The sequence below is a fragment of the Symphalangus syndactylus genome, chromosome 15 (genome assembly GCF_028878055.3).
Source record: "Symphalangus syndactylus isolate Jambi chromosome 15, NHGRI_mSymSyn1-v2.1_pri, whole genome shotgun sequence".
In the NCBI taxonomy this organism is placed as follows: domain Eukaryota; kingdom Metazoa; phylum Chordata; class Mammalia; order Primates; family Hylobatidae; genus Symphalangus; species Symphalangus syndactylus.
Window position 1 is genome coordinate 15,036,406 of NC_072437.2, and position 72,089 is coordinate 15,108,494.

Genomic DNA, 72,089 nt, shown 5'->3' on the forward strand with positions numbered 1-72,089 from the left:
GTTGGGCAGAGGAGCAACAAGGACCTACTAAATTTTTAGTTTAAAAAATTAATTAACATGATATCCTCATCAATGTAATGTAAGGATATCAAAATAAATACTAGAAGTCAAAATTATTTTCTTTGGCTCTCTATGGCAAACTTTTTTTAAGTCTCTTTTTATTGTAAAAAGGAAAAGTCATTCCTAAAATTTGAATCAGTGGTGAAGAGTGCTGACCAACACCAGCTCATTTTGATATTACATTTATGTTGCACAGGGTGGGATAAAGTGCAATGTTTTTTTTTTTTTTTTTTTTTGAGAGGGAGTCTCGCTCTGTCGCCCAGGCTGGAGTGCAGTGGCGCAATCTCGGCTCACTGCAAGCTCCGCCTCCCGGGTTCACGCCATTCTCCTGCCTCAGCCTCTCCGAGTAGCTGGGACTACAGGCGCCCGCCACCACGCCTGGCTAATTTTTTTGTATTTTTATTAGAGACGGGGTTTCACCTTGGTCTCGATCTCCTGACCTCGTGATCCACCCGCTTCGGCCTCCCAAAGTGCTGGCATTACAAGCGTGAGCCACCGCGCCCGGCCGATAAAGTGCAATGTTGAACAGCTTCCGCACGGCAGTGGCGTAACATCAAGCCCTGACCTGCTGCTGCCTTGCACCTATGTACAGACTTAGTTTTAGTTTTCTTCCTTTTTCCCTGGTCCTGATCCACTTTGAACTTTGATCTTGGATTTCTTCAACACAACTTCAACCGGCAAGTCATAAGTATGCTCTTAGGAGTATTAGTATCAAAAGATCCCTGTAGGCTTCACAGGGAAAACAATAGATTTCCTTGGTTGCATTATTTTGGAAAATATCAGATTATATTAAAAAAAAGGAGTTACTTTCAGGGAGAAAAATATGTGAGATCTTTTTAGATGAGTAGGAAACTGACAATCCATAGTACAAAAGTATTGATGATTCAAAATATGCAAAGAATTTAGATGCAACATTTCCAAACATTGTGTAATAAGCATATGGAATGCATTGAGCAGAATGACCATCAAAGAAAATAAATAAATGAGCTTAAGAAGCAGATGTTTTTACATCAGGAAAAGGATTAAAGCGCATACTGGCAAGTCTGTGAATGGAATTATGATAAAAGTGGACAGACTCTTTGAGCCACATAGTACTCTCAGTTCATCCATCTAAAATATAAATCTATATTTTTAATTAAAATATGACTCCCAAAGCCAGTGCATACATCTTAACATGCTTGGAATTAAACTGGGCTTGGCCTAGGGCATGATTTACCTAGGAAGTTCTGGTCTTTGGCTCATTAATGAAAAACATACCTAGAAGGAAAATTGGGAACAATTTATATCATGCCAGATAGACCTAGCATTAATATTCCTGAGGAACTTGGTGTCATGTGAGAAAAAAGAAGTTTGTAGGTTAGTATATCATAGTCAAAACATGCAAATGTCTAACATTAGTGAATGTATTGAATATTTTAATAGTCCCACTTAAAGCTTTCAGATACATGATTTCTGTTGGAAATGTGACTTAGACCATAGCCATATGGATTGTCTTTGGTTCTTGAGTTGTTCTTTCCTTATGTCTATCCCCACAGGGCAGCTACATGCACAGATTCTTTTTTTAAAATTCTTGTCTCTTGGAGTCTGTTACTTCTCCTCTTCCCCACTTGTCATTGGTTGATATATTGATACTGAAAAGGAGATGCTTTTCTTTTTGCTTCTCATTAAGCCACCTGAAAGCTACCATTTCTAGGATACTAATACGTAACAGACACTACTAAGCATTTTATAACACATTGGTGCATTAATCTTAATGAAACCACTAAGGAGTTGGTGTCTTTGATTCCATTTTACACATAAATGCTAAAAGAGTAGCTTCGTTGATTGACCTTTGACTATGTTTCAGAGGCTGCACCAAGCATGTTCTATACTTTGCCTCATTTAATTATTAAAAAAAGCTCTGACAGAATATTTTAAATATTACTGTCATGGATTGAATTATGTCCCCACAAATTCATATTTGAAGTCCTGGCCCACAGTGCCTCAGGATGTGACCTTATTTGGAATTAGGGCATTTGCAGAGTCCATTACTTAAAGAGGTCATACTGCAAGGGGGTGAACGCCTGATCCAGTGTGGTTGATGTCCTTATAGAAAGGAAAGATTTGGACATAGAAACACACACAGGGAAAACTTCATGTGAAGATGAAGGCAGAGAGAGAGGGAGAGATGGGTCTACATGCCAAGGGGACACCAAAGATTCCAGAAAATCACCAGGAGCTAGGGGAGAGGCATGGAACAGGCTCTTTCTCATGGCATTCACAAGCAGCCAACTCTGCCAACATCTTGATTTTGGACATCAAGCCTCCAACACTGTGTGACAATACATTTTTGGTTTTTGGTTTTTATAAGCCACTCAGCTTATGGTATATTATTATGACACCCACAGGAAAACAAACACACGTTCCATTTTGTAGTTGAGGAGATGGAGGCTCCAGAAGTTCGTGACAACAGGGCCCAGGCAGAAAAGTGACACTGTTCAATCCATGAGTTTAGTCACATAGCTTCTTCTAGTCTTAGTCTTCTCAGCTGCAAACTAAAAGATCCCCAAGTAGACAGTTTCTAAACTATCTTTATATTTCTGGAAAAATATTTTAAATTATCAAAATGTGTTTTTTTACATTAAAAAAAGCCACCACACACAATAAAATAAATATGCTTAAAAAAAGAAAAAACATTGAAATTCTCAAAAACTGAGAAATATTTAGGTTGGTGCAAAAGTAATTGTTGTTTATGCCATTGAAAGTAATGACAAAAACTGCAATTATTTTTGCACCAACCTAACAATACAGAATCCCTTGGACCTGTTAAGTAGCTCCATTTTTAAAACTTAGATTAAAAGTTACATTTTAGGGAAGGAAAGAACTGGCAGGGACCTCTCAGCTCAACCATGAATGCTGTCGGGGAAGCAGGCAGGAGGAGCATGTGAGCTCAAGGTGTGTCGTAGACATGGACTGCATTTCTTTAAGAGAAAAAAGGTTAAAAGGGAAAGAGAGTTCATAAATGAGAAACAGAGTTCATAAATGTAGGAAAAGTATCAAATATATGAATTTGGAGTGTGAGACGGATCAGATGGCGAGGTGTTTGTCCGCAAGATCAATTTGATAGATACAGGCCACTAAAAGACTCTTTCTTCTCTCTCTCTCTCCCTGTCTCTCTCAGAAATCGGCTGTTGGCACAGTTCACAATATCACCATTAAAGCTTAGAGCAGGTACTTTTCTGGTGAAGAATATGGGGAGCACTAAGTTCTCTTTCTTATGAACCTCTAAAAAGTGAGCTTCACACTTTTGCATAGGTCTCTAACACTGTTAAAAATTACTGAGAAGCAACACCAATTATATTTACCTTATTAGACATTAAAATTTGAAAAAGTGCTTATAAATTAAAGTCACAATAATAAACCCATACAGTGTTATTATTGTTATATTTTTATGAAAAAGAACTATAATATGGTGAGAAGGCTGAAACTGCATTACATATTCTTCATTCTCTTTAACGCCAGGCTTAATTGAAGCTAGCTGAGTTCTCCTGGCTGTTTTGTACTCAATCTGTAGCAATGTGTTGTTTTGATTGATGCATAAAATGAAAGACCAAATTCAAAAATATATTAAGTTAAAGAAGAGATGGTATTTTCATGGTTGTTCCAGATACTTGCAAATATTCTTCTTTGATACTACATCAAAAGGTGACAAAAGGTGGTTTCTTAAAGGTTAGTGACAACTAAAACCACATTGACAAGACTTTTATACAATGTTACATTAAAACCCATTGGTCTATCTGGAACTGTGAATGAATCTTTTATTCATGGAGAATGTATTTATTAAAATTAAATTATTATAATTTTTATTTCTCTAGTAATGTCATAAATTGATCAATAAAATGGAAAATAATTCCTGTCCCTTATAAGAACATTTTAAATTGACAGGTATTGAAGTGATGTCTGCACTCCCATATTTATTGCAGCACTATTCATAATAGTCAACATATAGGATCTACCCAAGTGTCCATCAGTGGATGAATAAATAAAGAAAATGTGGTATATATACAAAATGGAATATTCACTCATAAAATGATATGAAACTCTGTTATTTGCAACAAAATGGATGGAATTGGAGTACAGTGTGTAAAGTAAAATGATCTAGGCAGAGAAAGACAAATATCATGTTCTCCCTCGTATGTGGGAGTTAAAAATATCGATTTCATAGATCTAGAGTGTAAACTGATGGTTACCAGAGGCTGGGAGGGGTAGAGGAGGAGAGAATAAAAAGGGGTTGGTTAATAGGCACAAATATACAGATAGATAAAAGAATAATATCTAGCATATGGTAGCACAATAGAGTGACTATAGTTAGTAATTTATTGTATATTTCAAAATATCTATAAGATTAGAATCAGAATGTTCCTAACACAAAGAAATGATCGATGTTTAAGGTGATGGATACTTCAATTGCCCTGACTTGATCATTACACATGGTATCCTTGTATCAAAGTATCACATGTACCCCATAAATACGCACAACTCTTATATAACCATAAAAATGAAAACTAAAATAAAAAAAAATCGACAATATATAAGTTGGTCTTAGTTGCAAGGTTGAGTGATTTCTACTTGCCCTTTCCAAACTCTTGTCTCTGGTTTGTATATATCTGTATTTATCTATAAAATATAATATTTTCCTAGAATAGAACCCCACAGTTGAAATAATGGATTAAATTTAAATTTGTGGGCATATTTAAGGCTATTTGTAAACCTTGTCAAAACTATTTTCAGTAAGATTGAACTAGTTTATCCTTTCCCAGTCTGTTTACAATAAAATTCATCTCACATACCTTTTGCAGCATTTGACGATTTTTAAAGCTATGATCAAGAACTTTGAGTTCTTAAAACGTTATTAGAAAATAAAGAGAGGTGATAGACTTTCTCACTTGTTTTCCTCTCCTAGGAATAACCATCATTTTGGAAGCATATGTCTGTAGTATAGGCAGCTCTGTTTAGAAGTGATAAATTTAAATGACAAATATATGAGGTGACTTCAAAAGTATAAGAAATCACCGTCTAATGCAGAGAATTCACAAGAGCTTGTTAGCATTATGTCCTAAGGGTGATTGGCTGATTTGCTTAGCACGTGGTCTTAATGGAGGTAATATTTTCTGTTTAATCTACTCACACCCCAATTAGGATTGTTCTGATACTCTACTACAGATAAATCTCTCTAATCATAGCCAGCAGCTAGCTCCTGGCTGCAGCAAACTCCTGGTGAGGTCGTATAAAATTGTAAAGCAAATCTATAAACTATTGTAGAGCAAATGTGTACATATATATAAATAACAAATGTGTATATATATATAACAAATGTATATATAACAAATGTGTATATATATATATAAAACAAATGTATATATATATGGTATAATAAAAAATAATTTTTGAAATTATACAGTACCCCAATAGTTAATATATTTGAGGAATATGTATTATTTTAATCCCTATACTGATTAAAAGATGTAAAACATTTTTCTCAGTACATTTGATTTGTAATACATTGAAATAATGAATGCAAGTAATGTTTTATCAATATTATAGATGTACATTTCTTTGTATCACTGATACAGAATCATGCTCCAAATAATATCATACTGTATTCAGTCTTGTCTGAATATAAAGCACATGTCTATAGTACCTTAAACATATAGTCTGTACATTTAGAACTTACCAAACCTGAATACTGCTTTTAATCTATAAAAATTCTAGTATGACATGACGTTACTTATAATTGCTCATTATGTTTCCAACTGAATACTATATTGCTTAAATTTCAAAAACTTTTGACTTATATGTACATTTGTTTTGTTTTCCTTTGCTTTAATATTTTTCTTTGATTTCCAAATTAAGACCAGTATTATAGACAATAAACAAGGTGAGCTGCTATGTAAATTAATCATTTTAATTTTTTATAAGGGCATAATATTATAACATTTTTATTGATTCAAATTCTAATAAAAAGATATTTTTGTGTTTCTCATCTGCTAATTAATATAAATTTTAAAAATCTGAACCTTTTTTCTTTAGTTTTCATTTGAAATAATTAGCATTTATATGAATATGAACGATACAAATATGGCTGAGTATGTGTGGAGGGAGGGAGAAAGAGAGACACAGACAAAAACACTGAAGAGAGAGATTAGAGATTTATGGACATAATTACATTAAACTAGGAGGAAAATATTGTGGGAATCAATATAATTATTTCATACTGTTGATATAGAAAATGATGCCCAAGGGAGTTCGGATCGTAAGTAATCCCAGGACATTTTAGTCAAAGTGGCCAAACATTATTTCAAATAAAACATATTTTTTTCTACTAGCTTAAATATTATTTGACTTTACCACATTTTTATAAATTATGTCACCAACAATATATTGGTACTATAAAGAAAAAATAGAAAAATGTTGCATCATTAAAATATATATAAATAAAATTAATATGTATTAAACACAATACATGTTAGACATGTATTATATCATAACTGAAATTATGCAGACTTTAAAAATATGCTGCATTCAGCCGGGTGCGGTGGCTCACGCTTGTAATCCCAGCACTTTGGGAGGCCGAGGCGGGCGGATCACGAGGTCAGGAGATCGAGACCACGATGAAACCCCGTCTCTACTAAAAATACAAAAAATTAGCCGGGCGTGGTGGCGGGCGCCTGTAGTCCCAGCTACTCGGAGAGGCTGAGACAGGAGAATGGCGTGAACCCGGGAGGCGGAGCTTGCAGTGAGCCGAGATTGCGCCACTGCACTCCAGCCTGGGCGACAGAGCGAGACTCCCTCTCAAAAAAAAAAAAAAAAAAAAAAAAAAATGCTGCACATTCATTTATTTTTAGGTGTTCATTGTCATTACTGTATTTTAGTGTTGACATAGAAATACATTTATTTGCTTAGTTACCTAAAACCGGTGAAACGAGCCTATATTCCACAAATTCTCTTTTTTCTCTCTTTCGTAATACTTTTCTTATAGTTAGACCAGAATGTAATCTATATTTCCTACTGGACTAAAAATAGAAACAATCGTTTTACCAACTTGCAGGAAGAAAATTAGCAATATGATGTCACATGTTTGCAATTTATTTACAAAGACAAGGATCCTGAACACTTTGGTGATGAAAAACAATATAAACTAATGCAATCCGTTAGGAAAGCATGACTACATTAACACAAAATTAATTAAAATCATGACATTTGTAAGTGTCCCTGTGGAGGAAAGCTGACGCTGATGATGGTGGTGGGTCAGTCATGTGCATGAACCCACTGTAAAGGGGGCCCTGGCGCTGCTCACTCTGGTAAGGGAGACCAAGTTGTGAGGGCTGGCGCAAGTCTCAACAGTTAGGTGCAGGCATGTAGGAACTAGATTCCTGGATGTCCAACTGCTGGTTTAGTTGTTTTCCAAAACACTGTGATGATTTCAGTCATGTATCTTTGTAGAGAAGTATTTTTAGTATATGTTTTTGATACGATTAATGAGACTAAGATATAAAAGTATTGATGGATGACAGGTTACAATGAAAGCATACGAATAGAATCTATTTGATATATACTCTCAGGGTGTAATTCATGTTTTTAGTCCATCTGTAGTGCTGAGTGCTCAGGGTGAACAGCAGGTACCATTGAGTGTGGGAACTCATGGACACAATGCTGGCTGACCCAAGGGAGCCTCGTTTCCTGGCCAATTGTAGAAGTTGTATTAGTTCATTTTCACATTGCTGTAAAGAACTACCTGAGAGTGGGCAATTTATAAAGAGAAGAGGTTTAATTGACTTGCAGTTCTGCGTGGCTGGGTTTGCCTCAGGAAACTTACAATCATGACAAAAGGTGAAGGGAAAGCAAGGCACATCTTACATGGTGGCAGGGGAGAGAGATGGATGGGGGAAGTGTCACACTTTTAAACGATCAGATTTTATGAGGACTCACTATCATGAGAATAGCATGGGGGAAACAGCCCCCATGATCCAATCACCTCCCACCAGTTCCCTCCCTTGACATGTAGGGATTATAATTTGACATGAGATTTGGGTTGGGACAAGAAGCCAAGCCAGATCAAAAGTCATATTCTGACTGAGGAATATTTGGACACACCACACATCTGGGTCAGAATCTGCTGCACAAAGAAGTCTGTGTGATGATTTATCTTTCCTTTTCTTGTTCATCTCTTCTTCTCCTATTATCTTATCTCTAATATTCCCTTTGGGCAGAGACGCAGAGTCCTGGGTATAGAGAGTTCCATTTCCTGACATCATTTATATAACCTGTAATTTTTCTGTAACCATGGTACTATGACACGCTGTTTCAGAGTAGCTTCAGTAAAAGGATTCTGATTTACATTTATGTCTCAGTGAGGCTGTCAGGAAGCCTCTGAGAAAGCTGTGGGGATGCCCTCTAAAATCACCAAAAACCAGCTCAAGTATAAAGTAGACTGCTCCTGAGTCCTGAACTCAGAGAAGGATATCTGCAGTAGGACTCTTAACTCCGTCACCAAGCTCTTGATTTCACTCAACTACATGGATGTATCTACTCTATCCCAAGATTTCTTTTCCCCTTGGGTACTCCCAGGAGAGGTAGCTCAGTATTTCTTCTCTAGGATTTCGAGGGGCATGGAGTGATTTGGAGTGGACAGTTTTTAGCCATTCTTTCTTATTGTTAGTGCTTGGAAGAACTTCTAACTTTGAAGGGGAGCCAAGTTACAGAATTGGTGGCAGAATCACTCCAGGTGTCCCTTGTAATTTAGGGTTTCTGAATGATCTGCCCACTCAGAAGTGTGTGTCCCTTGGTGTATAAAACAGCCATTCCATCAGCTGCCTTCCATGTAACCTGCCTTATCTCAGGCATTAATGCCCTATGGACCCGGTGTACACCTGGGAAGTAAGTGACACCTGTATTCTCATGCCATCTGGTATTCACAGTGAATTACTATCACCCTCAAGAGGGATGCCAGCTCCCATAAACTCAAGAGCAGCAGTGGCCTACAGACAGACAACATGGCCACCTAGTTCTTGTCCATTCTTATAACTTACCCTATACCTCAGGAGATGACTTCAGCCCTTGAGATGACTCAGTTTAAGGCTCCTGCCATGTGCCAGGTCAATAGCATCCACACAAGTTTGCATGCATGAACTTCCAGCAAGCTGCATTTGGCACAGAAACATATGGGCAGTTGCAGCAGGTGTCCAGCTTCTATGTTCTGGTATTCTATGAAGAGGCCTAGAGGAACCATGAGTATGGCCTTTGGGAGAGAAACTTTGTGACCTTATTGCTGTCTTGTTTTATGAGATGAGCATGAGGGCACAGTAAGTGAGGAACAAATACATTGGTCTCAAGCTTTCTGTTTAGGAAAGTGTTAGCAAACACCAGTTTCTCAGCATCTGGACACTGGGTTACCAAGGCACTGAGCTTGAGCAAGACACAGAGCCAGCTGGGGAGGGAGGACCCTGACTCAGCATTACAGGGACAACCTAGAGATGCCTGCTAGGCTTATGCACAGGACAGTCGTGCTTTTCTCCACAGTCATAGATGTAAAAGGAAGTGCCCCAAAGCGTCTGATGAAAATATGCTCATCATCTCACCACCATAACTGCCAACCTCTCTGCTTCTGAAATTATAATGTTTAGTCTTGCACCTATCGTTAAAGATGAAAGGTCCCTTCTGCCAGTGCCAAACTGATCCTTTAATTTGATGGATCCCATCCCGTATTGCCAAATTTCCATGAAACTTTCTTCTGCAATTGTGAAATTTCTCTTCTGTGTCTCTAATTTCTCCCCCCATCAGATTATCCTCATCATTATATAAACATGGCTAATATCCACAATATTTTAAAAATTAAATAATATAACAATATCCCTTTACTTCACATTCATTTCCAATTCCCCATCCAATTTGGTATGCCTTTCCTCAACAAAACATCTTGACATTCCTGTCTCTGGTCATTTGCTGAGTCCCACTACCAGTAAAAACCGACTTGAACTTGACCACATCTCTTCCCTCAGGCTGCTCTTACCAAGGTCTCCTAAGGGGCCATATTGCCACGTTCGGCATCTCTGAGCTCTTCTTCAGTGATAGCTCAGTAACATTCATCAAAACATAGCCCCCTCTCCCCTTCTTCCCTTGACTTCCTGAACACAGCCTTCCTTTGCCTTTTGTTCTTCCTCCCAGACACCTCTCTTCCATTCTTCTTTGCCGACTCCTTTCCTATCTCTTCTCTTCTCTAAATGACATTCCCCAGGATTCTGAGCTGTCTTCGCTTCTCTAAATATTCTCTATTATTCAGTGATTCCATTCAGCCCCAGGATTTTAAATATTAATTGTATTTAGTCCCAAACTTTCTCTTGAACTACATTCTATATTCAATGCAACATCTTCAAATACATATGTAACTAAAATTTCTAGATCCTAATTCTAAAATCACACTTTCAACTGCCAACTTATATATCAATTTAAGTATCTAATAGACTTCTCAATTTTAACAATAAAAACAAATCTTCATTTCCCACACTGCCCAAATTGCATTCCTCAGATTTCCACACTTAGAGAAGTAGAATCAATAATTGCTCGAGCTAAAAATCAAGACTTTGTTGTTGTTGTTTATTCTCCTGCTTATTTTCTGATACTATTCATTCCCGGGTTATGATTATTGGAATTAAAAAATATGTCAGATATCTCATGAAAATATACCATTTCTATTCTTAGTATTACTGCCTCATCCAAGGCACTTCTATATATATATATATAAAATATATATTTTTATAAACATATATATTATATAAATATAATATATATTTATATAAATATATGTTATAATATAATATAGTAATATTAACAATATTACTATATTATATTAATAATTAATATATTAATAATATAATATAATATATATTATAATATAATATAATATATAAAATATATATATAATATATATTTTTATAAATAGATATATAATATATATAAAATATATATTTTATAAATATATATATTATATATATATATTTTATAAATATATATATTATATATATATATATATTTTGTTGTTGTTTGCTTGTTTTTGTTTTTTGTTTTTTTTGAGAAAGGCTCTCACTCTGTTGCCCAGGCTGGAGTGCATTGGTGCCATCAAAGCTCACTGCAACCTCCACTTGTTGGGCTGAAGAGATCCTCCTGCCTCAGCCTCTCAAGTAGTTGGGACCACAGGTGTGTGCCACCATGCCTGGCTGATTTTTCTTCTCTTTTTTTTTCTTTTTCTTTCTTTTTTTTTTTTTTTTTTTTTGAGACAGAGTCTCACTGTGTTGCCCGGGCTGGAGTGCAATGGCACGATCTTGGCTCACTGCAAGCTCTGCCTCCTGGGTTCACGCCATTCTCCTGCCTCAGCCTCTTGAGTAGCTGGGACTACAGGCGCCAGCCACCACGCCCAGCTAATTTTTTGTGTTTTTTATTAGAGAGAGATGGGGTTTCACTGTGTTTGCCAGGATGGTCTCGATCTCCTGACCTTGTGATCTGCCCGCCTCGACCTCTCAAAGTGTTGGGATTACAGGCGTGAGCCACCGCACCCGGCCGTCTGGCTGATTTTTTAAAATTTTTGTAGAGATGGTGTCTCCCTATAGTACCCAGGCTGGTGTTAAACTCCTGGGCTCAAGTGATCCACCCGCCTCAGCCTTCCAAATTGCTGGGATTACAGGTGTAAGTCACTGCTCCACTTCCATATCTTGCCTGAACTATTAAAATACCTGTTATCTGGCCTTCCACTCCAGCATTTAATCCTTCTCTGTGTTCTCCATCTGGCAGCCAAATAAACTTTTAAAACCACATAAAATCTATCCTGACATTCTCATGCTTAAAATCTTCAGGTAGCTTGTCATCAGTCTCAGAAATAATTAAAAATTCTGTCCCTTGCTGACTAAACACAACTTGCTCTGACTCCGTCTCATAACAGTCTCTTTTTTGCCTTCTGAACATTACAATGAAATGAATCTATCATGCCAAATTATTGTATAACTGTATTTTCTACATCTAACCACGTACTAGTGAGTCTGAGTTAAGAACAGCCTGACTCGTTTGGGAAATACATTATCTTTGTATAGAAAGACCATAGTGTCCTCACTTGTATTTTGTCTGAGGAGACTAAAAATGACTGTGTCTCATCCACCATGCACCCCTCACTGCATTTTAGGTGTTCAGATTATGTGAGATACTTTGGAAGTTACAATGACCTTTCAGAATTAATTATTTGTTCCCATTCACTGAGGCATGCAAACACTCCAGAACCCCTTTTTCATAAACTGCCCTGGACAGAAGGCTTTCTGATCCAATAATAGACTCAGTCAGACTCTTCAGAAAGTAGAGAGGAAACCAAAATCTACCCACTACTGAAAGGCAGTTATCCCTTCAACTCACGTGCAGATTTATATTATGTTAAAGGAAATAAAACAAATACTAACAGCTGTTTTTAAAATGTCTACTAATATATAAGGCATTGGTCAAACAACTTTATGTACAATTCTTCAGGATCCACAGAAAGTCGGCAGCTTATTACCTGAATTATAATGTTCTATCAATATTAGCTATTGGCATAAAAAATTATTAACAACATCACTGTTATGATGTGATCTCCACATTTTGCAGAGAGAAATGTGATCTCCACATTTTGCGGAGAGGAAATGGAAGCTTAAATGGTAAGATAATTTATTTTTGTTCAGAAGTTTGATAATTAGCAGATCTAGCATTTAAACTAAGTTGTATTGGCTCCAGAGTACTAGCTGTGGTCACACCATGGTGGCCTTAATTTAAAATTTCCCACTCCTCTTTACCTTGCAAAGATGCTTACTAAGGTGCTTATGAGCCTTTATCTTTCTGTATATGTGAGATTCTCCCCTTTGTGCTGCCAGCTCCTGAGGCTTAAATATCCTGACATTTTCAGAATTGGTCATTGCCACTTAAAATGGGGCCCAGTGTGCAGTGTGCTCAATAAGCATTTGATGCAGGAAATAACGAAAATGCTGGCATGTAGCAGGCATTTCACGGTGGGCCACAGGAGAATGAATGATACTCGCTACTGCACAGTGATGCCTCTAAAAACAGCGGCAAATAGGTTCTTTTCACTTAACCGTTTCTGTGATCGTGTTTAAGCAAACTCATATAGCTTTCATTATGTGTCAGCAATTGTTCTAAGCAATCATGTATTAACTTATTAAATTTTCTAAATAACTCTCTTGGGGTAAAAACTATTATATTTATCTTACAACTGCAGAAGCTGAGACAGACACATTAAACTTATCCAAGGCCATATCTGAAAATAGGAGAGAATAGAGTCAAACCCAGGCAGCCTGGCTCTGAATCCAGCTCTCATCTTGTTGGCTGTGCTGTCTTTTCTGAGACTGACATCTCGTATAAGTGTAGGTAAATCAAATTCCTGGAAGTTGAGTGAGAACTGGAAAATGGTGAGTAGGAAAATATGTTAATATCACAAGGAATTTTAAATAGTTATTAAAACACAGAAAGGGGCTTGTATCTCCCTAAATTTTATAGTGAGCACAGCGAATTTCTCACTTGGCAAGAATTAAAAGTCTGCGTGAATTTATAACAGATTATATCCGTCCACTCTCTTTGATGCCCACTCTCAGAAAACTGAGGCCGACATTTGGATCTAAAACATACAGCCACATATTACATGCTGCTCTCTTACAAAGGTTTCAAGAGAGACAGACACAATTTACCACACATTGAAGGGTAACATTTTTTGCTAGATATGCATTTTGCATGGTGTGCAGCAGGGGAGGAATGTAGAACACATGGACATTCTCTCTTCAGTTCTACCCTTAAATGATCCTTAGATTCTGAAAACAGCTATCTCAGAATTAAGTAAATGATACTATTCTTGAATATGATATGAATGACTAAAAAAAATACTTTATTTAAAACAAATTGCTTGGATAGAAAAATCTCTGAAATTGAGATTTTTATTTAAAATAAAATACACGTGAATTTAATAAACACTTTAAAACATCTTTATTTTCAAAGGTAAACATGAAGATTAAGAAGAAAGGAAAAAGTGTTACACAGAAAACGTTCCCATAGGAATCTGACATATTTGTGGTTTTGGCAATTATACGTAGAACCTCTGGAATACATCTACACAACAGATGTTTTAGAGGGTTTTGTTTGTTACAAGCATAACAGAGTACACCACAAGAAGTATGTCACTAGATAAAGTTAAAAAATAGTAATATGTCCCCTAACTAAAATAATGGTAGGTTTAAAATTAGTTGTATATTCATCTTTGTAGATACAAATTCCTGGGACGGTCAAAGGTTATGTTCTCTTTGATGTTTTGGATGTTTTTTTCCCATTTATGAATTTATCATCATGGGGCCTGAAAACTGAAATAACTGAGGGTTCATGGACAGGTATTAGTGATACGATTCTACAAAATTTGTAACAAGTCAATTTGACAGTAATATAATTTACACAAATTGTTATTGCCCCTAAAATCATTGTTGTTTAGATATAAATAAATGTATTTGATAAATGTAGTCTGCATACTTTTATAATCCATGGTAGTATTTCAAAGTTCAGGTGGAATGAAGAAAAGGGAAAAAAGTAGAAAGAGCACATTGGTCCTTCCTGCCTCACAGACCACTGTTCCAAGGCTTGTTGGTTTCTTACCTGTTACCATCACACCCACAACCAGGGAGGACAACTCTGGACCTGTATACAGAATGTACTTGGGTGAAGGTGCCAGCCTCCCTGGGTCACTGAGGTTAGTGTATATGACTCTGCTGAGAAGGATGGATGTCAAGTGAGGGAGGAGGGATAGCAGGAATTACATGTTTAAGGTGAACGTGAATACAAAAACATGTCTCTAATTTTCCAATAAAAAGATAAAAAAAATTTAGGTCAATTTGAATACATAAACATTGAATGGATTTAATTATATACTCACTTATGCATACGTGTTCAATCACACCTGGTATTTATATCTATAATTTATACATTGTTATTCATATGTAAATTATAGAACAAATCATATTAGATTATATATTATAATTATATGTAGTAAACTTCTATCATTATAAATGCATCTAATATTTATATAATTAATAATATATCAAATTATTTGATTACATTTGTATATAAAACCAAATTTTACATAGGTATCATAAACTATCAATACAGAGCTATTATATTTCCATAACATCTTAATTTAAAAATTTAATTCAAACTCTGTGCTCACATTTTAAATATTAGCTACTTCCATCCAAGTTGTGTGTCATGTAGTACATTTGGGGATCTGTATAAGATGCCATTACTGGAAACTGAATCTCAAACCACAAGTATCCCTTCATGTCACCTTAAGAACATTAGTAGTTTAATTTGCTTTATGAATATAAATTCATCTGCTTCATGATGTGGGTAAACTATTTACTGTATTGCTTTTAACATATATTATAATACAATACTTGTTTGTAATGACATCCAACATTTGAACTTGTGAGGTCATTTTCTCTAAATAATTCATAAACATGTATTCAATTTCTTTGTCTCTTTTTCTACTATTACTTCAGGTGGCTTTTATAAGCATTCGAGCTATCATTAATTGAAGTTGTTTCAGGTTACATGTCTTCCCCCAAACAGTACTTTGTGGTTCGAAATTAAATCATTTCAAAAGTGCCCTGTAATGTGAGATACTTTGTGAGGTCTTGAATACAAGGTGATACACTTTCTGAGGTATAACTTTGAGAAAATACCACTTTATATTGAGTCACATGTGACAGTTTTCTATTCTGCCCTTAGTAAAAGTCAACAAAGCAGAAAATCATTTGCTGTCGACACTTTCAGCAGTTGGCATTTTTCTTTTTTTTTTTTTTTTCCATTTTCTTTTTTTTTTTTATTATACTTTAGGGTTTTAGGGTACATGTGCACAATGTGCAGGTTTGTTACATATGTATCCATGTGCCATGTTGATTTCCTGCACCCATTAACTCGTCATTTAGCATTAGGTGTATCTCCTAATGCTGTCCCTCCCCCCTCCCCCCACCCCACAACAGTCCCCGGAGCGTGATGTTCCCCTTCCTGTGTCCATGAGTTCTCATTGTTCAATTCCCACCTATGAGTGAGAACATGCGGTGTTTGGTTTTTAGTCCTTGCGATAGTTTACTGAGAATGATGTTTTCCAGTTTCATCCATGTCCCTACAAAGGACACGAACTCATCATTTTTTATGGCTGCATAGTATTCCATGGTGTATATGTGCCACATTTTCTTAATCCAGTCTATCTTTTTTTTTATTTATTTATTTATTTTTATTTTTATTTTTATTTTTTTTTTTTGAGACAGAGTCTTGCTCTGTCGCCCAGGCTGGAGTGCAGTGGCCCAATCTCGGCTCACTGCAAGCTCCGCCTCCCGGTTTCACGCCATTCTCCTGCCTCAGCCTCTCCGAGTAGCTGGGACTACAGGCGCCTGCCACCACGCCCGGCTAATTTTTTGTATTTTTAGTAGAGACGGGGTTTCACCGTGGTCTCGATCTCCTGACCTCGTGATCCGCCCGCCTCGGCCTCCCAAAGTGCTGGGATTACAAGCGTGAGCCACCGCGCCCGGCCAATCCAGTCTATCTTTGTTGGACATTTGGGTTGGTTCCAACTCTTTGCTATTGTGAATAGTGCCGCAATAAACATACGTGTGCATGTGTCTTTATAGCAGCATGATTTATAGTCCTTTGGGTATATACCCAGTAATGGGATGGCTGGGTCAAATGGTATTTCTAGTTCGAGATCCCTGAGGAATCGCCACACTGACTTCCACAATGGTTGAACTAGTTTACAGTCCCACCAACAGTGTAAAAGTGTTCCTATTTCTCCACATCCTCTCCAGCACCTGTTGTTTCCTGATTTTTTAATGATGGCCATTCTAACTGGTGTGAGATGGTATCTCACTGTGGTTTTGATTTGCATTTCTCTGATGGCCAGTGATGAGGAGCATTTCTTCATGTGTTTTTTGGCTGCATAAATGTCTTCTTTTGAGAAGTGTCTGTTCATGTCCTCTGCCCACTTTTTGATGGGGTTGTTTGTTTTTTTCTTGTAAATTTGTTTGAGTTCATTGTAGATTCTGGATATTAGCCCTTTGTCAGATGAGTAGGTTGCAAAAATTTTCTCCCATTGTGTAGGTTGCCTGTTCACTCTGATGATAGTTTCTTTTGCTGTGCAGAAGCTCTTTAGTTTAATGAGATCCCATTTGTCGATTTTGGCTTTTGTTGCCATTGCTTTTGGTTGGCATTTTTCTTGCTGTGAGTTTCTCTAATTGGCTTGCTCTCCTAGGAGTCTGTGAACAAGCACTGATTGACACCCACTCTGTGCCAGGGGTGGGACACAGGGGAAAGTAAGCAGATGCTTTCCCTGCCCTCAGGGAGCCTCCAGCCCAGCAGAGAAAACAAGCGCTGAGCACGTTATTATTGGAAGAAATACACATTTAAAGAAAACTGCAAAGAGCATGTATACGATGTTGTAAGATCATTCACTCCAGGCATCCGACCCAGACTAACAGACTCAGGATGGCAGCCTGACTTCCTGACACAGGTGCCAGGTTCGAAACCCAGCTCTCCCTTTAGTAGACTTGTGTCATGGGCAAGTTACTTAATGTTGTATTCTTGGTTTCTTCTATTTTAAAATGATGATTATAAAAAAAGACTACTATATAGTTTGTGCTGAAGATTAGTTGAGTAAATAGTAAATCAATTTAAAAATATATTCATTTTAATATTAAATGCTCATATATTGAATAATTGTGTGCGTGTGTGTGTGTGTGTGTGTGTGTATGTAATAGAATAGAAAGCCTGGTGCATAGTAAGTGTTCTTTGGGTTAGTTGAAATCATATTTTTTTCTAGGATTTATTTTTTAAAACAGCTTTAGGTTCACAACACAACTAAGCAGAAGATACAGAGATTTCCCATATGCCCTCTGCCTAAACACATGAGTAGTTTTCCCCTTTATTGAAATCCCTGCTGGAGTGGTTCATTTGTTACAATTGAGGAACTTAATTGACATATCATAATCACCCAAAATTAAGAGTACATTAGGATTCACTCTTGACGTATATTTTGTAGGTTTTGACAAATGTATAATGGCACCTATCTCTATCCACCATTCCTCTCATACAGTTTTCACTGCCCTGAAAATCCTGTGTGTTCCACCTATTCACCCTTCCTCCACCCAGCTCCTGACAGCCACAGATCTTTTTGTGAACCTCCGTTGTTTTGCCTTTTCTAGAATGTCTTACAGTTGGAATCATATATAGCCTTTTAAGAATTGTCTTCTTTCACTTAATAATATGTATTTAAGGCTCCTCCGTGTCTTTTCATTATTTGATAGTTTATTTCTTTTTAGTACTAAATACTATTCCGTTGTCCTAACTTACCACCATTTACCCATCCATTCATCTACTGAGGGACATCTTGATTACTTTCAGCTTTTGACAATGATGCATAAAGCTGCTATAAACATCCATGTGCAGGCTTTTACATGGGCATAAATTTTCAGCTGCTATAAGTAGACAGCAAAAAGCATCATTGCTGGATGGTATGGAAGGAGGATGTTTAGCTTTGTAAGAAAGTGCCACACTGTATCAGTTTGTATTCCCACCAGCAGTGAATGCACTGCTCTCCATCCTCCTTGGCATTAGATGTTGATAGTATTCTGGATTTTGGCCATTTTAGTAGGTGTGCAGTTCTATCTCATTTTAATTTGCATTTCCTTGATGACGTATGATGTGGAGCAACTTCTCATATGCTTATTTGCCATCTGTGTCTTCTTCGTAAGGTGTCTGCTAAGGACATAGGCTCATTTTTTAATTGGGTTGTTTGTTCTCTTATTGTTGAGTTTTAAGAGTTCTTTGTATATTTTGGATTACAGTCCTTTATCATATGTGTCCTTTGCAAATAATTTATCCTGGTCTGTGGCTTATTGTCTCATTCATCTGGCATTGTCTTTTGCAGAGCAGATTTTAATTTTAATGAAGTCCAACTTATCAATTATTTCTTTCACCGATTATGGCTTTGATGTTGTGTCTAAATAGTCGTCACCAAAGGTTATCTAGTTTTAATAGTATGTTGTCCTCTAGGAATTTTTTTTTTAATTCCCACTTATGTTTTATTTATTTTTTAATTTAATTTTTAAAATTTATTATGGGTACATATTAGTTGTATGTATATATGTGGTACATGCGATTTTTTCTCATTTATTTTTTTAAATTATACTTTAAGTTCTGGGGTACCTGTGCAGAACAAGCAGGTTTGTTACATAGATATACACGTGCCATGGTGGTTTGCTGCACCCATCAACCCGTTACCTACATTAGGTATTTCTCCTAATGCTATCCCTCTCCTGCCCTCCCACCCTCGGACAGGCCCTAGTGTGTGATGTTCCCCTCCCTGTGTCCATGTGTTCCCATTGTTCAACTCCTACTTTTGAGTGAGAACATTCGGTGTTTGGTTTTCTGTCCTTGTGTTACTTTGCTGAGAACGATAGTTTCCAGAGTCATCCATGTCCCTGCAAAAGACATGAACTCATCCTTTTTTATGACTGCATAGTATTCCATGGTGTATATGTGCCATATTTTCTATATCCAGTCTATCACTATGGGCATTTGGGTTGGTTTCAAGTCTTTGCTATTGTGAACAGTGCCACAATAAACATACGTGTGCATGTGTCTTTATAGTAGAATGATTTATAATCTTTTGGAGTTTTATAATGTGATTGCTGGGCCAAATGGTATTTCTAGCTCTAGATCCTTGAGGAATGGGAGTTTTATCTTTTGCATTTTATGGCCGATTTTGAGTTAATTCTTGTAAAGCATGTAAAGTCTTGACTTAGATTTTATTTATTTATTTTTTCTTTGTTGTTGTTGTTGCTTTTTACACGTGGATGTCCAGCTGCTGTAGATCCATTTGTTGACATCTATCTTTACTGCATGGTATTGTCTTTATTTTGTCAGAGATGTATTGACTATGTTTTTGTGTGTCTGTTTCTGGCCTCTCTATTCTGTTCCATTGATCTATTTGTACATTCTTTCACCAATGCTACACTCTCTTGATTACTGTCCCTTTATTATAAGTATTGAGTCTTGAAGTTAGTGTCAGAACCCCAACTTTGTTTGTTGTATTATGCTTTTTATACAGCATGGAGGAAAAAATATTTAATATAAAAATATAAATGGTGACTGAAATTCAATATGGTAGAGGGTGAGTGAAGAATAAAGGAAAAATGGAAGCCGTGACAGGTAGAGAGGGAGGCCAATGGCCAACCCTCAATTAGGAAATATTTAGATGTGAAGATCTTACAAAGGGACAGAAAGCTGAAGTGTAGAGACCAAAGGAAAGAAGGCAATTTAATTACCCTGCTGAAGGCAGGTAGTTTTTTGTTGTTGCTATTGTTTGCAGACAAGGGAGTGCAAAGTTAATACATAGTAAGAGATAGAAATTAGACCTTAAGGAAATGAGAGAAAAAATGGCAGAGGAAAGGCAGAGTATACAAAAGAAAGGAAGGACCTAGGAAGTCCACTGACTTTCTCTAAAAGGTAAGAGGCATCATTTCCCTTCTTACCATTTTTTGCCACATGAACAGTTAGTTTTGTACTTATTCAGTCATTTTGTCAAGTTCTTAATTTTCTTCTCTGCATTTACTGAATATGGTGGAAACTGCTGGTGCTCCATCAAGCCACTAGAGGGAATTCCTTTCTTCCGCAAGCCCTTCCTCACCTTATCACAAGCTCCAGTTACAGGGGTCTCCTACGTTCTTCAGGATTTGTATTCTGTTCATGCTCCATGAGGAAGAGAGACAAGTACAATATAGCTCTGTGATTCTTTCCGATATCTTCTCATTATTTCCAGCAACCATTGATGTTTCCGGTAAAGAAGGACTTAGGAAATATTTTTTGAATCATGAGCTGCTAAGAGGTCAGTAAATAGGATTTATTAAACACAGCTGTATTCAAGACTTTGACCTGCATGGGCCTTAGGGAAATACAAAATTTACAAACTGATGTGATTTTCTTACCAGTAAGAAATCTTATGAAAGATTAAATTAAAAAATTATAAATGGGGGCAATGCAATCATGTAAAAGTAATATATCCATGTGACTGAAATACTACGGAAAATTTAGAAGTAGAATTTAAGTGAGCATTTCAAGCAGGGTTCTGAAAGATTCTACAGGATGAAGTAAGAATTGCCCATATGCCAACTGCCTATGTGAAATCACAAAAGCAGAAATCCATAAGGCATGTATGGAAGTACAGAGTGATTGCCTAGTTAGAAAAAGAGCATGAAGGGATCAGTTAAGACAAACAAGAAGAGTTTAATGCTTATCTGCGATAAGTTGGTAGAGCAAAATTAAGCACTTCCCAGTATACTGATAGATGTTAATTTCCACTCTACCATGTGAAATTTTGCAACTATGAGCAAGCTATTTAATATTCTGTAACTTGTTTTTCTTATAAATAAAATGCAGTTAGTAATAACTAACTCATGAATGATTAAATGGGCTAATGTATTTAAAGAAATTAGAATAATGCTTGCAATATTATAAATGTTCAGTAAATATTAGCATTGTGGTTAATCATCTCTAACCTTCAGCCTGGGTTCTTCTACAAACATTCTTACTCACATCTAATGAATATAAAATGTTGCATCAAAATGACTGTTCTAAAATTAAACAGTTTTCTCATGTCACAGTTGCACAGAATTCTTCAGTGGCTCTCTAATACCATCAATCCTATCATGTTATCCAGAAATCCTTTCCAATTTGGTTTTTGCCAAGCTTTCTAGTTTCATCGTATAATAGTTGTCTTTTTATTACTTGCAGTTAAGTTGAACCGCAGGCGTTACAAATTACTTGCATATAGTCAACCAAAACAAGATCCTTCATCTCTCCTTTCCTTTGCCCATTGGAGACTGTATTTATAATTCTGACTTACACACATCTCTTCATTGAGGTGAGCGGTTCCCCATCATTTTAAGTTTAGTTAAATGACATTTATTTAGCATAGCTTCTTTCGCCACCATGTAGAGTTGAAGGCTCTCTTCTCTGTCCACTGAGTTCATTTTTTAGATAAATATGCACCTGCACTTCAGTCATTGAAATTAGTGTGTGTTTGATTATTTGTCAGTCCACGATCCATTCTATGCATGACATTGTGGATATCAAAAATTCACAAACAGTATGTTCTTTTCCTTATCTTCAAAAGGAAGATGTAGTTTGAAACATAGTAGGTATCTAAAGAAGATTTTTAAATGACTGAGTAACTAAAAAAGTATAATAACAAATGCTCAAAGTCTATCTAAATTGGTGTTTCTTCACATCTGACTGTATATGTAGAATACCTTCAATAATGTCATGTAGATATAAGGAGACGAGTATATGTGTAAATAATTTCACTGTAAATATTAGGTAGTAAGTGTTACAGTAGATGCATGGCATTGGAGTGTATTTTCATCTGAAGAATCTGGGAAGAACTTGTTACTTTGTGGAATAAGACTTTTTTTTCATTCTAATTTGATTAGATACATATAACCTAGAAGAGCTGTGGTTTTATGTTTAAGAAAGTAGAGAATCCAGAAGAGAAATCATACAGTTTTCAGACCACAAGAAAGACTGATTGAGTAACATTATCAAATATACCAACCTTTGGAGATATTCCAAATCATCAGATCGTGGGTAAGCGGTTCAGTAACATCATTCAGCTAGACTAAGTGATTTAAAAAATAAAAACGTAAAATAACTGAGGCTGTCATAAGTTTTTTCCTGTGATGAAAGAAGATAGCCACAATAAAAAGGAGTCTGCAAAATATTAAAACAGGAGCTTGTCTGTAAAGGATTTTATTAAGAGCTTCATTTCCAAAGATGTTGCTGTAATTCAGGGTTTCTTGATGCAAGAGACAGCTGGAATTGATAATAGCATTTCTCAAGGCTGTCATTAGTTCTGCAATATTAGCTTAAAATTAGTATGGAGGACAATGCAAAGTTCATACAGATTTTTGGTTCAGTTCCTTGCAGCACATAAAAGACAAAATGATATATTTTAATAAGGTGTCAGGACTTGTTTTCTTCAGAAAAGTCTCGATTTTTAAGAGTATATTATCAGCATATAAATATATAATATTATGTATTAAACATGGAAACTAAAATGTAGTCATGTTGTAATCTAATTACAGAAAAACTCACTTCAAAAACGTAACAGGTTTTCCCTTAAAACAAATATATTTTCACTGAATTATTTATTATAAATCTATTAGGGGAGGATTTGTAATATATTAGTAAAACATGCATATTATCTGTTCAATAAACAAGGTAAATTTGTTAGCCGATATATTAATAGGAAACATGTTATCAAGACAATGTTATATGTCATCCATTGGATTCTATACGATTATTGTTAACTCCAGGATATGCTTCCATTAGTACATAACCTCATTCTGTCAAGGGCCAAGTGTGAAGACTGGATACACCCAAGACATCTTATCAACCCAAATTCTCTATAAATACTCAAAAAGCTAAAAAAGGATATTTGTCTGCCTAAGTGATATAATTTCATCTAAACTTTTGGGGGGCAGGAAGCATTGTGTCAGTAACAAAAAGAAAAGCAATATGCAGACACTTTTTTTTTATATTGACAGCAAATTGTGGAAAACAGTATTTTATTTGAACTTACAGAAAACACAGAAATGCAAATATGACATTGCATTGGCCATGGATGTAAATAATACCAGCAATATAGCTTTAAATATTTCCAATTATATGCTATAGTTGTTAACCATGAGCATATTTAATTGCTCACCCACTATTTTGACCTTCTATTTTTCTGTCCATGTGTCTATAGGCCTCTGCTTGGAGTTTTAAAGGATATAGGAACACATATGACAAAAGTACTGTATTTTCATTACCTTTGTAAATATCTCAGCAATAAAATCCCCTTCCTTATATGTAGATTGATAATCTGCTTTAATGTAGTTTCAAAATAGCATTTTGTAATCAATTCTAACTAGTAAAGCAAGTTCTCTATGTAAAGGTGTGAACTACAGCAACAAAATTCACAATTTACAATTGCAGAAATATAGAACCAGCCCAAATGCCCATCAATCAATGGGTGGATAAAGAAATTGTGGTATGTGTATATCGTAGATTACTACTCAGCTGTGAAAAGGAACAAAATAATGACACTTGCAGCAACCTGGATGGAATTGGAGGCCATTATTCTTAGTGAAGTAACTCAGGAATGGGAAACCAAACATCATATGTTCTCACCCATAAGAGGAAGTTAACCTATGAAGAAGCAAAGGCATAAGAATGATACAATGGACTTTGGGGAAAGTCCTTTGGAAAGGGTGAGGGGGGTTGAGGGATAAAACAGTACACGTTGGATACAGTGTACACTGTTCGGGTGATGGGTGCATCAAAATCTCAAAAATCACCACTAAACAACTTATTCAGGTAACTAAACACCACCTGTTCCCCAAAAACCTACTGAAATAAAATAATAAATAAATAAAAAGTGTGAACTGCAGCCTCAGTATCTTAATATATTGATAAAGCACAATGAAGAATTAAAGGAGGATTGTGCACAAATAAATTGTGCAATCAAGTCACCATCCAGTAGCCCTGTGAAGGAAACAGGGAGACTTGGATCGCTAGAGGCATAGGAATGTCAATCTAGGATGTGAAGTCGGAACTGAAATACTTAAAAGATACAGAGCTGGACAAGTCAGAGATAGTGGCATCCCATGGCTACTGATTGAAACAAATCTTTTCTGTAACAGAATGTCCCAATTTAGCATCACACAACTCCTATTTAAGAGCAAACAATGAGTTTTCAATCAATAAACACAAATATATGAGAATTTGGACCACTGAAATTGAAAATCAGCAATGACAAATAAGTGAATATGCATACATACAATTTTAATGTGGCCAAAGACAAAAAATATTAGAATTTTTTGATACAAAATATGGAATAATTACATATACATATTTAATGAAAAAATGACACAATTTCAAAGACTGATCAGCAGTAACACATTATCAGGGATAAATATGGAAATTTGAAAACAAAACTTCTAGGCTGTATGTCTAAATATATATCATATAACATTAATTATATAGGTATATTTAGTTATTTAAATTTGAAAGTCCACATAAAGTTTACCAATATATTAAACGGAGTTGAAAAGAAACAGAGAAATGGAAAATACAATCTAATAAATAATATAAGATAAAGTGAAATATTAAGAGGTAAGAAGAGAAAAATATGAAATAATCATAAAGATGTATTAAAGATAGAATGAGAAGATCACACACACAACAATTAGAGACAGTAGAGAAAATGAGTGAGAGATAATATTTGAAGATATGATGGCTGAAATATTCCAAATCTCATTAAAAACATAAATCTATAGATATGAATGGTACAATGTACTTGGGACAAATAAAAACAAATGTACATTTCTTGTAATAAGGATTAATTGGAAGCTATTATCTTTAAAATTGGGAGCAACACAAAGACGCTTGCTTTCTTAGATTCTCTTCAACTATGTACTAGATCATGGAAACAATGCAGGGAAAGAAAAAAAGGAATACAAACATAAGAATTTGGAAGAAGTAACTATAATTATATTATCTATCTTGAAATTAAAAAGAAATATTACAGGCAGACTACTCACAATAATATGAGAGTAGCATGTTATACAGGTATAAGCTCACTGGAAAAAATTGGAATATTTTTAGTATGTATACCAAAGCCAAAATTTTAAAATTTCATTTAAAAACACATTTCATCAATCACATCTCAATAAAGCAGTCAGAAACAAACAGCAAAAACCCATTATATGCACTATCAATATAAACAACAAACCAACTAAAAATACATCTTACAAAATGCGTACAAAACATATGTGGAAAAAAATGCTAAAACTCTACATTAAAAAGACCATAAACATACACAGTAAATACCATGTTCTTGGTTGGAAAGAAATAGCGTTCCAAAGATGTCAATTCTTCCAAAGTTGAGATATATTCTATGAAAGTCCAAATACCAACAGTTTTTTTTTTCATGGATCTGGTCAAGCTAAATCTCAAATGTATATAAAAGAAAGAACAGCCAAGAAACTAAAGAAGTGGAGGATTAGATATAATACATAAATAATCAAAATTTAAAATAAAACAATGAAAATTAAGGGAGAGAATAGAAACCTCAGAACATATTTATGGAGTTTCAGTATATGACAAAGCAGGCCTGGTGGGTCCTGTTTAATAAACTATTAATATATATTTTTGATGCATAAACAAAACCTGATATCAGACTTCTGCTTCACAACACACACACACACACACACACACACACACACACACACACACACACACATCTCTTTTAGAAAACAAAATATTTTTCTGACCTTATAATAGGAAAGTATTTTCTTAACAGACCTAATGTGCTAGTTAAAATAACAGATTGATACACTCAACTACCTTTAAATTTAGAAGTTCTGTTCAATAAAGGAGAGTTTAAAAAGTGAAGATGAATCAAAATCTAGAAGATATTCACAACATACACAACAGACAAGTATTGAAACACAAAATATAAATTATCGAGTCAGAGATACTTATTCAAAAGAAATTTTGAATAGTAACTTCACAGAAGAGGAAACGTATGTTCAATGTCATCCCAAATTACAAAAACAGAGGTTACAACCACAATGAGAAATCATTTTACACTTGTGAAATAACGGAAAAAAGGAGCATAACAATATGAACTATTGGATAAGATATGAATCAACAGGAACTCTTATACATTTCTGCGGGAAGATAATGGTAGAACCAACTTGGAAAACAATTTGGCATTCGCACAGCATACAACCCAGAAATGCCATGCATAGTTATGAAGTGAAGAAACTGGCAGGAACCAGCAGATGGTAACCAAGGCAATCCCTAGCTGCCGTCACTGCTCATTAGCATAAGACACTCCCACCGGCGTCATGACAATTTACAAGTGCTATGGCAATATCTAGGAAGTTGCTCCCCTTCTCCCTGGCAACTAGCTGGAAATTGCCGCCCTTTTCCTACAAAGTTCTGGATAACTTGAGCCTCAAGTTACATTAGCCTGACCCTTAATTTGCAGGTAATTGAAGGAGGGTATAAGTGGAAATAAGTACAGTGGCCAAGAGCCTATCTTTGGGGACTCTGGGAGCACTGCCTGTGAGTTAGACCTGCTCCGAAAGGAGCATCACGGCTCAATGAGAGATTGCTGTCTAACAACACGGACTTGACCTCGAATTCTTTCCCGGGTGAAGCCAGGAACCTCCCTGGGCGAAACCCCAGTTTGGAGGCTCGCTTGGCCTGAATCAGTTATAACTTGGAGAAATGTCTGCAGATGTGCTTCAGGAGTCATGTTCAAGATATTTCAGAAAACATTATTGCCTCAGAGAAGGGATGAATTATTTGCTTTATACTACCAAAAAGAGAACTGTTTACAACAGGAAAAATGAATGGACTAAATCTACATGGATCATCCCAGATAAAGGTTAGAAACCTGAAGTTGAGAGAAAGCGATTCCCAGAGGACTGCATACAGAATAAGGCTACTTTTGTAAAGCTTAAAACTAAATAAAACTTAAAAATATGTTTCCTAGCAATGCATATGTATGTGATAAAATAATTTACCAAGACAAGAGAAAGCTAAACACAAGACCCAAGATAGTGGTGACTTATGAGTGAGAGAGGCAGGAGATGGGGTGAGGACGAGGTAGAAAAGTTAGTGCCAATTATTACTACATTCAGTTTCTTTGGTGATGTGACAGATTTAGTTTTTATACGTTATTTTTCTTTATAAAAATACATAACATATTGGGTTTGGTGTGTATTAAATATGTTATATTAATAATAAAGAAAAAATTATAGGTGATACATATAAACACTGGTAAAGGATTTACAAAAAACTAAAATCATACATTAGCAAATTTTTTGACAAGGGGAAGTAATATTTCTAACGTTTTCTTCCATAAAATTATATATAGTTTTGGAATTTCAACTTTTAAAAATTTTGCTACTTGCCACTTTTATGTTGAGATGCTCTCAGGTATATTCATGAAATTTAGGATATATGCTCTGTGTCAATGGAAATGGTACCGGAACAGAAACTGGGAAAAATAGATTCAAGTGAGAACTTTACAATTAACTCTATCAGTAATTTTGGTGAAGTCACTGTAACTTCTCTGAATCTCTTTCTCAGTGAAATTAGGAATTTAATGAAGTGCTCTCTGAGGTTCCTTCCAACTCTAAAATTTTGTGCAAGTGTGACTCTAATTTGTTATAAACACAAATAGTAGAATAATGCTGAGGAAATTGGATTGTACTGGTATTATGTTTAATGGCTTCTGAATTATTAGAAATTATGATGAAAATGCTTTTTAAACATTTATTTGGCTTCTTTCCACAAATAAACTTATAAATAAATCTGTTACATAATCTGAAAAATGAGGATAATTAATATACACACGCCAAATATCAAGGCAAGAGAAATTAAACTGTAGTTTCATTACTTTGTGGGCACAGCAATACGTTGGAGTCAACAATGTACTCAATCGAAAATTTAAAAGTTAGTGTACTTGCCTGATGTAGTAATTCACAATTTACGTATGAATTGGATTCAGACCCATTTTGTTTGTTTGTTTGTTTGTTTTTCCACATACAGGAAAGAAGTTTTAACAACTACAAACTGGATGTTTTTCAACAGTTCAAAAACTATTTTTTCTGTGAAAGTTTTTACACGTAGCTGAATAACAACAACAGTTTTGGAAGGAGTGCCCTTAAGAGAAATGATAGGCGATCAAACACTAGATTTCTCAATATTTCTGTCTTCATGTCAAGCGAAATATGGGATTCTGCTTGATTTAATTTTTGAGATTCAATGAGATAATTTGTATTCATTAAAATACCAAGAAAGCCTTGAGTATGATTGCGTGCAAGATATGTTAAAAATCACTAAGCAGTGTGAAAATATAAGCAGATGAATTACCCATTAAATCTAATAATTTCCCTGGAAACAGATTTTGACAGAGTTCTGACTTTTAAGAGAACCATATTATTACTTTGCCTAGTGTAACTGTCAAATGCATGTACGATTATGAAATAATTCACAATGTTCTTTCAAATGCAGCTTTCCCATTAGCTTATATTTTTAACTTATATAAGTTGGGTTTTTTTCCATAAAAGAAGCCAAAATATTTCTCCTGGGAAATACTTCCATTATGTAATTTAATTGTTACATTTACATTGTATTACTGTCTGATAAATAGGCCTTTTCATTGATAAATCAAATTTACAGAGACAAATGTATAGCAATAGTAATAAGAACATTTTAGTATAACATATACTCTGCTTAAAGCACTCACAAGATGATATTCTCAACATATATTCTACTGCTCATCTCTTACTTTTACGGCATCTTCATTTGGACCTACTGTGTTTGAAATGTTCCAGTCATTATCCAGAATAGCATTCCTAAAAAGAAATAAAATTTTAATGATGGCCATTCTAACTGGTGTGAGATGGTATCTCACTGTGGTTTTGATTTGCATTTCTCTGATGGCCAGTGATGATGAGCATTTCTTCGTGTGTTTTTTGGCTGCATAAATGTCTTCTTTTGAGAAGTGTCTGTTCATGTCCTCTGCCCACTTTTTGATGGGGTTGTTTGTTTTTTTCTTGTAAATTTGTTTGAGTTCATTGTAGATTCTGGATATTAGCCCTTTGTCAGATGAGTAGGTTGCAAAAATTTTCTCCCATTCTGTAGGTTGTCTGTTCACTCTGATGATAGTTTCTTTTGCTGTGCAGAAGCTCTTTAGTTTAATGAGATCCCATTTGTCGATTTTGGCTTTTGTTGGCATTGCTTTTGGTGTTTTAGACATGAAGTCCTTGCCCACGCCTATGTCCTGAATGGTATTGCCTAGGTTTTCTTGTAGGATTTTAATGGTTTTAGGTCTAACATATAAGTCTTTAATCCATCTTGAATTAATTTTTGTATAAGGTGTAAGGAAGGGATCCAGTTTCAGCTTTCTACATATGGCTAGCCAGATTTCCCAGCACCATTTATTAAATAGGGAATCTTTTCCCCATTTCTTGTTTTTGTCAGGTTTGTCAAAGATCAGATAGTTGTAGATATGCGGCATCATTTCTGAGGGCTCTGTTCTGTTCCATTGATCTATGTCTCTGTTGTGGTACCAATACCATGCTGTTTTGGCTACTGTAGCCTTGTAGTATAGTTTAAAGTCAGGTAGCCTGATGCCTCCAGCTTTGTTCTTTTGGCTTAGGATTGACTAAATCAGGAAACAACAGGTGCTGGAGAGGATGTGGAGAAATAGGAACACTTTTACACTGTTGGTGGGACTGTAAACTAGTTCAACCATTGTGGAAGTCAGTGTGGCGATTCCTCAGGGATCTAGAACTAGAAATACCATTTGACCCAGCCATCCCATTACTGGGTATATACCCAAAGGACTATAAATCATGCTGCCATAAAGACACATGCACACGTATGTTTATTGCGGCACTATTCACAATAGCAAAGAGTTGGAACCAACCCAAATGTCCAACAACGATAGACTGGATTAAGAAAATGTGGCACATATACACCATGGAATACTATGCAGCCATAAAAAATGATGAGTTCGTGTCCTTTGTAGGGACATGGATGAAACTGGAAAACATCATTCTCAGTAAACTATCGCAAGGACAAAAAACCAAACACCGCATGTTCTCACTCATAGGTGGGAATTGAACAATGAGAACTCATGGACACAGGAAGGGGAACATCACACTCCGGGCACTGTTGTGGGGTGGGGGGAGGGGGGAGGGACAGCATTAGGAGATACACCTAATGCTAAATGATGAGTTAATGGGTGCAGGAAATCAACATGGCACATGGATACATATGTAACAAACCTGCACATTGTGCACAGGTACCCTAAAACCCTAAAGTATAATAAAAAAAAAAAATAAATAAATAAATAAAAAAAAGAAATAAAATTATTTAATTGGTTAGTTATATAAATGGATCAGTCATTTCAACAATACATATATCCAAGTCACATTTCTCTAGTCTTCATACCTATAAAGCTACAGAATGATCTCCCACCTTGGCCCACTGAAGGTGGTCTGTTTCTTCATGTCTTCAAGCAGCAAGTGCCAGTGAATGGATATCTTGTATGAGTAATCCAGTTTTAAAGCACATTTTACTGAAAGGTTTCCTATTTGTTTTAATAAATAATGCCAAAGATATGGTTATCTACTGTGGTATAACAGACCACCCCAACATTTAGTGACTTAAAATAATAATTATTTTTTGTGTCCCCAAATCTGTACTTTGTGTAGGGCTTGGCAGGAATGGCTCATCTCTGTTCCACAAGGCATCGACTAGGATGGCTTGGCAGGGACTGGCATTTTCATTTCCAAGGCAGCTCCCGGCCACGGCTGATTAGTGCTGGCTGGCAGTGTGCGGAGATCTCAACTGTGGCTGTCATTGGGGGCCACTCTGATGGAGGCCCCTGGATTCTTTTACAGTTAAATATGTTTTCTACTACATCACTTCATTTCTTTTTCCAGAAACACTGGCAGCTAAGCTGCATTTTATTTGTTGGTTTCTTCAATAATAAACATTTCACTGTTTCTTCTAATCCTTTGTTTCCATTTATTTTATTTCATTTCTCATTTTTTCTCTTTTTTCTGAATTCCATTTTATTATACTTAAGGTGCTTTTAATATGGCTATCATACTCTCGATAGTGTTCTTTCTTTCTTAGTCTTCTTATATAAGCCCTATACGTTCACATTTCATCTCCTTTGGTCATCTTTCCATTTCTTCACCGAACCTCTTTGCTCTCTTTTTAAATAGCTGGTTCACTCAAAATGTCTTACTTTGCCATTTTTGGAATTTATTTTCATTCTTTTTTGTACCGAATAAAATTTAAAAATACTTTATCATGGTGGGAGGTACCAGTGATGTCCAAGTAAGTGTTTATATTGATTGTTGGGGTTTCTTTTTGTTTGTTTTTTGGAAGGTTAAGATAATCTCATTCAGAAAGTAAGTTGTTTAAAAATTCTGGACCAAATTTACCACACATCAAGCAGATACTTACCAAGTTGTTTGGTAGACATTACTAGTATTTACTAATGTCTGCTTCTCCTTGTAAGCAAATGTGTATCTATATTTACCCTTGTTACTAGGAAAGAAATCTTGTCTTTGGCAGTGGAAAACCCATGGAGGGTTTACTGGTTTCTCTCTGCACCCTTGTTGCAATGATATTGTAAGCAGAGTTGTGATAAATTGGTTTGATCAAACAAAATTAGAGGTATCTGGCTTGTGGAGAACAGCTGCTTTGCAGTATGGTCTGAGACCCACAGCAGTTCTGGGTACATGGGAAATAAACTTTTATTGTATTATGTCAATGAGAATGTGGGCTTGTTGTTACTGTATCATGATTAATAGAGATGGGTTAATAATTTTTATACTATTTCTTTTTCCTTTGACTATTAAGAATTCCATGTGACTATGAGAACTTGCAATACAGTGCCACTCTCCTTTGCTTTCATTGATCTATGAAAACATGAAAAGCTATAATCTTTAGAATTACTACATCCAGAACTTTTCCTGTCTCTATTCCTATCTAGTTAAGGGATATTCCAGGCTCTCATGAGTCCTTGCAGTTAATCCTTTTCATCTTTGTTATTTATATTTCTTCAAACTAAAGGCTGTATTCAATGGCAAATCTATGCTTGGATAAAGACGGAGAAGAGGAATAGAGGTGAGTCTGACTTAGGAGATCCTTTCCATGCTCCCCTGATTATGGTACCAAAGTTACACATCTTTCAAGAGCTCCTTTGCATTGATATTTTGGGAAACAATTATTTGTTCTGCCTTCTTCCTGCCCAGTGATATATTTACACAGGTTGGTGATGACTTGCCAATATATTTCTGCTCTAGTTAAATTAATTTATCTCTAACTTTTTTTCAATCTTAGTGATTTCCTAAATTTTCTGTTGTGTTACAATTTTGAATATGTGATTTTTGTGGGGATAGCAGCTTTATCAACTAAAATATAAGAAAGTTAAATGAAGAGCAGCTAACTACTACCATAAACTAAAGATATTAATATAACCTATTAAACAAAGGGCAGAAACATCTACTAAAAAGTTTATCCTACATAAGAAGTGCTTAGAGCAAAGATACAATTATAAATAAGAAGGTACTTAAGACTGTGAGTACTTTTTAAATAACTCAAAAGCTGACACAGTTGAGCAACTCATTTGTATATTTGAGAGCATCTAATAAATAAAAAAGTGTCATTATATGTTAAATATGTAGATGGATGGAAATATATATGTATATAGGCATATAAAGTATATAAATATCAGCATGATATATTTCCTAAGCAAAAACTAAAGCTTCATCAAGATTTTCAGGAAAATGTTACTCAGTATCTTCCATATTCCCTTTTCATTGAAACATAAGGTATTTTCCATTATATAATACCAAGTGCATATCTTAAATATTGTACATCTCAACTGCATTAGTCTAATTTCACATGGCTATACAGAAATACATGAGACTGGGTAATTTATAAAAGAGAGGTTTAATTGACTCACAGTTCTGCAGAGCTGGAGAGGCCTCGGGAAACTTAGAATCATGAGAGAATTTGCAAGAGAAAGGCCAGATGCTTATAAAACTATCAGATCTCCTGAGACTCACTCTCTGTCATGAGAACAGCATGGGGGGAAAGTCCCCCATAATCCAATCACCTCCCATCAGGCTTCTACCTTGACACATGGCGATTATAATTCAAAATGAGATTGTGCGGGGACACAGAGCCGTACCATACCACCAACTCACATTCTACAGCTTTCAATTTTCTGACAAATATATTATTTTAGTCTGGGACTATTTGACACGTTTTGTTACTACAGAGTATTAAGAGACAGAGTCTTCATTATAAATGTTAGAATATAGTCGACTTGTTTCCATAACTACTGTTTGAATCTGAATTTAGCGACACGTTCTTTCAAATGCATGCATTTGCATATACTGGAGGATGGGAAGTATTTGGTACAAGAGTACAAGACTAGAAACGAATCAAAGGTGGGAGTAAATTTGGGATAATTCACCAGCACTTCTGGTCAATGGCTTCTGAAAACAAAAAGATAATTGTTTATATGTGCCTTTCTATGATGCTTTCTATTAAGCAATTGGAGAAATGTAATAAACAAGGATTGGTGAGCATCTTCCTTAGTTAGATGTTTTTGGAAGAATTGGATAATTGAGTGAATACTAGTGAGAAACTCCTGTTTCTGATGTTGCTCCACGTTGGAATGCTTTTATGTTCTCAGAGAATGAGTCGTTGAGAGCCAATTGTGATGATACACAATGGTTTTACCCAGGTTGGATATGGTCCTCTGTACTGGTACCCTTTAAGTCAGTGGCACTAATCAGTCAGTCATTGTCATGCTTTGTGTTGGTCTATCATATGGTATGCCATCTTAGAGAACATCCTGATGAGTCCTTAGACATCTTTTCAATTTGAACACTGGGACTCCTCGTTCGGGTAAAAACTATGGACAGTCTGTGAAACTGTTGCAATGGCCCCTCATAGCAGATTGGATCACAATGCACTTTGTTTACATTTAATTTCTAGCTACAAATGTACACATGATTCCAAGCAATTTCTATATCATTATAACTAAACAGTTGCTAATTAAACCAAATATGCCTTAATAGCTGTTTGTCTATATAATGTCAATAACTTGTTTCACCACATATGCTAATTTTTTGTGAATGTAGTAGCATATTGATATGGCAACAATGTGCTAAAAAATAGAATATTACAATAGACAATAATGCAATATTATTTAATAAAACTAAATGTTAGCTTAAGTAACCAGTTATCACAAGACACTTGAGACCATCTATACAGCTATCACTATAGAAGAGTTTCCTAACAGCAAATAATAACCCATCAAGCAATTTTCTCGTGTCCACAAGCAATTTTACTTATTTCAAGCAAATGGAAAAATGATGGTTGAAGCCCATACAAAGGCTCAAATACAATAGTACTTGCTTAACTTTGTGCGGACATGGAAGTATTATCTATAAGATGCTATGTTATCCGAAAGTGTTTGTGTGTCTGTGTGTTGCATATTCATGAGTATATGAGTATGCATGTGTGTTTACACCTGTCTTTCAAAACCCTTAGAATTCTGGTCTCCATTTTGAAATATATAACTTTTCTAAACATGTGGGCTAATGGATTCTTCCTATGAAAATGTCATTGTCATAATTAATTGATAGCTATAGCCTGCCATGGAGAAGCATATCGTTTTTAATGGAAAAATCTTAGATAGAGACCAATTAGTACTAAGGCAAATGAGAAGTACTTTCACGATCAAAATGCCATCAAGGGTTACCTTATGTCTCTGTCCTATTTTTATGGGTCTTTTAATGCCATACACACTCACACACATTATTATTAAGAGAGTTATATATCATTAAGAATGGTTTACATAATTCAGGCTTATTCATATTTAACTATCTGTAACCAGTAGTAATTTTTAAGAACAATACACATGATTAAAATAGTGATATTATAATTATGAACTTTTATGAAACTACATTTTACTTAAACTTTGTGCAAAATACATTTAAGAAAAATTTCCATAGAGCCAAACTTGATTATTAAGACGTCAGAAAATATAGAGAAAATAATGAGGGGAAAAATATAGTGACAGATACAAGAAATAGAAAAAAACATAATGTCTTTACTATTTCATCTCATAAAATAATCTATATTAACTAGAAACCTTTTGTTTGCTTTTTTTTTTTCATTTTATTTCACCGGTTGAAGTTAAGCACATTCGTTGTGATTTATGTAATGAGTTAACAGGCAATGGTTTTTAATAGAAAAAAAATCATGCAGAGAAATGTAACCAAAAATGAATTGAGAGTGACATTTAGTCCAACATAAAGGAAATTTTTAAAGGAAAAAAATGGTTAGCTTAACCTTAATATTTTCATAAATTAGTACTGGTTAATTTTTCACAAATATGTACCTAATTAACATTTAATCAAGCATACACAAGTGTATGTTAAATATAAATTAATTACTGTATGTTAAAAATACCGTAATTTTATGGTGTGTAAACATGTAAGTACATTTTAGTTACCATTTAATTACTGATTTCACAGACTATAAATGTATAATTACCTAAATAACAATTCACCACCTTTCTAAGGAAAACATTTTTGGGGTTAAATATTGAGTTAATTAGATGTTATTTCTACAAATAATACTTAAAAGTCGTAGGTGATTTAGCCCATCTATTTTACTTCTGAATTAACTCATCCTCACAGTAATATATGAGGAAATTATAATGTGCATAAAGACTACTTATAAATGCATAGTTATATAATTGTGATTTGATTACTCATCCAATGCACCAACGTGTTCATGGAAAATGCCAAAAAATACCTGGGGTTTTAAAATAAAAATAGTGTCTACTAATGAAATGAAGTTAAATAAATACATGTGATTAGCCTATGGAAAACACTATACAATATGAATTACTGTAACTATATGACATTTCAAATTAACATACTGCATTTTATATTATTACTTTTCTTGACTTTTTTCTTTGCCCTTTGTTGCTCAGTGATTTTTTTAGATACTGACTTTGCTTTATTATTTACCTTTTCCATTTTCTTTTATATGCTCAAATAAACTTTTTTATAGTCTATGTTGGAAGAAACAGAATATTATTACAAACTGACCTAAATCGACTTGTCCATTGGTAATTAATCTTTTGGCAAATATCTATAGCCTCCTATCGGAGAGGTTATAGGTCTTTTACCATATAAAATCTGTAGCTGATAATAAGTTATATCAGAGGCTAATTTCAGAAAAAAATCTACTACCCATACAAATCTTAGCAGCTCACAGGCAAGAAAACTGTTACCCCACCTTCATTATAAGATAGTTGGCAGCCTTTTAAATTTTAGCAAAGTACCTTGTATGAGATGTTCAAAAGAGACAATGGTATTCTAGCAACAGGATTTATCTAGCATTTTAACGTAAGTTTGATTCTCTGTTGAGTTGCTTAATATAATCCCATTACTGGGTATATACCCAAAGGATTATAAATCATGCTGCTATAAAGACACATGCACATGTATGTTTATTGCGGCACTATTCACAATAGCAAAGACTTGGAACCAACCCAAATGTCCAACAATGATAGACTGGATTAAGAAAATGTGGCACATATATACCATGGAATACTATGCAGCCATAAAAACTGATGAGTTCATGTCCTTTGTAGGGACATGGATGAAGCTGGAAACCACCATTCTCAGCAAACTATCGCAAGGACTAAAAACCAAACACCGCATGTTCTCATTCATAGGTGGGAACTGAACAATGAGAACGCATGGACACAGGAAGGGGAACATCACACTTCAGGGACTGTTGTGAGGTGGGGGTAGGGGGGAGGGACAGCATTAGGAGATATACCTAACGCTAAATGACGAGTTAATGGGTGCAGCACACCAACATGGCACATGGATACATATGTGACAAACCTGCACATTGTGCACATGTACCCTAAAACTTAAAGTATAATAATAATAAAAATAATAAAAGACTGTTTAATAATCCCAAAGCCAAGTTTCCACTCTAAGTGGTGTAAGAGTTTGTGCTCAGTAGAGTCATAGCTTTCATGTAGTTCATGAAAGATTTGGGTGCCCTAAAAGATATTTCTAGTCAACCCATGTATATTAAACACCATGATTCATTTTAACATCCATTTTACTAACTGTCAAGCCGTCTCGTATTGATCAAAATAAAGATAGCCGAAGCACTTACAATAACAAATTTCTGGGATATAACCTTCCAACTGTAGTATTCCAATGAGGCCACTTTAAATACTAACATACATACTTAGGGTATAGACTACCATGAATTACTGCATACTGAACTATTTAAAACTGAATTATATATAATATAGCAGACAGACAATATATATTATTACTGTGATAACTATTATGACCAATTAGTACTAAGGCAAACTAGAAGCAATTTGAGAAACAAATTTCACAATCAAAATGCCATCCAGGTTTCCCTTATATCTCTGTCCTATTTTTACACATCGTTTAATGTCACACACACACACACATGCACACACACACACCCATTGTTATTAAGAGAGATATATATCAGAATAGGTATGTAATCCAGGTTTATTTATATTTAACTATCTGTAACCAAAAGTAATTTTTCAGAAAAATACACACTATTTAAAATACTGACATGAAAATTAGCAAGTTTATTTCATGCTAAAAATAAAATTATTTTTAATCGCAAGTTTTTATTTCTAAAATGTTTCATAGAAATACTTGAAGAATATAAGCAACAGTAAATTATATGCTGGTTCTATAATAGACAATAAAAGGATGATTTCCTAAAATATTTATTTATAATCTGAATTAATTATTAAATTTATTTAGTTGAGAGTAATCCAGCATTTTAAGTAAAATATCCATTTTCAGAAAAAATAGGTATTTAGCAATAATAACTTTAGCATGTCTAAGCAGTTTATAAACACATGGAATGATAGCTATATTACATAAAAGGGAGACGTATTTTGGGGAACACCAAACATATTTAAAGAACCAAAGGTCAATTATGCCTGTGTTTACAGTAACTTGGGACATTAGTGTTTTTCTATTAGCAATCATAGATCAAATGTTGCTCAATGTTTCATCTAAAAAAAAATATTGTGAGGAGCACAAAGGGATTCAAAAGAAGGCTATATCACAAGCTTATTCCTAAATGAATTTATGATCATCTAGTTTTAGAATTAAGATCCAAAAATAAGAGGCAAAGAAAATTAAAGTTACATAGCGAGCAATGAAAATCAGCACTAGATTAAGTGGTAACTTGTTTGATATAAACATAAGCACAGAGAATATAAAACAGGAGAAATTATTATTTAGGAAGTCTACATGGAGAAATTATTATGGGAACTATAAAAGCACTCATAGCCACTTGTAAATTGTAAGAGTTAAGAAGGCCTTTGCCTCTTTATTCAGGAGGTGCTCGAAGGAAATCTGGCTTCTTGTGAGTTTCCTGGAAGTTAGGCTTTGACTCTACAATGGGAGGAAGGGAGTACATTTATCTTAATTTTTATTTATTTCTCCTTAATGCCTTTTAAATGACGTTTTAAAACAAAACATACTTATATTTCCATTATACAAAAAAGAAAGGCACATTCTTGTCTCATGCTTTATAGGGCGGCTTCAGAGCTTCAGTTTTCAGACTAGTTGATCTTTATGTTCTAAAAAAATTATTGGGTATTCCAAAGACCTTTTGATTTTGTAGTTATATTGATCAATATTTACCATATTAGAAATTAAATCATCCAAAAAATTTTAAGTTGTTTGTTTATTAAAATGACAACACAATGTGCATTACATGATAACATATTAATTTCATTAAAATAACTATATTTTCCACAACCTAAAAGCAGGTGAGAAGAAATGGCATTGCTTAATATTTTTGCCTATCTCTTTAATGATTCACCTAATAAAATAAAGCTTTATTTTCATGTCAGCTTTTTCATTCAATATATCACAATTCATTGTTTTGATTAAGGTATATGAAAAAAATTGCAAGTCTCACAGAGATATGGATAGTGGTTGAAAAATCCTTTGCAGATAGTTGTGGATATCCTTTGTTCTTCGTACAACCCGAAAGCTTTACAAATGGATTTTTAAAGTTTCTTGTGATGTGTAATCTGAAACGATATGAATACACTTTTGTACTCTTTTTTAGTGAAAAGGCACTAATCTATCTTGCACTTTGAATAAATATTTTACTCACCAGTGATTTTATAGCATCATGCATTGGTCATTTGGAAAATATTGGTTTTCTGACATATAAATCTTCCAAACATTGGCATAATTTATTATCTAATATAAGACATATCACATTCAAGTATTTGGAAACTGTGAAACTTTGCTTGATAGAGAAGTTTTCCAAATTTCTACTTAATCCTTGAAAGATTGAGTTTGCTACTGGCAATAGCTACTGTCAGTTGTTTTCCTGAAGTGACTGGCTCACTTCATTCATTTTTGAGGAAGTCTACCAAATGCCCACATGTGGTGAAACTTCGTTTCTGTCAGTTGTTCTTTCAAGTAGAAGTGGTGTTCCCTCAAAAGGAAGCAGCTAGTTCAGCTCACAGCTCCAACAATGCATGGGTGCTGTTCCTGAAGAAAACCATCACATGCTGTAGGGGTTGACATTCTTTCAGAAAAGGAGACATGCCAATACGGCTCAAGATTTAATTACATGACTAACTTGTGTGACTTCCTCAGGACATTCATTCTCATGGGAATCTAAAGTCTTGTTTATTCCCAGGAGTGTGAGGTGGTGAAGACACGATAGATGTTAGCACAGTCAGAGCCACGGCCTCGGCTTCTGCTGTGATACCATCCTGTAAATGTCCACAGTGAAAAAGGAACACGGTTTACTATTATGGACCCTTTGAAAGCTTTGTGAGCACCCTCTAAGGGTCCGAAATCCCACTTTGAGAACCACAGCCAATGAGCAATGGAAACATGAACACAGAAGAGCCATATATTTTTAAGACTCCTTCAGATAAATCTCACTCCCCACCCAACCCACTAAGACTCTATCCCTGCCTTTGAACCATCCCTGCTATGATGGGAAGGATAAGGAACTATACTGATTTACTTTTCTATCCAAATTGTAATGGTGGGATTGGAAAGAGTAACTTTTCTTCTCCACTATACTCCCCTTGAACAAGCTCAGTCACCCACATTCATGTACTTGTTATTTTTGTAAAGTAAGTTGTAGACTCTGACCCGACACCAACACCACACCCAATGTAGAGTTCTGAGACTTTACATTTACTAAAAAATATAATCCTATTATCGCTACATTTACTAAAATTTACTAAAAATATGTAATCCTAGTATTGCCACTTGGAAAAGTTGTAGCAATCTAATGAAATGACAGATGCAAACCTGTAATGCAGTGGCTGAAACACATCTGGAAGATTCTTCTTCTTCTCCTTTTTCTTTCTTCACTTTCCCTAGAGGTGAGCACAGTGACTGGCATATAACAGCAGATTGGGATGCAATAAATGTGTATACAATAAGTTACTTACTGTATTGTATATTAATAACAGGGATGCAATAAATATGTATACAATAAGTTACTTATTTTTCCAGCTTTATAGAAGTATACTTAACAAATAAGATTAGTATACATTCAAGGTGTGCAACATGATATTTTGATATACATATATCAAATGTGGAATGATTACCAGAATCAAATTAGTTAACATATCCATCACTACAATTAGTTAACATTTGCATGTGTGTGTGTGTTTGTGAGCCTGAGGTAAGGATACTTAAGACCCATCTCTCAGCAAATTATAACTGAGCAATACAGAAACATTAACTAAAATCAGTCACCATGCTGTATATTAAATTCCCAACCAATAGGTGATTTCTGAGTGCATTTGGGTCACAACTTTTCCACATCTTATTTTCACATCCTCTTTGTTGTAAAAAGATGGGGACTTTTTGGAATTTGGCAATTTTGCTTTTTTTTTTTTTTTTTTTTTAAACTTGTTACTGGAATAATGACCCATTATATTCTAAAGTTCATGACCTGGACTTTATTTTTGGTTTCAACTATACTTAGGCATTATTAGAAACAAATAGAACAAAGAATCATAAATATATTTACCAAAAAATAGCTAAAAAATCAAAATAATAGTTTCTGTACAGGATGACACGTTTCCCTGTGCTAACAGATTTTATATGTTCTCATTATAAACTTATCTTTGAAATATTTTATATGAAAGGCATTCTGACATTTTCAATACTTCAGAAGCCAAAATAATTCTGTGTGTATTTTTCACTTAAATATTGAAGGATTTTAAATCTTTGCTTGTTCCTGTGAATAAATGTATTCTTACAGCACACGAACATTAATGATACCAATAGAAAGCAAAATTAGTTCACTGACATCATTTAGCTCACTGTTAATTCTAAAACTCACTTATTCTTTTCAGGCCTCTTATAAATGTAATTATCAATGCAGCGTGTCCCAAAAAATGAAAGCATGGAAGATGAATAGTACCTGTGTGAGTTGCTCTTGATCAACTGCTGTAGGAAAAGTGACAGAGCTGTAGCTAAAGTATTCACATGAAAGAAGAGATATTTTATAGTTTGCTAAATGTCTATTTTCAGAAAAGGTAGAAAATAGAGATTAAAATAATAGAAAAGTATTTGAATAGTGTATACTGGTAAATATATCTCCATTTGCAGTGGCCTGAATTTATATTTTAATGAATATATTGTGTGTTTCTTACGGTATTAATTCAGGTGATTGTTAGTTATAACTTAGTAGTGATTTTTATCTTACATATGAATTGGACTCCAAAATCAAAAGGAAATGGGATATTTAAAGGCAGTTTATCTTGTAGAAAATAGCATAAAATTGTCTTTTCCATAGTGCCATCAGCCTCATACATAAAACACATAGGTCACGGAGAGAAAAAAAGTCTCCCAGAAAACAAAACAAAACAACAAAACAAAACAAAACAAAACAAAAACGCAGAAACAAAGAAACAAAAAAACCCTCCAGGGTCCAGTACTAAGAACATGTTCTTTGGAATCAGATAGAACTTATTTAAAATCTTGTTTTGATACTAGTAATTATGAATCTCTGGCAATTTACTCAATTAGAATGACCATGGAAATTAAAAAAAAAAAAGTTAGAAGAAAGCATCAGACACAGTAAATATTCAGTCTGTTTACTTATTTTTATCCTCATCTAGTCTTATACATGTTTGTAATATTAACTTTTGAGTCATCTTTTTTGAGCTCTACTTAGTTTGTCCTTTTTCTTTCAGAAAATGTCCTTCACCTTTAAAAATCTAAAATCATTTCTAATTACCAATATTTGGATATCTCATACTTTGATGAATCCTGTGTCAATGAATACTTAGGCTGTATACAATTTCCCAATATTTTGAACATTGTGATAATGGTCATCTTTTTACATATTTTTTTCACATTTTTTGTGACTTTATCTTAGTGGGATAAATTCTTGAACATAGAAGTTGCTGGCCATTAATTTACTCTGTTTATATTTTGATTAATGTGGCAAAAGTGTTCTCTAAATCTTTGAACCAGTTATTATTTTTGTCATTACTTCAGAAAGCTTCAGGCTCATTTTCTCAAATGCTTACCAACATGAAATTTTTTTGTGATATGTAAATCTTTAGTAATCTAAGAAGCATATATATATACGTATATATAAATTTGCTTTCCTTTGTTCTTTGATTATTGGAAAGGTTGAATATTTTTACGTGACTTTAATTTTACTTTTTTCTTGGGGAAATTTACCCACTTTTATATTGAATATTCACTTTTAAACAAAGTTGCTTTGTAGGAATTTTTATCAATTAAGAGGCACATATATGATGGTGGTCCCACAAGATTATAATAGAGCTGCCATCCATATACAGGTGTACCATTTAAAAACATTTGATACTGTACTTTAACTGTACCTTTTCTATGTTTAGTTATGTTTAGATACACAAATACTTACCATTGTGTTACAATTGCCTATAATATTCAGTGGAATAACCTGCTGTGCAGACTTGTAGCCTCGGAGCAATGGGCTATATGATACATCCTGTATGTGTAGTAGGCTAAACGCTCTAGGTTTGTGTAAATACAATCTATGATATTTGCAAAATGACAACACCTAAAGAGGCATTTCTCAGAATGTATCCTTGCCATTAAGTAATGCCACTCAGACACATGATTGCAAATGCTACTGGGTCAATGAAGATAATATTTTTTGATGACATCAGAAAATTATTCATATGAAGAGAACATTTAAGGTGGATCCTAAATTCAGCCAGAAAAAAAGGAAAACAGAAAGAAAAAAAATTCTAGATTAAAGAAATGATACAAAAGACTGAGAAGGAGGAAAAGTGTTAGTTATGTTCTTAAAAACTAAAGAAAGCCTAGTTTGGAGTTCATGCTCAACGAGATCAATGGCAGATAAATCTTAGAAGAAAGTGTAGGGACAAAGTCTTGAACAAAGCTATGAATGTTAGATTGAGTTCACGTTCAACCAGTTAGTGAATGGGAAATTATAAAAGGTTTGTAACAGGAATGTTGATATGATCGGATTAATAATTAAAACCGCTGTCCATTATGCACTGGTTTTTAAGGCCTGTATAGACTCCTAGGAAGCCGTAAGGAAACGTAAGTCCTCGATAGATGACATTTTGAATGTTGTTGACATTCACCATCTTTTTCTTTATAAACAGAAAAATATACCTGATTCTAAGTCAAATGGATGTGAAAAAGACTCTTTAGTAAAAGTTAGAGAGGAAGAATTTGTCAGTATTTCTGAATATCTAGGCATCTACTTAGTGGATCATACATATTGGCTATCAATATTGAAATAAATGATTCAAAAATAATAAAATAAAGCCACTAATGTATATTTTTAATGTAAAGAAAATATAGGTGCCATATCAATGACAGAGACAGTATCATTTATATAGGATATTTTTATCAATGATGCCAGCAAATTGGGTAAATCTTGAGTCACATTATGAATGATAACAAAAATAAACAAAACTAGATTTTCACACTAAAGAATTTTAGAGCAAAGAGTTGATGAGCTCTTTCTTCCTTAAAATATATACATCTGGACTTGATTAACATTCTGAATATATATTGTTTTATTTGAATCTAAAATAAAATACAAGCCAACAAGAAATAATACGGTCCTTTATTTTTTTGCATTGGTTGCCATTATTTTATTATTAATTTAAATTTGTGTTTATGTCTAACTGAGGTTTGATTAAAGGATTTTACTAAGAGCTTTCTTTTTCTGATTTGAAATGGAATATATTCATCATTAGCTTACCAGAAATATGGTAAATTGTGCCTTTTTAAACTATGAAGACTGTGACAGCAAATGGTGCTTTTGTAGCTTTGTTGTCTTATCTAACTTAATTAAAATTAATTTTGTATGAGAAAATGTTTTTAACTTGTTCTCAGAAATTTTAGTTGGTTTGCTTGTTTTGATGAAAATAAACATTTTAATGAATTCCTATTTCTATCTGACGAAGTTTTGTGGGAGACATTGCACTAAGGATCACTAAACCAATAGAGTCCAGTTTTCATGTATGTGCCATCCATGCTTTTGTCCATGCTTTACTCTTCCAGATATTTGCATAAAATTGTCACACTTAATGACGCAACTTAACCCACCATTGGGTTCACACTCCACATTTGCACTGGAGTTGGCTCATTATTTACTTTTGCTTTATACTGTGGTATAGTATTCTTACTATTTTCTTAGTATTTTATGTTTTAATAACTAGTTTTGAAGGTTGTAACTATTTTGGTAGACATAACAAGTAATAACAAGGAAAATACAAATTTAAGAAGACTGAACAATAACATTCAAATTATATATTTTAAAATATTGAAGGAAAACTGCGTTCTTAATTAACTAGTAGTCAACAGGAACCAATCAACAAGGCTCTTATCACTATGTGGAACCCTACAGAACATCCCAGTTCTTAAAATGTAATTGATTTATCTGTAAAAACAAAGCTAATTTTTAATTGAATGATATGACATGAACATAATAACATTGTTTCACTATTTTTTTCAAAAACAATCAGCATCTTTCTGACAATAACTCTACAACAGTGCTACACTCTTACCCTTTCCAGAATATAGGTATGTACCTGCTGCTGCGACTTTCTTGATGACTACAGCAAAGGCAGCTGACAATTTTGCTCTTTCTGTGCAACTAGTTTATGGTTGAAGGCTTACCATCCCTAGCCTTTATGCCTAAAGGAAAAATTCATATCACTTCCTTGAAGTGGCTGATCCGCAGGTGGCCTAGTACCTTCAAATAATATAGAAATTTTACAAATAATTTATGTAATGAATATATTTGAGGGGATAAGATAATAACTCTAGATCTACATGATATTCCCAACTAACAAATATAAAAACAGTAGCCTTAAATTTTCCTTTATTGGCTGGATGTAAGATGGACTATAGGTGACAGTGAGTAATTCCAAGGAAATTGAAGCGCAGGGCAAGATACTGGCATCCTGCTAGATCCACTAAAACTTGAACGCTATCCTTTGCTGACAGTTATCGTACATTATAACAATCTTCTCTTAAGTCTACAATAGTACATTTCCTTTATTTATGAGATGTATGTGTTTAAAACATCAACTGGTTTACTGTCTTCTTTTCTTATTAGACAACTCATGAATAAAAAATAAATGAAAATAGTGAAGGAATATAGCAGTTAATCAGGACTAAATATCATCAGATATGTCACAACTAGATATAACTTCTCCAATGATATAACGATTAAAGTACAATCAGACTTGAGGCAGCAGGTGGTCAGGAAATGTTCTTGCCTTTAGTTGAAAAAGAGACAATATATAGAAATAAGAATATCCTGGGAAAAGCTTAGCTATAACTAACGAAATTCAAATGTGAAAGCAGATGGTCAGAAAGGCACCTAAAAACTTGGAGACCCTCCAGAGACTGGAATGGAATTGAAAGAGCTGGTAATAAGCAGAGTTGAGCATTAGGTGGGTGCCAAGTCTGAGTGTGCATTCCAGAAGTAGAAATGGGTAGAGAGAATTTGACCTATCTCTAGATAAGGAGGAATGGGGAAGTGGGAGATGAGCTTCCTCAATAGCCAGGCAGTGTTGGGCAAGTGTCTCCAGATAGTACTGAACTAGATTTAGTCAAAGATAACTTTGCTCTTTGTCTGTTCCAGTTGCAAAAATTTCAATCCTTTCCTATATGGGGTGGTTGATTCCATTTGTGATAGTTGAACTTATTAAATGAAGGACAGGTCAGGGAAGAAAAGACCATGGGGAAGCTTGATAGAGATAAGATGAAGAAGACATGATGTGGCAGGGTATGAAGAGTCAGCAATGGGGGATAACGAAAGAGAAACAGGAAACAAGTATGAGAGAGAGTTAGGAGGCCTTGGTAATTTTCTGCAGATAAACAGTGAGGGGAAGACAGCAAACAAGATTGCATGGATCTGGACCTGAATGATGGGAACATAACGGTGAGAAGAAATTTAATACATTTAGATTTACAGTGATAAGACTATACCCAGATAGGAATATCTGCAAGGCATTTGGGTGTATAGGTGGAGGACACAGAGAGGTGTCAGGGTTGAAGATACTCAGGTACAAAGAAGTGAATATCAACTATTATGAGGAGATGAGATTATGAAAGCAGAGTTTTGTCATAGGAAAAACACACAGGGCAGGATTTCAAAAAACATCTAGTGGGTAGGTATATGAAAGGAAGCTTGTTAATGACATGGAAGACTCTGAGGTCAGAGAAGTGGGTGACTACATACTCTGCAGTGACATTGGATTCTGAGGCAGTGTTTCTACAGCTTTCCTTTCTCAAGGATCTAGATCAATCAGCGAATAAATTAGCAGATGAAGTGACTGTGATTCTGCATGGAGAAGTCTCTCATTGTGTGTATTAATGCCCAACAGACGGTCGGTCACACATAATTATTATATGCTACTACTACTATTATCATTATAAGGATAAAGTATTTAAGCACAAAATAATAAACACTGTTCTTTGAAACCTGCATTATTTGACACAGTTTGCAAACACCTGAATTCCCCATCCCCCAACCAATGCATTATATGTATCTTTAATGCATATAATGCTGAACAGTAATAAATGTGCTGCTTTTCTCTTCCTCTCAGCCAAGGATAGGCTCAAGCCCTCCTCACTTACTCACACTAGGAAATAACAGTGTGTCTAAGTTCTAATGTCACCTTTATCAACATTTCCAGTTCCAAGATGTGAATTCTGAATCTAAACTTAAATGTTTATTCAGTGAAAGGCAGGGGTGTCTGTGAAGATTCACTAGTCTAAATAGAAATCATGCTAGACAGAAGGGAGGGCAGAAAAGAGAGAGAGGGAGGGAGGGGGAGAGAGAGAGAGATAAAGAGGGGGAGAGAAAGAGAGAAAGAGGGAGAGAGAGAGGAGAGAGAGAAGAGAGAGGAGAAGAGGGAGGAGAGAGAGAGGAGGGCAGAAAAGAGAGAGAGGGAGGGAGGGGAAGAGAGAGAGAAGAGAGAGAGAAAGAGGGAGAGAGAGAGGAGAGAGAGAAGAGAGAGAGGAGAAGAGAGGGAGGAGAGAGAGAGAGAGAGAGAGAGGAGGAACATGCCAGGAATGATCTTAAAATGTGAGTGAGGAGGTAGCGGTGATGGAGGAGAAATTTAGATGAGATACCAGACACAGAGGATTGGGACTGAGCCTTAAGGAAAGTTTTTTGGCAAAAGCCAGAATGGTACAACAGCCTTCATGCTGAAGATCTAGTATGGTCACACATGCAATGAAAATAAGTGAAGGCCCTCTTTAAATCAATTCTACATCACTTCACAGTCCCACACGAAGTATGTAAATACAATGCTTGTTTTGTTTTCTCATGTATTAAATACTAGGAGAGCTTCAAAATCAAGGAGTCCTTGTCCGACTACAAGAAAACACTTTTTCATAGTGCTTTATGCCTAATTAATCAGGCAGTTGGTAATTTGGAAAGTTAAAATTCAGAAAAGATACTATTTCTAGAGAAACAAGAAAGCAAAAATATTTAAAATTTTTCTGCATCTTGTTTAATCATCTCATAATTTCTATCATAAGAAATCTATTTCCAATAGTTTTGGTTAACATATTTCAAATCTATGAAGTTTACCAAGTTACCAATACTGAACTTAGAAACATCTGTAAAAATAACCTGCACTGTCATTTTTATGAAAATGCTACATTAATGTAATCATGCAGTACAATTATGTTGAAAATAAGGACTCAAATACATCTGATATAATAACATTAATCCCAATTTACAATTCTTTGCTCTGATCTTTTTGCTAACAATTTAAATTTCCTTGCATAGATATCATCCTGTCTTTCATAGAAAGCCGCTCTATATTTTTTGCTTATGTTCCCACTTAACAGCAGTCATTAATTTACTGATACTCTGTCTATCAGGCCCACATCATCTTGATTAGGGCTGTTATCCTAATCAAAAGGCTGATAATTAAGACTATCCATCTGTAGAGTTCTAAGTGCTAAGATGAGTTGAAGATCCTAATTAAGATTATTTAGGTGTTACTTAAATGCCATCATTTGATTCAGCTAATCATACCAGCAGGTACATTAGATTTGCATTAATGTTCTGCTGAAGCCAGCAGCTATTTAGGCAGATCAAAAATGTAGATTGCAGACACTATTTCAAACATCTTTATTTGAAAGTGATATTGAGACAATATATTAAGAAAAGCAGGATGTAAGAACAGCTAGGTTATTCCAATGTTTCTTAATTTACTTTATGGTAATAAGTGGAGTAGTTAAAATAAACAGCTTATTTATTGAATTTGCTGTATATCTTTCAGCACCCTGCACCCTCTCTCTTACACATTCATTCACAAACCAATAGTAATACATTTTTCTAGCATTTCCCGTTTTGTCACATACACATACTGTGACATGGTGAAAGTCTCTGCAACCTAAGTTTACTAAATAGAAATGCTGAAGAACAATATAGAATGTTTTTTGCCAATAATTATCTGATGCTGTATTCAAAATAAGTCAAATAATATTTTGTTTTTAATAATCACATTAATATCCAATCATCCTCTCATATAAATAATCAACAAAACTACTGTAGTAAGGTATAACCCTTTTATATCTTGTTGTTCATTACTTTATACTTGCTTACTGGAAAATACAAAATGTATTACCCTATTTAAATTTATATAGGTATAATGGAATAAAATATCTTCATAGAACCTATGCTTTCAAGCTACTTTTCCCCCAATTTTGATGACAAATAATGCCACCCACTCTTTGGAAAAAGAGACTGCAATAATTTTTTGCAGGAATAATTACCATAACTTATGTGTCCAGATGACCAATACTTTGAGTTCTCTTGTTCCCGTGTGGAAGAGAAAAAACATCTAAGTTTTTTTGCCCTCATGTAGCTTCTGAAATTATTGTATTAAGAAATGTTTGTGGTAAGGCAAGGAGAGAAGGTAAAATAGACATAATATAAAGTATGGGAAACTAAAGTGTATAAAGCTCGTGCTCTATGTTTTGCAACCTAAATATTGGAGACCGTTGGTAACATATACAGTGGCTTTTACAATTTTTGCTCAAAGGACATAAGTTATGCCTGCTAAATATCTACACTATTTAACTATCGGTTCATTTTTCAATTCCAATAGCCTAAAAATATTTTAATGTTTTTATCACTGAATATTGAAGTTTTAAGAAATTCTATGATTTCTGAAAATAATCATTCTTCATGATTTTCATGATTTACAGAATATACTTATATTTATATTAGAGATATGGCATGCTTTTTCCTTTCTTTTTGGTGCTTCCCTCTTTTCCAGCTTTGTTGAGATCTAATTGATGAATAAAATTAGGCAAGTTTCATGTGTATAATAATTTTGATATATACATAATACTGTGAAATGGTTACCACATTCAAGTTAGTTTACATCTGTATTATCCCACTTAGTTATCTTTTTTGTTTGTTTTTGTTTGTTTGTTTGTTTTGTGGTGAGAACATTTAAGATTGTCATTCTTAGCAAACTGCAAATATACAGTACTGTATTGTTAGCTGTAGTCACCACGCTGTACAAGAGATCCCCAGAACTTATTTATCTTATAACTGGAAGTTTGTAACCTTCGATTAACATCTCATCATTCCTCCCATCCTCCAATCCCTGGAAACCATCATTCTACTCTCTGTTTCTATGAGTTTGACTTTTTTAGATTCCACATGTAAGATTTATATATATGTATATATCTCACCATGTATCTATCTGTTTACCTGTCAACGGACACTTAGGTTGTTTTATTACGTTCACTATTGTGAATAATGCTACAATGAATGTGAGAGTAGAAACATTTCTTTGAGCTACTGATTTTGTTTTTTTGTAGATACGTACCTAGAAGTGGAATTACTGGATGATATGGTAGCACTATTTTTAATCTTTTGAGGAAACTCTACATTGCTTTCCATAATGGCTGTGCCAATTTACATTCCTGCCAACAGTGCACAATGATTTCTTTTCCCCAACATTCTTGCCAATACTTGTCATCGCTTCTCTTTTTGATAAAAGCCATCCTATCAGGTGTGAGGTGTTACCTCGATGTGGTTTTGATTTGCCTTTTCTTAATAATAGGTGAGGTTGTTGAGCACCTTTTCGTGTACTTCTTGGTTATTTATTGTTCTTAGGAAAGATGTCAATTATATTTTTTGGCCCATTTTCTAATCAGATTATTTGGCTTTTTTCCAGGTGAGCTGTATGAGTTTCTTATATATATATTTTGGATATTAGCCCCTTATCAGGTATCAGATATATGATTTGCAAATATTTTTTCCATTCAAAGGTTGGCTTTTGATTTTGCTGATCATTTCCTTTGCTGTTCAGAAGCTTTTTAGTTTGATGTGGTCCCATTTATCTACTTTTGCATTTCTTGTTTGTGCTTTTGGTGTCAGCCAAAATTCTTTACCAAGACCAATATCATAGAGCTTTTTTTATTATGTTTTATTCTAAAAATTTTACAGTTTCAGGTCTTATATTTAAATCTTTAATACATTTGAATTAATTTTTGTGAGTGATTTAATATTAGGATTCAATTTCATTTTGCATGTAGATATCCAGTTTTCTCAATTTGGTTCCATTGGTCTATGCATCTGTTTTTATTCCAGTACAATTTTGTTTTGATTACTATAGCTTTGTAATATAACTTAAAACTGAGAAGTGTGAACTCCAGCTTTGTTCTTCTTTTTCAAGATTTATTTGGTTATTTGAGGTTTTTTTGGTTCAAAGTAAATTTCAGGATTATTTGATCTATTTCTGTGAAGAATGTCTTTGATATTTTGATAGGGATTGCATTAAATCTGTAAATTGCTTTGGCTAGAGCTGTAATTTTAACATATTAATTATTTCAATCCATGAACACAAAATATATTTCTATTTATTTGTATCTTCTTCAATTTTTTTCATCAATGTTTTATACATATGATGTTCACTTTATTGGTTAAATCTATGTTAAAATACTGTATTCTTTTTGATGCTATTGTAAATTGGATTGTTTTCTTAATTTCGTTTTTGGATAGTTTTTGGTTTATGTATAAAAACACAACTTAGTTTTATATATTGATTTTGTATTGTGCAACTCTACTGAATTCATTTATTACTTCTAACAATTTTTTTGTCTTTAGGATTTTCTATACATAAGATTATGTTTTCTATACATAATATTATGTTATCTGCAAACAAAGACAGTTTTACATATTTTATAATTTGAATGTCTTTTATTTCCTTTTCTTGCCTAATTGCTCTGGCTAGGGCTTTTATTTACCTTGTTGAACAGAAGTGGCAAGAGTGGACTTTTTGAGTTTGTTGCTAATATTGGAGAAAAAGCTCTCACTATTGAGTATAATGATAGCTGTGGACTTGTCATATACAGCATTTATTATGTTGAAATACATTATTTGTATATCTAATTTGTGAAGTGCTTTTATTAAAAAAATGTTGAATTTTGTCAAATGCTTTTTCTGCATGTATTAAGATGAATACATAGTTTTTGGTTCTTCATTTTGTTAATGTGATATATCACATGTATTAGTTTGTACCTGTTGAATCATCCTTGCACCCCAGGAATATATCCCACCTGATATTGATGTCTGATTCTTTTAAGGTGCTGTTGCATTTGATTTTCTGATATTTTGCTGAGGATTTTTGCAACTATGTTCATCAGGGCTATTAGCCTATGTGACCTATTTATTTGTGTTCTCTTTTATCTCATTGAATACTGGCATCACTGCCATGGAAACCTTGCCTGCACACCAGATTGCAGAATTGCTGTAGCTGCATACATGCCAGTGCTAGAACTTCCACCCAACAGGAGAAAGGGAAAACCAGATAAACCCGCCAGCCTTCACCACAAAGGACTCCAACAGCACTAGTTGTCACAGCCACTCACAGCTTTGGCTGTTGTGGACACCCAGAGTCTTTGCCAACATTTACTTTAGGTGATGTGGCTACAGAGAGACCAAGCCACTGTGCCCTTCTGGGAACCAGAGATGCTATGCCACACCCAGCCAGTGCCTCAGGCAGATATCTTTCCTCACCAAATCCAATTTGAAAAGGCAGAAAGAGGTGGCTATTCCTTATAAACCTCAATGCAAGGCTACTAGAAAGTCAAAAGAGGCAAAAATTATTTTTTCACCCCAGAGGAACAAAATAACTATTCAGGAAATGGCCTCAAAGAAGTGGAGATCTCTGAGATGCCTGAAGAAGAATTCAAAATACTTATTTTAAGAAAGTTCAGGGAGAAATTGCATACTTTATAATTAGTTTTCATCATAGATACCTAATCTTCAAAAACACTATCTTCTATTTCAAATAATAATTTTAAAATATAGCTTGCTCTGTTTTCCATAATTTACAAAGTAACCTTTAAATATCTTATGAAAGTCTTAAGTGTCAACCTCTTCTCTACATATATCTTCATAAAACAATTATAATCAGCCAGATTCTACAACATAATTTTCCTCTGCCTTCAGCCATTAACAGTCAAAAGTGGTAAACTTAGATATAGTGCTTAAAGACTTAGAAGAGTAATTAGCAGAATTCTGTGACTGAGTGACCAGAATGTTGACTAATTTGTCACTGAATAACTTAGAGTTGAATATATTTGTAACTATTAAGACATTGACGCCATTAATGAAAGCACTGAGTAATCTCATTTTCTTGGAAAGTAGCAAGAATTTTTAAATTATAGTTCCTTCATTGTAATGTGACCAAATTACATATTTCCTGTGTGGTTTTACTAAAATTAATTTGCTTTTATTACAAAGACTATACTTTTATTTGAAGTTTTATTTGCTTTGCATGTGAAATTCTAATTAATTTATCCCTTGTTCTTCTTGGTAGATGACAATTCCCTTCATTTTGTCAAAGTCTACTTTTTTTGTTGGAAGCTATTTTGTTTAGAGAAATTTGCTGAATATTAAACACCATGATTAGGAATAAACATAAGTTCTAAATACAGATTTATATGTAAAATATTCAAGAGAGTTTTGCATAAGATTACCATTATTAATTGAGTACCTACTAGGTACTAGACGCATGACAGGTATTACCCTTTATCACCTTGTAAACAAACATGGTTGCCCTTGCTAGATAACACTAATATGTTTAAGATCTTCCAGCTAATTCGTGGTGCTTCTGGGCACCTTGTCTTCATCTCCATAGTGGGAATAGTAATAGCTGCATTGCAGGAGCATTTTAAGGCTCGAGATTATTGTTTTCACAATTATTTCCTCATAAAAGCTCATCCTGCACTCTTTCTCATTTCAGTAAATGACAACTCCATTCTTCCATTTCCTTAGATTAAAACCCTTAGACACAACTTTAATGGATCTTTGTCCTACACTGAACAACTAATCTATTGACAAATCCTTTTAGCTCTACCTTCATAAAGTGTTTATAATATTTCTACTTCTCACCACTATTACAGCTATTGTGTTAGTTTAAGGCCATGCTTTGCTCACCCAGATGACAGAACTAATTCCTTGTAAGTTTTACCAACTTTAACTCCTTGTTTCTGCTCTTGTCACCACATTCTGCCCATGCACAATCAGTTACCATCCTCATAGACAAAGTGGTCTGTAAAAATGCATATCCATTCTTGCCATTTCTGTGCTCCAAACCCCCCAATGGCTAAGACAAAATGTTGTCACTGCCCCCTTCTCTTTTCACTCCCTCTGTCAACACTCCTTATTTCAGGCCCTACAGGTAACTGGTATTCTAAGCACCTGTAGCTCCTTTCCTAGGGATTTCTTCTGGCTCTAGGAACAATACTGGATGAGTAGTTAAGGTAGAAGTACAGAAATAGTCAATGCCCTGGGAGCATCCATCAACCATGGACAGAAGAAAGTGGTGGATAAGTATTCCAGTATTCTCAGCCCTAGGGTCAAGACACTCTGAGGTATGTGATGTGTCATCCCCAAAGGGTCCTGACAGGGTATAATTCTAGTTGCTCTGGGCAACCTGCTTATGAATGAACTCTGTATTTGTTCTCTTCCTCTCCTTGTCTCACTTTACCACTTTAGTCCTGGTATTTGCTAGAATATTCTCCCAAATAAACTACTTTGCCTCAAATCCTTGTCTCAGGCATTACTTCAAGATGTCCATCCATCTTGCCCAGAGAGAGTTTCTACAACACTTCTTCCGCAAGCCCTTTCCCTACTTGTGTCACCTATTACTTTCCTCTCTTACATTATATTCCCCTCACTGTTTCTTCCAACATCTTCCCACCTCAGAGCATGGACACTTGCTGCTCTTTCTGTGTCATGAACCTGCTCACTTGTCTCTTTCTTAATGTCTCCTCCCTGAACCAATCTTCTCCACCCCCACCACTTACGCATACTTACATGTCATATTTTCCCTCATAGCCTTTAACACCGTTTGAAATGATACATATTTGATTGTTTTTAAAATTTCTCTGTCCCCCCCCACTAAATATAAACTTCAGGATGGCAAGAATGTAGTCCATTATCTTCACCACTGTATCCTTATGACTAGAATAATTAGTAGAAAATACAAAATACTTACTGAATTCATATTTCAGAAATAAATTATTTATTAGTGGCATAAATTTGGGCAAACTATTTAACCTTTTAAAAATATTTTCCCTTTATTTATCCCATTATAAAATAGGGATGACAACTGCCTGGTACATGTTAGGTGTCCCATAGGTGATGTTCATTCTTATGGTCAATATATTTACATTATTTTAGGCTTGGTATGGTGGCTCATGCCTCTAATCTCAGCACTTTGGGATGTCAAGGCAGGTGGGTCACCTGAGGTCAGGAGTTCAAGACCAGCCTAGCCAACATGGTGAAACCTCATCTCTACTAAAAACATAAAATTAGCTGGGTGTGGTGGCGCATGCCTGTAATCCCGGTTACTTGGGAGGCTAAGGCAGGAGAATTACTTGAACCCAGGAAGTGGAGGTGGCAGTGATCCATCTGAAAAAAAAAAAAATATATATATATATACACATATACTTGTTTATATATATAGATATACCCATATACTTGTATATATATTAATATACACATATACTTGTGTATATATACATTAATATACACATATACTTGTGTATATATACATTAATATACACATATACTTGTGTATATATACATTAATATACACATATACTTGTGTATATATACATTAATATACACATATACTTGTATATATACATTAATATACACATATACTTGTATATATACATTAATATACACATATACTTGTGTATATACATTAATATACACATATACTTGTGTATATACATTAATATACACATATACTTGTGTATATATACATTAATATACACATATACTTGTGTATATATATTAATATACACATATACTTGAGTATATATTAATATACACATATACTTGTGTATATATATTAATATACACATATACTTGTGTATATATATTAATATACACATACACTTGTGTATATATATTAATATACACATATACTTGTATATATATAATATACACATACACTTGTGTGTATATATATATTAATATACACATACACTTGTGTGTATATATATATTAATATACACATACACTTGTGTGTATATGTATTAATATACACATACACTTGTGTATATGTATTAATATACACATACACTTGTGTATATGTATTAATATACACATACACTTGTGTATATGTATTAATATACACATACACTTGTGTATATGTATTAATATACACATACCATACACTTGTATATATGTATTAATATACACATACACTTGTGTATATATATACACACACACTTGTGTATACATATACACACATATATATTTATGTTATTTTATACATGGTCTTAATATTTTGTCAGGTTATTTTTATAGACATTGCAACAGTAGTAGAAATATTTCCAATTGTAAGAAATTTAGGCTACATTGGTGATCTTATTATAAAAAATCTAGAAGTAAAGCATATGCAAGCACACACACGCTGTTTTTACATGTCGTAGATACAGTACAGAAAAATCTTCCTGATTGACCATAGAACATTGATTAGAACATTACAGCGTTCAATTCTAGAAATGGTAAGAGTGGCTATGTTAGTGGATGTGAAGGATTAATTTAGTAAAAGACTTCTTAAAATGTAGTTCGGTCTATTGTATGTCTTATGGAAGAGACCAGATGTTTTAGAATAAAATTAGAAGAATTTATCAAAAGAGAAAGATGCAAGTATAAACTTTCTTAATTTTTATCTTGTTTGTTTTGCTTTTTAATGTAGAACAAAGTTGAAGTGAAATAACCAGCGCGTTAATCAAACAACTTGAAAAAAATACCATGATAGCAAAGGTTGGTTTTAATGTGACACATTAGTAACTGTTTCAGAAGAGTGACAAGGTCAAAACTTTATTGAACAAATCTATTATTCACTGCAAAGACCAAGTTAATTGTGAGGAAATAGTTATTTCCAATGTACATACAATATAATATCCAAATAAAAAGAGGGGGCACTGAATGATGACTACTGAAGTCATTTTTTATTTTGTTTCCATGGCATTGGCTATCAAAGTAATGAAACCTCAGGGCTAAAATAATATTAGTAGAAATACTTCATGAGGTAAATTTTTGATTATGGCTAGGAAGCTAATATGTGAGATGTATGGTGAACATATTTGTATTTATAGTTACCACAAAACTTTTGAAATTATTAGCTACCAAAACACACATGCATGTAAATAGCTAAATGGATTTTAATGAACTGAGCACAAGCAGACTATCAAAGTAATATTCTAAAAGCTCCCTCAGACTTACAAACATAAAATGGATTTGTAAATAAGCAACTTAAAGAAACAGTGTGAGTTAACCATTTTGTGGAAAAACGTGGCAACAGATTCAGGCAAGATGGATGTCAGGACTACATCATTCTCCCTTCAGTCTAGCTCTGTGATGACGTCCTGCAGTCATTTCTGTGAATTTATGCTCCAATCTGTTTCTATAGGTCTTTCAATGATCTATGACCTTCCTAATATTTCTCCAGCCTCCATACTTTAAAGAAAATAAATTTTGGTTGTATAAGCCATCCAGTCAGTGGTACTTGGTTATGGCAGCCCTAGCAAAATAATACAAAAAGTGGGAGAATGTTTGGAATCATCTGTTTGAGGCTAGGAATTCCCAGAGAGGGAAACAAGGAGTAATCGTGGAACTCAACTACTTAATTCAGATTCAGTGGCAGTGAAGATGAAAAACAGCTTTCACCTAAGTAAGGAGATTGACATCATAATGAGATTAAGTCCCTTCACTCCAGAAACTGAGGCCCTAATACAGAATTCAAAGGTAAAATTGCTCAACACAAAACCTGGGTGTGTTAAGAATAGGTATTTTATATCTCCCACATGGAAATCTAGAAGTAAGATCACAGAAACTATTCTTTTTAGTTTTATCAGTTTTCTTTTGGAAAACATGGGAAAAAGTATACTCTCAACCAATTATCTTGGCAATATTACACTGACTTATAATTCAAATAATATGTCAGTGTGTTTCTTTTGTAGTACGTACTTTAACGAACATGTTTTCAAATTGTTCTAAGAGTCATTTTGAATGACCTGAAGTGTAGGATGTTTACATTGTTTTGAGTATGTTGATGGCATCCTATTGTATAAAAAAGAAATCTGGTCTTTGATGAATTTTAAAGTGACATACTGTAATTAAATATAAAAGCAAAGATATAAAGAAATTATAAAAACTTAAGTTATTTGGTTGATATAAATTGATTAGTAAACTTAAATAGAGACTCAAACTGTATGTGTGTTTACTTTTTGCATAGACTGAGCTCTAATCCCAATTCATTTGTATGGATATACAAATGTATGAGGTTTCATAAAATCCTCATTCTCATGACTGACTACAAAGACTTTGTAGATAATTCCGGTTGTTTGCTCAGCAAAGAAATGTTTGATTCAGGAAAAACTTTTTCAAAAAATGTTATTCACATTGGCTAAAATATCTAAGCCAAAGTGTTCTGCACTTGACCTTAGAAGCTCATCTTTCTGAAATAGTTCTATTTTGTCTAATTACCTCCTGTTACATTAGATAAGTTTCTTCATGCTGGTCTAAAGAGTTCTTCTAGCCTGCTGGTATTTGCACAAGGCATTTAAGCATTTGTCAGAGTACTTGCCCCTGTTCTTTACTCATCAGTTTGCAGTGTCAATCATCACTTAGTCGCAGACTCTGCAACCATCATGAGCAAATACTAGTTAGTTTTTTGGTGCTTTATATATATGTATATATATATAGAATCTCCCTTTGTCACCCAGGCTGGAGTGCAGAGGCACGATCTTGGCTCACTGCAACCTTTGCCTCCTGGGTTCAAGCGTTCAAGGGATTCTCCTGATTCAACCTCCCACAGCTGGGATTACAGGTGTGCGCCACCAAGCCAGGCTAAGTTTTTCGTGTTTTTAATGGAGACCAGGTGTCACCATTTTGGCCCGGCTGGTCTCAAACTCCTGATCTTAAGCAATCTGCCTGCCTCGCCCTCCCAAAGCGCTAGGATTGAAGGCGTGAGCAACTGCACCCGGCCAACTGGTTAGTCTTTCTTTTTGCTTTGTTTGTTTGTTTGTTTATTCATTCTCCTAAGGACATCCTTAAGCAAGGGCCACTGTTATCTCACTCATTCACTATTCATTCACACTCACATATGACAGCTATAAAATTTGGTCTGCGAATTTGCGGAGTTTTACCTTAATAATCAGAGAGAGATGCGATCAAATGCTTACAGGCGATTCAACATGTTCTGGTGTGCAGAACATATAGTGAACACACAGAGAATGAGGAAGCAAGGTCCAACTGGGGGCACTGGGAATGTCCTACGAGAAGAAGGCAGAATGAAGGGAAGTCACTGTGAGTATTGCAGAAAGAAGTAGAATTATCAGTTTTCCACTTGTTTTAACAGATTGAGACATAATTGGTAAACAATAAATGGTACAAATTTAAAATATACAATTTGAAGTTTATGTATTTCTAGTTATAAATTTATAAAACCACCACCATACTTAGGATGATGAACACATCCATCACCTCCCAAAGAATCCTGCTGCCTTTTTGCAATTTCTCCCGTCTTTCCTGAGGTACTTCCTCCTCTACCTCTAGGGAGCATGGATCTGCTTCTGTTACAAGACTGGTTTGAAAATTCTAGAAATTGATACAAATGAAATCATACAAGGTGAATTCTTTTTTTACTGTGGGAAAAGAGTTCTGGCTTCTTTTACTTGGAATAATTATTTTAAGATCCATCCATGCCGTAGCCAGTATAGTTTATTCTTTTCATTACTAAGAAGTATACCTATTTTTAAAATTCATTCATCTGATGATGAACATTTGGGTTGTTTCCAGTTTTTGACTATTTCAAATGAAATTGCTATGAAAAATTTTATATATAGGAAGTATAAGTGTTTGTAAGGACATATACATTTATTTTGTTTATTTCTCTCAAGCAAATATGACGGAATCTTCATGACTAGATTACATGAAAGTTTAAACTTTTCAGAAATTCTCAATCTGTTTGTATATTTTTTCTTCCCTCTAGCAGCATATGAGAGATCTTTATGTGCCAGGTTATAATTGTTTTTTCCTAATTTGGTGCTGAGTTCTCTCGCTGAGAGTGGCCTTTAACCAGAACAGCTGTTCTCTAAGAGAGCCTGGACTGGGGGTAACATTAAGTTCAGGTGTGTGTGTCAGGAGAGATACAATGAAGTGAAACCAAAATGCATGAAACAGAGGACACTTACCACTCACAGGTCCAGAGAGCTCAGGCGTGCTGATGGGAGGCTGCCAGGAAGTCTACAGGAAGCAGACCCGGGAAGTTTACCCACTGAGTGGGGAGTGAGAGAGAGAGAGAGAGAGAGAACCTGGGGAACTACGCTATTAAGGTCCATGGTCTTTATTCTTTAGGTTTCCTGTGATGGTTGTGTATTACCTAGTTTAAAGAAAACATGCATGAAGCAGGGAACTTGTTTCTATGACTCTGGTGTTGACTATTAAGTTTTATTGTGGTCAGCACCTGCAGGCTGTGTTAGGTTTTGGGTCTGTGAGATGAAGAACAAGTGGGCTATATTACAAACAGCCACAGGGAGGGGAGCTTTTAACCAGGCTGGAGGTGATGGGGTATGACTGTATTTCAAACACCTTATGTCAGGCCTAAAATTGAATTCTGAGGCAGCAACTATATTAAACAAATGTAAAATACTCTACATCTCTGCCAACACTTGGTTTGGGCAGGTTTTTAAAATTTTAGTCATTCTAAAAGACAGAGGTATCACATGGTGGTAATAATTTGCATTTATAGTGATTAATAATGGTTAGCATCCTTTCATTGGTTGTTTACCATCTATATATCTTCTTTAGTAAAAAGTGTTTTCAAATCTTTTGCTCATTATTGGGTTGTTTGTTTTCTTAATGTTTTTGAGAATTCCTTCTGTATTATAGATGCAAGCCCCTTATCAATTATGTCAATTACAAATATATTACTTACAAATATATTACTTACAAATATGTCCCCTTGCATTTAATAAGCAATGACTGTGTACCCAGCCTAGTGCTACAGGCATGAGCTCACTGGAGTCACACAAGTGAAACCCTGCTCCCTTTGTGGCAGAGGTTTATTTCAAACTTATGGATGAGGAATTGAGGTTCAGATAAGTTAAGCAACTTGCTCAGGGTCACACAGCAACACACAGAGCCCATGCTTCAGTAACCCAGGGAGTGGTAAGGGGTGGGGTTGGAGAGACAGGCCATGTTGGACCATGAAGAGTTCTGAAGGCCAAGTTAAGGTGTCATGGCCCAATCCTGTGGCCACTGAAAGCCATGGTAGGGTTTTGAGTGAGGAAAGGAGAAGGTCATGGCTGTATTTGAGAGAGAAGAAACTAAAGGAGAGGTGTAACATGTTAAAAAGCAACAGGGATGATGCAAAAAAGATCTAAATTGAATTTCACCAGAGGAAAGCTACAACATGGAAATAAAATATACATCAGATTAGATTGTGCCTATACTCTGCATCCACTTTACTGTCCCACTAGAAATCAAAGTTTTCTGTCCTTGTGACCCTAAAACTTAAAGTATAATAATAATAAAAAAAAGAAATCAAAGTTTTCAATTTTGATAAAGTCCAAATTATCACTATGTTCTTTTAGAGATCAAACTGGGCATTGCTTCTAAGAAATGGTTGCCTGACCACCACCACCCCCTGACCCAGGTCAAAAAGGCCCTTCTCATATGCTTTATTCTAGAAAGTTTATAGTTTCAGGTTTTCCATTTAGGGCTACAACCCATTTTGAGTTAACTTGTATATAAGGTGTGAAGTATACGTGATAGTTTTTTGTTTTTCATTTGCCTAACAGATATCCAATTATTTATTCAAGCACCATTTATTTGAAAGACAGTCTTTTCTCCATTTGATTGCTTTAGCACCTTTCTTGAAAATCGGTTGTCCATATATGTGTAGGTCTATATCTAAACGTTCTGTTCTGTTCCATTGATCCATCTGTCTATGTCATTACTCAGTGATCATAATGTCTAGATTAATATCACTTTATACTAATTCTTAAATTCAGGTAGTTTTGTTTCTCAAACTTTAGCCTTTTATTCAAAATTGCTTTGGCTACACTAGACCCTTTCTATCTCTGTATCAATTTTATATTAAGCTTGCAAGTATCTATGAAGACCTGCTGGATGTTTTATTTAGAATGAATTGAATTTATAGCTCAATTTGATTCATGTATTTTGTCTGCTTTTCTTTCCATCTTAGCTAGAAGCAGAAAATGTATCTCTGCTAAGTATAGTCCATTTTGATAGATCCTTTACAATTCAACTGGGTTATAGATGTAAATTTTACTTTCTATCAACTGATGAGTTTGAATCTGACTACTTAAGAAAATAATAAAATACAGCTCAGCGGAAAACTGGGTATTTATATCCAGGATTAAAAGATATCTGTAGTGAAGGACTAATATTTTTTGATGATTTGTTGAATTCTTCTTTGAATGCTAAGAATTGACTAAGGGTAATATTTTATACTGAAAATTACTTTATGATCTGATTTTAGACATCCTGGCTTATATCCTGTATCTGCTACTTAATACTCTGTAATTCTTATTTATTACTTAACCTCTCTCATCTTCCATTTCCTCATCTATAAAATTGAACTTTTAATACGTTGTAAAGCAAATAATTATTTTCATAGCTAAAGTTATGAAATATGTAGAAAATATTAAGCTCTTGGAAATGCTACCAATAATTACAAGGCTATTACAAATTTTTGAATATTTTCAACAACTTACAAGGATAGATAGCTGATGGGTGCTCACAGCCTTCTTCCCACTCCAGTCATGCTTTGAGCATTGCTGAACAGAGACTGAGACTAGAAATATGGTGAATAGCACAGTATAAGCACGTGTGTTTCTGCAAACTTCCTGTATGTGATTTAACAGTGCCGTGATTCTGGCTGGCTTCAAGGTCGGTCTTCTTCTTTTGCATGTCTTTATCTTTTTCTTCCTTCCCTCTTTTTCTCCCCCAGTCTTAGCTGCTTTTAAAATGTTCCTCCTTATCATAGAATTTAAGAAGTTTTATATGTTGTGCTTTGGTGATGTTTTCCCCACCCTTGGTGTCCACTGAGCTTCTTGACCTGTAGGGTTTTGGTTGTTAACAAATTTGAAAAATGACCATTATTTCTTCAATTTTCTTTTCTGTCTACACCCATCTTTGGGGACTCCAATTACATGTATACTACAGAACTAGCTCCTTTATTTTCTGTTCATACGTTTTCAGTCTCTTTCTATGTTTAATTTTCATTGGTTTCTATTTTTTCAAGTTCACTATATTTTTCATTTACAATATTTAATCTGTTGTTAATTGAATCCAGTATATTTTTTATTTCCATAGTTCTCTTTTGTAGAAGTTTAATTTAGAATTTTTTTATTTCTTTGTCCTTTTAACAAGTTCCATCTCATTTTTAGTTTCTCGAGCAAGTGTAATGCGATGGCAACTCTCTAGTATTCTTTACTACTTACTGTATCATCTGTATCATTTCTGGGGTCTGTTTGTATGAATTGCCTTTAATCCTTATTATGGGTGATATTTTCTGGCTTCTTTGTGTACCTGAATATTTTTTATTTAATAGAAGTTATTTTGGATTTGACTATATTTGTATTCCTATAAATACTAGTGACTTTTTTTTTCTGGAACATGCTTATATTCCTTAGAATCAGTTTGATCCTTTCAGGTTTTTGTTTTAACCGCTGTTAGGAAAAACCTAAGCAGTATTTAGACTAGAACTAATGTTTTGCCTCTACTAAAACAAACCTTTCTAAGTATTCTACTTAAATTGCTAAGTTTTTCCTTTCAGCCTGCTGAGAACAGGCACTGTTGTCACTCATGTGTGTGTTCCAGAGACGGTTTCTTCTAATTCTTTCTGGGTGGCCATTTTGCCAGCCTTGGGTAATTTTCTCCCATTCATTCCATGACCAGTATCCAGCTGAATTCTCAAGGGGGTCTTTCTTGAGGTCATCAGAATTTCATCTCTTTGTAGCTTCGTGTTCATCAGTTCTCTTTCCTATGACTTCCAGACACCCTGGTTTCTCCACATTTTCATCTCAGTCTCTCTCCTCAAACCACTGGCTCCATGTGGGTTACCAATTTCTGCTCCATCACTAGCAAACTGTCTCTAAGTTTAAGGTAGGCCTGTTCTAGGATTTAACTAATTTGTTTCTTTTCTATCAAAGATGTCTGGAATTCTTTGTCTGATGCCCAGTTTCTTGAAAACAATGGTTTTATATATTCTGTCCACTTCTGGTTTTCTCTGTGATGATAAATCTGCTCCATGCCATTTTATCTTGGTTAGAAGCAGGCATCATCTACTCCTTTTAATATTACCACTTTCATCAATAAAATGCCACAAAATCTAGCATTAAAATCCATGATGCCTAGTATAAACTTTCTGAAAATTGATTTCCTTCGATTCTTACTTTCCAAAAACATGCATATTCAGAAAACTGTTTTTAGGTATTTAAAATTTTAGAGACATATATTCGATTAATTACGTTTGTCTAATCCGGTTCTCTGCTGAATTGTATCTGACCATTAGGATCTAATCCACACTGGAGTCCCAGGCCCTCCTCCTTCCACAGGCTTCTCTGGGTTTACACAGTTCTTAGGCGTCCAAGCTCTCCTCTCTATGTTGTCACCTCTGTTACATTCTCTGTCCTAGCTCTGTCTCCTAGGACATCTCAGTCCTTGTGAAAATGCAGGTTTTGAATCAACTTGTCTTGGGCAGAGCTCACAAATTGTATCCTTGATGAGTTTTCCATTAGTGCAGATGTTGATGCTCCACTGACCACACTCTGAACACAAGATACTAGAACATACAGATCCCCCTTCTTAGTAGGCAGTTACCCATGAAATAGCAAAATGTGTTGCCTGCACGTACCCTCTCATTCTAATGTAATTAGATGACTACACCATTAAACTAATGGGGTAAAAAAAGCAGAGAAACAACATGTGTGAACATCCTTGTATAGAATTTATTTTGTCAAATCTAAATCTTAAGAGCTACTATTACACTGCTGTTTAAGTAAAACAAAATAAAAATAATAAAATGAAATAACTCTTAAGAGCAAAGTTCTTATTCCTAAGGATTTCTTCCAATCAAATCAGCCACTAGAATCCAGTAAAATGTGAGGATAACATTCCTAATATTTTAGGATGATTGAGACACTTGCCAATCATTTTTTCCCACAAATAATTCTGTCTTAGGAAATTGATTAACTGTTTTATACTATGTTTTCAATATATTAGACTACCCAATATGTATTAAATAAAATGTGAAATTGTATAAATGGAAAAATATAAAAATTTGAATAAGAATGGACAATTTTGCTACATTCTTGTTTAGATATGTATATCATATTCTTTAGCACGAGGAAGAATTCGAGTTAAAAATACATGCATAAGTATTACTTTACAAAGATAACCATCTCTTTCATTGAAATGACTCTTGAAACAATTTTACCTGTTATAGGAACATGCATTCCCTGCTTAAGAGCTATGTCTAAGAGACCATATGAGAAAAAGCAAAGCTCTGTTTTTGATCACAGAAAAAAAAGATTTCTAAAGGTGCAATCAGTCCTATTTAAACAATTAAAAACAATGAGAAATTATGGCTTATGATCAAGTCAAAGAAAATTGAAATCAGTTCTTAATGATTCCTAAGGCATGTGGCTAAAGTACTAAGACAGCAATATGCCTGTAAATCCTTGGAGAGGAGAGGTAATTTACTCAGGGTAATTAGCTCATCCTCACACTCTGTCTTGCGAGGTGCTCTGGGACCACTTGTGCCCCTCTTCGTGTATAAACCTGGTGTAGGTTTGCAGGCTTGCTGAGAATGCCACCTGCTCCCTGCGGCTGGGCATCTTCCTGCTTGTTCTCTGGGTGACTGTGAAGAGGCCTTGGCACTAAGCCAGGCATTTTGTTTCCCATGTGAAAACCAAATATTAAAAAAAAAAATAAACAAAAAACCATCCTATGCTTGTGAAGGTTGTTTTGGGCACCTGTATGAGGCCTGAACACATTTTTTATGAATTCTCTATGAATTTACCTTTGTTTCTTGCTGACAGGTGTTCACTGATAATGTGGCCTTCTGGTTTTACAATATTTGTATTCAGGCCGGGAGTGGTGGCTTAAGCCTATAATCCCAGCACTTTGGGAGGCCGAGGCGGGCCGATCATGAGGTCAGGAGATCGAGACCATCCTGGCTAACATGGTGAAACCCCGTCTCCACTAAAAATACAAAAAATTAGCCGGGCGTAGTGTCGTGCACCTGTAGTCCCAGCTACTCGAGAGACTGAGGCAAGAGAATTGCTTAAACCCAGGAGGTGGAGGTTGCAGTGAGCTGAAATAGTGCCACTGCACTCCAACCTGGGCAAAAGAGTAAGACTCCATCTCAAGAAAAAAAAAATGTATTTAATTTACCTAAGCAGATGATACAGAGACACACCAATCCTAATTCTAATACTTAAAAATGCATTTTATTTACACTTTCTTCTTTACCCTTGGAGTTTCTATGCTTGTTTAGGCAACATTATTCCAAGTTTCCAAGCCATCAAGTAAACCATTCCCATAGGGTACCTATTTATGGAATTCATATCAAAAGCTGGAAAGACATCGACATTTGGGGTAACTATATCTTGCTAGGCTGTTGGTATGTAAAATATATTGTGTGTCTCATATTTATGTCATATTTAAATCCACTTGAAACATTTGTGCTTGATAATATAGCCATAAAGGGCCTGGGTTATATTTTGTGTGTCTATTGTAATTTAATTTAAGTTGCAAATGAGAATATTTGATACATAGAAATAAGGTACTCTCCTCATAATTCTCCAACTTAGCAGCATTTCATATCTCATCTGGCATTCTTGGCAAAAATTTCTATTAGATATTGAATTAAAAATGTGTGTATGCTTATGATACGTCCATGCAAAAATTTGGCAACATTTTCGGTGGCTGTAATGGGAATTAGGAAAGTCTTTCCCATGCCACCCAAAAACTAAAGAAAGAACGAGTTTTCCTATCGAGTGCAATTTGCTACTGACGTTGAAGATCACCCTGTTCCACATTTATGAGACAGTTTCTGGATGCTCTTGTTCCTGCTTCTTTAGACAGCTTGGCCATCTCTTCTATCTCCTTAGCTGTGTGCTGACCTCACTTTGAAGCTCAGAATGACACTACATGGTCCTCAGCTGGGGTGACTGTAGGAAAGAAAGGGAAAAAACAACAACAACAACAAAAACATAAACTTTATTTCTTGTTGTCATTATTTTTTTTCTCCTCCTGATAACGCTTTCCTCCTGTGCATTCTTTCTGATACATTTTGTGTCAAGAGAAAGGAGAACTTTAGACTTTTCAGAAATTGGCACTTTTATTCCTCTGCAGACTAAACCCTCTGTGGTACTTCCTGCCATCAATTTTCAACCCTCTCCTACTCTGCCCACCGTCCACTCTTAGGAAACTCTTGGGTCTTATGTCTTCCCGCCTTCCTGTGGTTAAGATGTCAAATGGGTTTGCAGGACTACACAGACCAATAAACGGCATGGTAAAGGGAGCCCATATGCAGGCCAAGTGTATATTGTACATGCACTTGAAGGTAGTACAAGATAGATGACATTTTACATTGTGAGAGAAAGGAATACATTATTTAACATGTGGTACTGGTCCAATTGGCTAACCATGTGGAAAAAGAAAACAAAGTTAAACCCCTACCTCACAACATATACCCTAATAAAATCCAGATGAATTAAACATTCAGATATAAAGAATGGAACTATAGGATTACTGAAATGAAATATAGGTGAATTTACACTATTGGCATAAAATAGGCAAAGAAAGAGAATATAAGGAAAAGAGCTGCTAATTTAACACACATGAATTTTCTGTATATAAAAAGTAAAACTACCAGCACATAATTTATAGTAGATAACTTTAATATTAATATTGATTTTATAAACATGTCCTAATATTAACTAATTGACTACCCCAGTAGAAAAGTGGACAAAGGATGTAACTGATGCTGAGAATAGGAAGCAAATGGCCAAAGTCCATATGATAAATTGTAGAAAAATAAGCAAAAAATGTAAGTTCAAGAAATAATAAAAATTTCATTTTACGTATAAAATGGAGAACTAAGATGCATTATGCATATTTGCAAGGCTGTGGTAAAGATATATGGTCATACATTTCACTGAAGTTTAAACTGGTTCTTTATGGTGGGCAAGTTGGCAAAATGTATCTAGAGCTTTAAATATGTATACATTTGAGGCCAAATTTCATACTAAGGGTTTACTGCAAGAGAAATTTACATGTAACATATTGTTTAAAATATTTAAGTGTTAAAAATACTAACATATTGTTACAAAATTTTGATTAAATTATAACGCACAAAAAAGGATACTGCATATCCAGTTAAAATTATGAGGGATACTATTTAAAATCATGGGTAAAAAATTACTACTTACATATTAAGGATATAAGTACAATTCAAAACAAAACACTATATAAAATTGAACCCTGTTAAAGTATTGTGTGGATATTTATAATTTTTAACTGGTTGATTGGAGCTTATTCCCTATTTTCTTTTTTTAAAAAGAGATATAATGCTTTTCTCATTAAATAGGAATGTTAAAAAAGTCTCATAACCATTTGTATACGTCACGTAAAGTTCTGTTACAGTACGTGGTATGTTTTGGCTGTGTCCTTACCCAAATCTCACCTTGTATTGTAATAATCCCCATGTGTCAAGGGCAGGGTCAGGTGAAGATAATTGAATCATGGGGGCAGTTTCCCCATACTGTTATTGTGGTAGTGAATAAGTCTCATGAGAGCTGATGGTTTTACTAATGGGAGTTCCCCTGCACAAGCTCTCTTGCCTGCTGCTATGTAAGACATGCCTTTGCTTCTCTTTTGCTTTCCAACATGATTATGAGGCCTCTCCAGCCATGTGGAACTGTGAGTCCATTAAACCTCTTTCCTTTATAAATTACCCAGTCTCAGGTATGTCTTTATTAGTAGCATGAAAACAGACTAATACAGTAGACATCTTTAAAAATCAAACAAAATGACGTGTTAGAGTCCGTTTCACAAACTTCTTTTGCTTATTTCTGAGAGGCCACTAGATGATTAGAAAAGAATAAGCAGATACACTGGAAAAAATGTTTGACTTTCAAATTTATATTCCTTGGATGGCATCATGTCATTCATTAGCCACTGCTGTTAAAATATTTTGCAATAATCATCTACTATCCCCTTTTTTTCATTCTCTCTGGACTTAATTTAATTCATGAGGGCATTTCTTATGTGAATTTCTAAACCTTCTACTAAATAACATGAGAATTATATTCCCAAGTTTTATGATTATTTGAGGGATAGAGACAATGCATGTCTAACCCATGTATCTGCTGTATATTGAGGTAATGTATACTTTGAAATTAAAAACCAATTCATTCTTAAACAAATGAGAGTTTTCTCTGCTGCACAAAGCGATCTGCTGAAATTTGAAAGAAATGTGTCTGGAATTTTTCCCATTTTTATTTCTCAGAATTCTGAGATTGTTTCCTGGTACTCCAGATCTGTTGGATCTCAATATACGTCTCTGTTCTATAGCTCATTAATCAGTACATAACCATTTATTTTCCTCTAAAAGACAATTCTTACCAGCCTTCTTTGATTTAACAAATGAATTCTTAAAAGTTGGTATAACAGAGAAGTTACAGCAACTCTTCTTTCTTTAAGACTGTATCCTCTTCTGAGATGCCTCCCTTCAGCTCAATGCATAATGAATAGCGTGGTATCGAAGCCTCATAAACTTGCTGCCCTAAATGATTATCTGTCCCAACTGTTAGCAAGTGGAAGAACTGCTAGACACTTTGGAATTTTGGTATTTCTCTTAAGTCATACCACTAGATTCTGAGAAGGATAAAGTGAATTGTGAAAAATGTTTCTACTAAGATTAATCAATTAACTGGATTGTCAAAATATCACTTGCTTTGTCTATTTTATTTGAAAAAATTAGTGTTTGATATATAATAACTGTTAATTATTATGCATAGTAATTGTTAAATAAAAGTTTGCCATGTTATCATGGCCTCTTAAATGACTAAGTTTTAAGCTATTATTCCGGAAAACCAAGTTAGAGATTCCCAAGGAAACATTCTCTCATAGGAGCCGTACTCATTGCCTTAGAGACAGACCTATTTCAATACTGTCAGGATGTGCACGCACATGCTTGTGTTCTGTGTGTGATGGACACATATTATTATAGGTGTTCTACAAGAAAAATCCTTAAAGAGCTTTATGGGTTCTCTAATTAATAAAAAGAAAAAAAAAAGCCAAAAGGATGAGATGGCAGTAAGGAATTGTAGGGTTAAGGAAAACTTGAAATTCCACATGAAATGAACTCCTATGAAAAAGGGACACTTGTTCTCTTGGAACGATACTATCTACTTACTCAGTATCATAGAATTAAAGAAAAAAATGAGAGTAGGTGTGAAGACTGTAATTACATTTTCATTATTATGTTATATACTTAGGATATAGGATGGAATCACCAAGGTCATTAGACCACCTTCACAGCCTTCAAAAGGACCATACATCATCTTGTTAGGGCAGAGGGCTGTCGGCCTTAATTACAGTTTGAAAGGTAAGACTATTTCACCTCTGCCTTAGTAAGGATATTTATATCTTTGTTGAAATAGAAGTCATGCCTTAAGCTTATCAAAATCTCCCTTGCTCCACTTCAATAGGTTGCTAGCTAGTTCTATTTAGTTTGGAATGTATGTGTATTCCATTTGATTGAAGAAAGTTGAAAATGCATATGACTATTTATCGCACGCTAAGAACTTCCTGGTATCTTGGATTTAGAATGAGAAATCAAAAATTTATGACCCCAACTTTGTCATGTACTCACTGCATTAACATTGACCAAGTTACCTATCCTCTCTAAGCCTTAACTTCTACATCTGTACTAGTACATTTCATGAAGTTGTGAGAGTCAAATACAATGATTTATATGAAGGAGTTAGTAATTAAGCAAGAGACATCATATTTAGAAATCAGCCATTTTTAATATAGTAAACACCTTCAGTCAATAGATGCTTTCGACC